The 69,699-nt window shown below is 43.9% G+C and overlaps 7 protein-coding genes across 11 annotated transcripts in view; 4 read left to right on the forward strand and 3 right to left on the reverse strand.

The window, feature by feature from the left end:
• On the forward strand, positions 1,990–4,497 carry LOC8078814 (G-type lectin S-receptor-like serine/threonine-protein kinase At2g19130). Its single transcript, XM_021451316.1, has one exon. The coding sequence runs from the start codon at positions 2,045–2,047 to the stop codon at positions 4,454–4,456; it is 2,412 nt and encodes an 803-aa protein (XP_021306991.1). The 5' UTR covers positions 1,990–2,044; the 3' UTR covers positions 4,457–4,497.
• On the reverse strand, positions 7,606–8,923 carry LOC8054297. Its single transcript, XM_002468097.2, has 2 exons — positions 8,077–8,923; positions 7,606–7,937 (listed from the first exon to the last, which is right to left on the reverse strand). Exons 1-2 carry the CDS (start codon positions 8,707–8,709, stop codon positions 7,851–7,853), a joined length of 720 nt encoding a protein of 239 aa, XP_002468142.1. The 5' UTR covers positions 8,710–8,923; the 3' UTR covers positions 7,606–7,850.
• On the forward strand, positions 12,875–16,554 carry LOC8078815 (eukaryotic translation initiation factor NCBP). Its single transcript, XM_002465468.2, has 6 exons — positions 12,875–13,124; positions 13,269–13,361; positions 13,457–13,561; positions 13,657–13,734; positions 16,046–16,165; positions 16,241–16,554. Exons 1-6 carry the CDS (start codon positions 12,963–12,965, stop codon positions 16,370–16,372), a joined length of 690 nt encoding a protein of 229 aa, XP_002465513.1. The 5' UTR covers positions 12,875–12,962; the 3' UTR covers positions 16,373–16,554.
• LOC8054300 lies at positions 24,038–37,120 on the forward strand. 3 transcript variants are annotated; one of them, XM_021450120.1, is made up of 18 exons: positions 24,038–24,600; positions 25,395–25,458; positions 25,614–25,718; positions 26,195–26,379; positions 26,882–27,052; positions 27,140–27,385; positions 27,511–27,605; positions 28,236–28,293; positions 28,489–28,677; positions 29,660–29,719; positions 29,808–29,890; positions 31,236–31,549; positions 31,667–31,758; positions 31,858–31,987; positions 33,152–34,320; positions 34,406–34,689; positions 35,516–35,686; positions 36,649–37,120. In XM_021450120.1, the coding sequence occupies exons 1-18, from the start codon at positions 24,289–24,291 to the stop codon at positions 36,782–36,784; spliced, it is 3,864 nt and encodes a 1,287-aa protein (XP_021305795.1). In that variant the 5' UTR covers positions 24,038–24,288; the 3' UTR covers positions 36,785–37,120. The 3 variants fall into 3 exon arrangements, with proteins under 3 accessions (XP_021305795.1, XP_021305799.1, XP_021305796.1); XM_021450121.1 differs by having other exon boundaries at positions 24,039–24,600; positions 35,519–35,686; XM_021450124.1 differs by lacking the exon at positions 35,516–35,686.
• On the forward strand, positions 47,280–52,547 carry LOC8054301 (mitogen-activated protein kinase kinase kinase 1). Its single transcript, XM_002465472.2, has 9 exons — positions 47,280–48,695; positions 49,311–49,395; positions 50,046–50,108; positions 50,242–50,399; positions 50,619–50,694; positions 50,789–50,848; positions 51,424–51,531; positions 51,666–51,929; positions 52,124–52,547. The coding sequence occupies exons 1-8, from the start codon at positions 47,659–47,661 to the stop codon at positions 51,891–51,893; spliced, it is 1,815 nt and encodes a 604-aa protein (XP_002465517.1). The 5' UTR covers positions 47,280–47,658; the 3' UTR covers positions 51,894–51,929; positions 52,124–52,547.
• On the reverse strand, positions 61,994–66,354 carry LOC110431782 (partner of Y14 and mago). 2 transcript variants are annotated; one of them, XM_021451362.1, is made up of 4 exons: positions 66,007–66,354; positions 65,806–65,922; positions 63,261–63,506; positions 61,994–62,449 (listed from the first exon to the last, which is right to left on the reverse strand). In XM_021451362.1, the coding sequence occupies exons 1-4, from the start codon at positions 66,184–66,186 to the stop codon at positions 62,315–62,317; spliced, it is 678 nt and encodes a 225-aa protein (XP_021307037.1). In that variant the 5' UTR covers positions 66,187–66,354; the 3' UTR covers positions 61,994–62,314. The 2 variants fall into 2 exon arrangements, with proteins under 2 accessions (XP_021307037.1, XP_021307036.1); XM_021451361.1 differs by having other exon boundaries at positions 63,261–63,509.
• The window catches only part of LOC8078816 (phosphatidylinositol 4-phosphate 5-kinase 2), a 4,138-nt gene continuing 3,557 nt past the window's right edge, over positions 69,119–69,699 (reverse strand). For both annotated transcript variants that reach the window (XM_021455549.1, XM_002468099.2), the window contains exon 8: positions 69,119–69,699. This exon is cut by the window's right edge and continues 268 nt beyond it. In XM_021455549.1, the coding sequence (XP_021311224.1) occupies positions 69,661–69,699 (39 nt within the window). In that variant the 3' untranslated portion in view covers positions 69,119–69,660.

Raw genomic sequence — 69,699 nt, forward strand, 5'->3', positions numbered from 1 at the left:
TCCAAGATCTTTGAATTCCAGTACACACGAACTTACTAACTTGGGTATGAATTAGGACTCGAGTTAGTACCATTTTTGGGTTGATCCTCTCTCTGAGTTTGTAATTCGTTGGACTGCTCGCGATTTGGCTAAGCAAGAGTTTATTAATATTAGACCATAGAGTCTAAGGATTAAAAAAAAGTCTTTGAGTGACTGCATGCATGCATGCAAGGGGGCATATGCTCCCATCCCCACAATTGTTATAGTCTGCGTGGAGATAGGTACGGTGCACTGCAGGAGATAGACAATATTTATATCTGATAGGATTTGCTTACGTTCGTTTATAGGGATGAGTGTACATGTGTTGTGAGTGTCTAAGATGTACTGTGTAATTGTCAAAAAAGATCACATATATACACGCTCAACAAATCCATATCTGATAGGATTTGCTTATGTATGTTCATAGAGATGAGTGTACATGTGTTGTTAGTGTCTAAGTTATACTGTGTAATTGCCCAAAAAAATATCACATATATACACACTCAACAAAGCGTTGATCACATCAATCTTTAGGCCAAATACAAAGTCCAAACTAAAACACATGTTAAACATACATAAACATGATATGTAAAATATGTTAAACTATAAACAAATACAGAAACATGTATAGTATTAATATCTGATTACTAAATTCCATAAAATCAAGTAAAATATTTAAAGTATCTATATGGCAACTGAACATTAAGTAAAGGTAAGCAATTTATTAGTCATGTGCACTAAATTTATACATGAATTATCACCTTATAATATATAGTGTTAAATTATATGTATTACATCGATGGATGATGGAATACAATTTGTAGACAGGCTCCCCCCCCCCCCACCCCTCCCCTTTGGTCGTTTGCCTATTGGATTGGAAGTTTGGAAGTGATCTAGATTAAATTGGTAATGTTGCAATGTTTTAGTCTGGATATGAGCTCATAAATGTTTTGTCACTTCTCATATATTTCAGGTGTATGAATTTTAATATGATTTCAAGCAACACTCTTGTATCACCATTACTTTTGTTATTTGCCTTTGTGTCATAACATATTAGATCTTTATCTTTGTCTGCTTATATAAATAATTATAAATTATTGTGCCAACACAAACAAGATTTTTTTCAGGTTTGTGGTTTGTCTAACGAGTTTTTTTATTTTCGATACCGAATATTGTAGATTGCACCTACAAACATTGCAATGGATGAAATCTGTAATTTTTAGTATAAAAACATATGCAATAACCATCCCCGTAAAGAAAAACTAAAATAGAAAGATTCATATTTGTTTGTTTCACGAGAGCGAGTTTGTTAGGACAAAAAATATAAATTTAAAGCACTACGATGGACTGTGGACAGGTGGATTCAACGATATCCGAGTCAGAACTCAGAACGGTAGCTCTTTTACTTCCGACTGTTTTGAAAATGCGAGGATCCGCTTCCTAAAGTTCTGCGCATACTGTGGTATCAGTATCACTATCACCCTGGCTTGGACCTTTTTTATTTTTTTGAACTTACCCTGGCTTGGACTTGGGCAAAGATAACGCGGGAGACGATATAGACAAACAGCACACCTCAGCTGAAGTCACGAATTCTTGGCTACCCATACCTGACCTTTCTTCTCTGCTTGCCGTAGACAAACATCCACCTCAGCGAAGCGGGTGCGTGCGTGTTCCAGAACTCCAGATACCTAGGCGGCTAGCTAGGCCTGCTGCGACTGGAGAGAACGACACACTGGCCAAGTTGTACACCACCCACCCACCACTAGTCTTCGGTCATTTCCAGCGTGCTCCACTGCCCATGCACCAGCAATCTCCGAGCGTATACCACATTTAACAAAAATCAACGATGACAGCACTGAATACTTGACCGTGTCCGTGCGCGCGTTCGGAGTTACCTGATCCGTGAGCCCCGCATAAGTACGAACGAAATGGCGAATAATTTAGGGTAAACAGAGCATTCCATTACCAAACATCAGCATACAGAGTTTTTTTGTTACGGTCGGCCCTGCCGCACGCGCGGACGTATATGTGTTCGTGGCGCCATCTCGCCCTGCTCTTCTTGCTCCCGTGCTTGTTCGGGAGGCCGTCGTCATCTGCCGCGGCGAGCGACTCGCTCTCCGCTGGAGATTCTCTCACCGGGAACCGGACGCTGGTGTCGGCGGGAGAAAAGTTCGAGCTGGGCTTCTTCTCCCCGGCCGGAAACTCCACCTACTACGTCGGCATATGGTACAAGCGGATCCCGGGACAGACCGTCGTCTGGGTGATGAACAGAGACTCCCCGATCGCCGACCCGTCGTCCGCGGAGCTCACCGTGGCTCAGGACGGCAGCTTACTCCTCCTAGTCGTAACGGGAAACCGGTCGAAGAAGACGACGGTTTGGTCATCCAACTCGACACGTCCGTGCGACGAAGGCACGGCCGTGGCGGTACTCCTCGACACCGGCAACTTGGTCCTGCGTGGCCGGTGCCGGCGGGGCGGCAACTCGTCGGCGATCATCTGGCAGAGCTTCGACCACCCGACCGACACGCTGGTGCCAGGCGGCTGGGTCGGGCTGAACAAGAGCACCGGCGCGTACCAGGCGCTCCGGTCGTGGCGGAGCGCCACCGACCCGTCCACGGGGCTGTACATGGACCGGGTCGACCCGCACGGATCGGCCCAGTACGTCTTCCTGTGGAACGGCACGACCGTCTACCACGACATCGGCGCCTGGAACGGGCGCTACTTCGTCCCCATCCCCGAGATGGGCACGTCGCCGGCCAAGTACACGTTCGTCTTCGTCAACAGCAGCGACGAGGTGAGCTACTCGTTCCGCGTCGTTGACCCGTCGACCGTCTCGAGGCTGGTGATGAGCCCTCACGGGCAGCTCACCATGTACGACTGGTCCGACGCGTCCGGGCAGTGGCTGCTGCACTGGGCGACCCCCACGTCGCAGTGCGACGTGTACTCCGTGTGCGGGCCGTTCGGCCTCTGCGACGTGTCCAGCTCGCAGTACTGCCGGTGCTTGCCGGGGTTCCACCCCGCGGCGCAGGGGGACTGGGTCAACCAGCTCTGGAGCGCCGGCTGCGCGAGGAAGACGACCTTGCAGTGCGGCGGCAACGCGTCGTCGACGGATGGGTTTCTCCCGCTGCAAAATGTCCAGTTGCCCGGGCCCGGCAGCTACTCCCTGGTGGCGGCTGCTGGCAGCTCCGGAGACTGTGCATCGGCGTGCCTGAGAAACTGCTCTTGCACGGCTTATGCCTATGCGGACAGCTGCTTGGTGTGGGACGGTGACCTTCGCAACGTTCAGCAGCTCTCCGTCGGCGATGCCGGGGCTTCTACGCTGTTCCTCAGAGTCGCCGCCGCCGACCTTGTTGCTGCAAACCAGAGAGATGGTCGTTTTCGCATTATTGGCGTGTCCTCAGCTATTGCTCTCGCGATACTCTGCCTGCTGCTCTTTGTTCTTGCCAGGGTTCGACGCCGTGACGAGACCGTGCACCATGACGGCTCTCTCATCGTGTTCAGCTATGGTTACCTCGCGCAGTGCACGAAGAACTACTCACAGAAGGTGGGGATGGGCAGCTTCGGCTCCGTGTACAGAGGGACGCTCCCTGACCACACCGTGGTAGCCGTGAAGCGGCTCGAGGGTTCCGCGCAGGGGGAGAAGCAGTTCCGCACGGAGGTCAGGACGCTGGGCACGATCCAGCACGTCAATCTCGTCCGCCTCCGAGGGTTCTGCGCCACGAGGCACGAGAGGCTCCTGGTCTACGACTACATGCCCAACGGTTCCCTGGCGTCCGTGCTGTCGGGCCACAGCTTCAGGCTGCTGGACTGGCGCGCCAGGTTCGGGATCATGGCCGGCGTCGCGCGCGGGCTGGCCTACCTCCACGAGCAGTGCCAGGAGCGGATCGTGCACTGCGACGTCAAGCCGGAGAACATCCTCCTCGACGCCGGGTTCTGCCCCAAGGTGGCGGACTTCGGCATGGCGAAGCTGATCGGGCGCGACTTCAGCCAGGCGCTGACGACCGCGCGCGGCACGGTGGGGTACCTGGCGCCGGAGTGGATCCTGGGCCTCCCCATCACGGCCAAGGCCGACGTGTACAGCTACGGGATGATGCTCCTGGAGCTCATCTCCGGGCGGAGGAACCGTGACGCCGCGGCGCCCGGCGGCGGCGGCTGCTACTTCCCGCTCTGGGCCGCGACCAAGGTCCGCGAGGGGCAGTTCCTGGCGCTGCTGGACGAGCGCCTGGCGGGGGACGCGGACGTGGAGGAGCTCGGCCGCGCGTGCAACGTCGCGTGCTGGTGCATACAGCAGAGCGAGGCGCTCAGGCCGACCATGTGGCAGGTGGTGCAGGTCCTGGAGGGATCGCTCCGCGTGGGCACCGCGCCCGTGCCGAGGTTCCTCGAGCATTTGTTGGTGGAGGATTCATGTACATCTTATAATTTGGAATTGAGGGTGTAAAAAGTAGTTTTTGGTGATCCAAATAGAAGATCTCAAAGTTAGTCAAGCTCTTAACTATATCTATTAACCAAACGTAGCTAGGCAGACAATGTTAGAGCATCTTAACAGACTTTTTTAAAATCTACTCTCTAAGGGCACTCACAATGCAGACTCTATCGTAGAGTCTAAATTTATTTATTACCTCAAACAATGTGGACTTAGAGTCTAAATAAGATTTGGAGTCTTATTTTTTTTACCTCTTTCTTCAATAAATATGTTGTCACATCAGCAAAATACCATAAATAATATGTAATTAATTGTCTTGGACTCTGTGATAGAGTCTTGCATTATGAGTGCCCTAAGGCTAGTCTCAATAGAGGTTTCATAGAAGTTCTATGCACGTTAAATATGCTGATGTGGAACTATATTGATGAGAGAAAGATGATAAGAGTTTCATGAGAGTAAACATAGTTTCACGGAGATGAACTCTTCTGCATTGTTTTAAAAATAAAGTGTTTGGAAACTGTGCCATAAAACTTCCATTGAGACTGACTTAAAGCACCATTTGAAAAGTCATCGAGTAAAATTTTTTTTATATATCTTTGTATTCTCCAACAACTTTATATATCTTGTCCACAATCTAGACTCATTCTCAATCTCCATTTTTACTAGCGAGAAATCTGAGGCCTTGTTTAGTTACCCAAAAATTTTGCAAAATTTTTCAGATTCCCCGTCACATCAAATCTTTAGATGTATGCATGAAGTATTAAATATAGATAAAAATAGAAACTAATTGCACCGTTTGGTCGGAATTGACGAGATAAATCTTTTGAGCCTATACTAGTTAGTCCATAATTGGACAATATTTGTCAAATACAAACGAAAGTGCTACTATTCATATTTTGCAAAAAAATTTGGAAGTAAACAAGGCCTGAAATAGAGGATATTTATATTTTGATATCCAATCAAATAGGTTTGTAGAGGGTATTTCTTTTACCAAATATCTATTCCTAGAAATTAGAAAAGATATAAACGGTTACTAAATTTTAGCGAGCCACTCCATCGGTTCGATATTTTAGATTCGTGCTAAGTCAAATCATTTCAAGTTTAACCAAAGTTAGAAAAGAACATTGATAATTATGACACCAAATAGGCAGATTATGAAAATACTTTGTCCGTTTCAAACTATAAGTTGCTTTGACTTTTTGGTATATCCATTTTGCTATGCATCTAGATATATAATAATATGTCTAAATACACAACGAAATGGATGAGCCAAAAAATCAAAACGACTTATAATTTGAAATGAAGAGAAATATATTTAATAATAAATCTAATAATACTCATTTGATATCATATTATTATTATTATTTTATATAATTTGATCAAATTTAAAATGATTTAATTTAGAACAAATCTAAAACATCACATATTCTGTGAGAAGTAACTTTTAACTTCGGGTAATAATTAGCCTTAGCCACGTCTCATGTGCAGAGAGATGGCATGACCGCATGAGTGCATGACAGAACAGTGTATTATTGGATTCTCTGCCCGCTAACAGAAGCTAATAAAATCTTTGCTGACTGCCAAACCCAAACAGGCCAAAAGTGCTCATCTGATGAAGCGCCTAGCCAATTTCCACCGATTGCAAGGATGCAGCAGTCTATTCCCCAGAAATGTCTCTGTGTGCGCCTGGTCCTCTGTACGTCTGCGCCACGTGATTCTCCAGGCTCAGTTGTTCGCTCTCTTCCAAGCTCGCTCCGACTATCAAGTGCGAAACGGACAGGTTGCAGCGAGTCCGAAATCAGAAAATCGACGAGGCCAAGACAAATGATAAAGACGCATGTCCAGGTCCAGCGATGGAGGAAACGGCGTTGTTACGGTAGCCGCTCGTGAGTCATTGTTAGGTCAAGTACGATGGTCGCTATAGACCAAAACCGAAGGCAAAACGTCAAACAAGGAAAACAAGCTGCTCCGTGGATACATTCATGAACACGACTGGCTGGTGGCTGCCGCATTTCACCGCGATCAACGGATTAGAAATGCAGCAACCTGAGTTGGTTTAGTCAAGCAGTGTGAGCTTAGGCGGGTGAGATGTCCACAGCAACCGGCAAGTTGTGAGAAGGAAAAGAAAACAAGTGATGGTATTTTGTTTCTACAAGATTGGAACACACTATACCTATGGTCCATAAGATTTTGAGAGCTCATAACCCCTTCAAGCAGAACTCTTTAACTAGATTTGCATTCCGCAAATTAATTTGCTTCGGTAACTGAATTCAAGCCTAGAAGCACTTCAACCAAAAAGTTATTCAAATCCAGCGTAAATTTGTACAAGCATATGCAACATAACATGGGAATCAACAAACCAAGACCCTGGTGGCATCTCTCTTGTAAATTCACCAGAAAACAGGCACAAAACTCACCGTGCCATGTGCGAACTGAGATTTGAAGTCAGTAGCTCACACATTTTTTTATACAACTATCTGACCTGACAGTATGAGATGTGTAGACGACACAGTTCACGCGACGACCTACATACAAAGTCCGCATTTACAAATTCCCCTGCTTACGTTCCCCTTCCCGTTTTGCCCCATCATGGAGTCGTAAATCGCAGTAAAATTTTGACGGTTTGACCCCACCACTATCATGAAAGTGAGGAATCAACCACCCACACTATCAGGCCTTGTTTAGTTCGCAAAAATTTTCAAGATTTCTCGTCATATCGAATCTTTAATCGCATGCATAGAGCATTAAATATAGACGAAAATAAAAACTAACTGTACAGTTTACCTGTAATTTGTGAGATGAATCTTTTGAGCCTAGTTACTCCGTGATTGGACAATGTTTGTCAAATAAAAACAAAATGCTACAGTACCTAAAAACAAAAAAAATTTGCGAACTAAACAAGGCCTCAGTACTATCCCGGCCTAACTTCTCCCTCCCAAGCTCCCATGCCCAGCTCACTACCACTACGGCCTACGGGCCGAAGTAAACCAGATTAGACAGACAAAGCCATGGCAGACAGCGCAGACCCACCAACTCCGAAACGAAACGAAACAATCACAGACGAACCCGGGGATGAGGAAGATAGCAGCAAAAGCGACGGGATTCCGGTGGCTTCTTCCGCTCCCTCACATCTCTGCCCACCACTTCCCTTAGCTCCTAAGCAATTGCTCATGGCGACCGATGAATGTAGGCATAACCATGGTCATACTGATAACTACTGATTGCAAGCAGCAATAATTCACAAAATCAGCAGCCTCCTCTAAAGTAAGAGCTCAAAATTTACCACCTAAGCACATGAACGAAACCAAACCCCACAGAGTAGGGAAATTAGAATCGACGTACAGATCCACCCACTTAATTTAACCGTCTCCACTGGATTACAGCTTCTGCGGCGGCGGCGGCTTGGTTCCTACACGCTTAGCCCGTCAACGCCGCACTGCTTGTATTTCAGCGACTGGCTCCTCGGGCTGATGGCGATCGCGCAATCCACCGACACCTGCAGGTTTGGGGTTCGTTCACACATCACATCAATTTCGCCCGTGGAAGTGTTTTTAAGTAGAGTAGCTAAAAACACTTGCGGAGGAAGCGACCGGAAGTTGTTGGTTTCCCGTTGCGGGTGGCGTGTCGATTCGTACCTGCACTTTTGGCGAGGAGAAGCCGAGCACGAGGATCTTCGCACCGACGTCGCCGGTGATGCGGAGCTCGACGCGGTCGTTGATCGCGGCGTCGCGGATGAGATCCTGCGCGTCGGTCTGGAGCACGTTGAAGCGGTCGACAATGACGCGGGTCTGGAGCAGGCGGGTGCTGTGCGCGGGCTGCTCGAACCCGGGCACCGCCGCCACCCCGAGCGGCACCCCGTGGTACATGACGTCGAACGCGGTGGCGCCGTACCGGATGCCCACCTTGTTGGGGTTCTCGGCGGTGAAGAGCAGCGTGATGTTGAGGGAGAGGTAGGCGGCGCCCGGGGCGGCGGGGGGCACGCCGGCCGGGGACGACGCCGCGGGGGACGTGGGCGAGGCCACGAGGAGGTACTGCACGGACACCTGGTTGAGGTCGAACTGCGGCTTGCGGGGCTTCACCACGAGCACGACGACGAGCGCGACGGCCAGGGCGAGGAGCGCCAGGAAGGTGAGCAGCAGGAAGAGGCAGCAGCAGCAGCCGCGGAAGGAGGCGGACCCGCCGCCGTACCCGTAGTGCGGGCGGCGCTGCGGGTACCAGGACCCCGCGCCGCCGTGGCCGTGGCCATCGCCGTTGGATCGGGTCGTCATGCCGCCGTGGGGGGTCGATGGGAGGGTTGGGGAGGGATGGCTTTGGATTTTTGGAGCCTACTGGGGCATCTGCGAGGTGGACGCGGTGGTGGAAGTGCGGGCGGAGGCCGAGGGGAAAGTTTGGCGAGGCGGAGTGGAAGTGCGGGGTTTGGGGGGCCAGAGCTTGCCACAGCCCGGAAGTGCGGGGAAATAGGCGGTGGGGGAGGTGGGTGTGGGCGTGCGTAGTGGGCGCGTGGGCGTGTGCGCCGGTTTTCTTTCTGCCCGTTGTTCCTTCGAACGCCGTTTATTCTGCTTGGGAACTGGGATTTCAGGAGTCGAGATCGGTGTTTGCCTGTCTGGAGTAGCCGGGTAGGGGAGAAGAATGACGTGCCGACGTTCTTCCTCTCGCCTTTTTTTGAGTTTTATTAATATATCATGGAAAATGAATCTGATTTGAAGAAGGGAATAAGATTGCGATCTGGTCCTGTTAAAACACTTAAAGCGTCCAGCTTTTTCTGGTAGACATTACTTCGCGTTGTCGAGTTTTTGTGAACAAGGAATGCGCCATGACTTCCAAATTCCAACACATGGGCCTTGTTTAGATCCGAAAAAAATTTGATTTTTATTACTGTAGCACTTTCGTTTGTTTATGGCAAATATTGTCTAATCATAAACTAACTAGAATCAAAAGTTTCGTCTCGCGATTTACAGGTAAATTGTGCAATTAGTTTTTTATTTCGTCTACATTTAATACTTCAATGCATATGTCGTAAGATTCGATGTGACGTAGAATCTTGAAAACTTTTTGGTTTTTGAGGTGAACTAATCAAGGCCATGCTTTGAAGCTTCCATGTCTGAACAAATTGGCTATAGGCGATTCCATTTATAAGTCAACTCATATATGGATTTTCTCGGTTTGGAAGCAAGTATGCCATAGTTGTGTGCTTGGTATACTCATCAAACAAATTGCTTGACATAGGAGTAGTATATATGGATTCCTACGTAAAATGATTCGGAAAGTTGACTGAAGATCATCATCTGTTTGATGATGATTTGTGATGAAGGAAAACGGTCCACCCAAAGGCATTCTCCTATGTGTCGGGTCGGGTGGCCAATTTGTAGCAGACTAGACCTTCAGACAGCGCATTGGCCCGCCAACGAAAACGGCCCAATATCTAAGATGCAACGATTTATCGTTTTCCTTCACAGCTGGAACAGATTTCAGTGTGGCACCAAGCGTCCCTCCGCGTCTTCTCCGATTTGGTTGTGGATTGATCGATCGGACCCATGGTCACCGCTACGAGCCGCGAGCCCAAGGCAGCCGCGATATCCCAAGCTCCGTCCTGATGGATACCTCGACCCTAGGCCTCGCCGCAACGCCACGCCACCACCGCCACGTCCAAGACGAGCACCGGTGTGCCCCTCGAGGTGACTTTCTGCATCGCCCGCCCGGCCGCCAGTCCTCTCGCACTTCTCCGTCGACCGCTCTGCAAGTACATTCACGCTGATGACATTCTGTTTTGATTGTTTGATTTGCATTGAACTAGCTAAGGCCTTGTTTAGTTCCCATCGAAATCCAAAAAGTTTTCAAGATTTCCCGTCACATCGAATCTTACGGCACATGCATGAAGTACTAAATATAGACTAGAAAAGAAAGCGCCCTTCCGGGCGCCCTACCATTCAAATTGTGAAGCAATAATATAAGGCCTTGTTTAGGCCATGTTTAGATGCACTCAAAAACTTAAAATTTTACAAGATTCTCCATCACATCGAATCTTATAGCATATGCATGAAACATTAAATGTATATAGATAAAAAGAATATCTAATTACATAGTTTATCCGTAAATCGTGATACGAATCTTTTAAACCTAGTTACTCTATGATTTGACAATGTTTATTAAATAAAAATAAAAGTGCTACAATGTCAAAATCTAAAAACCTTTTGAATCTAAACAAGACCTTAGTTGAGGAGGTGAAGAGATTTTGGGTACCGTAGTATTTTCGTTTCTATTTGGCAATTATTAACCAACCATGGACTAATTAGGCTCAAAAGATTCGTCTTGCAAATTAGAGGTAAACTTTGCAATTAGTTATTCTTTTATATATATTTAATGTTTCATGCATGTGCCGCAAGATTTGATATGACGAGAAATCTTGAAAAGTTTTTGGGTTTTGGGTGTAACTAAACAAGGGTTAGTTCTCAAATTTTTTTAAGATTATCCGTTACATCGAATCTTTGGACATATGCATGGAGCATTAAATATAGATAAAAATAAAAACTAATTATACGGTTTTCTTGTAATTTGTGAGACAAATCTTTTGAGCCTTTTTCTTTCATGATTGGATAATAATTGTGAAATACAAACGAAAGTGCTATATTAGCTAAAGCCAATTTTTTTGCGAACTAAACAAGGCCAAGGCCTAGAATACAATTTGGGGGCAACAAGAATGTTGAATTTTGTCTTCTTCACGTTGAAATAAATTTTTCATTAAGGGGTTATGCGTGAAATGTTTGCAAGCATACAGAGTGTTTTTGTAAAATGGCCAAAGCCACGTGTCGCATCACCGGGACTTCCTGGGCGCGTGAATCGCTCTCGTGCTGAGAATCGGCAGTGGTCTTTAAGGAACCTGATGACTAACAAAAACTAATTATACAGTTTTGTCTGTAAATCATGAAACGAATATTTTGATCCTAGTTAGTCTATGATTGGACAATATTTACCATAAACAAACGAAAGTACTACAGTAATGAAATTAAAAAAATTTCGCATCTAAACAAGGCCTAAGACCCTTCTGCAAGTCATGTCCACATGTACAATGGATAGAATACTTTGTTGCATAGTCACATGCTTCTTAGGCTGGCAACGCACTAGCACAAACGTAGTAATGAAAAACACTTTTTTTTAGGATTATATGATATAGCCCCTCAATAAATTAAAACACTTCAAGCATCGATAAGAGTTTCACTTTTATGATGTGTGCTGTCGAGTTTCCCTATAAAGGGAATAACACAGTGGCGAAGCCAGAAGATTTGAGGAGCCCGGGCAATTCTCATTAAACAAAAATATTTAACTATAAAATCACAGAATTCTATATAAATATAAACAAGATTTCTTTTATATTTTGGCGGAGAGTGGCTCCGCCAGTGGAATAACAAGCTGTAACACGTCAAGTTTCCAGGTTTGAACTCAATACGTACACACGATTCCTTCATCTAAAAAACCTACACGCGACTCCATTTTGGGAGTCACTTTGGGTTCACGTTTTAGAACCTCAAAGGCCATAGTTGTGACCTGCAGTGTGAGCAGGGTTATTTCCGAAGAAAATACAGATTGGAATTTTGTGAATATGATTTCCTATTTTTCTTTTCAGAATGTTGACTGGACATCATTCTATCGAGAACATTTTGATGGAACTTCGATCGTCTGGACTCTGGAGATGGCCCACCAAAAGAAAGAGGGGAGATATTCAGTGTAAATCCTTTGTTCGGGAAATCATAAAAAACCCTTTAAAAATATATACTTAAGATTATTTAAAACTTTTAAATACTATGTACATTCATAGTGCAACTATAGGTATACATCGTAGAAAGTTGAGAACTCAATCTATTTAGGCCTTGTTTAGTTGGCAAAAATTTTTGTTTTTGGCTACTGTAGCATTTCGTTTTTATTTGACAAACATTATCCAATCACGAAGTAACTAGGCTCAAAAGATTTATCTCACAAATTACAGGTAAACTGTGCAGTTAGTTTTTATTTTCGTTTATATTTAATGCTCCATGCATACGACCAAAGATTCGATGTGACGGGAAATCTTGAAAATTTTTGCGAACTAAACAAGGCCTAAGCCCTGTTTAGATTTGAATTTTTTTGGTCAAAGTGGTAAAATTTTTTTGTGGTCGGACGCACACGAAAAGTTTTAGGTGTTTAGTTTGGTAAATTTTTTCTGACACAACTTAGGCTGTATGCAGTTGCAGTTGTTATTGGTAGGCTTCCATGGGAGTGCGTGCATAGTTGCAGCCCAAAATTTTGGCCCCCAAATTTTTTTGGCCCCTTTTAATTCCTAGGCCCCAATTTCACAAAAAATTTTCTCTTTAGGTGAAAAAAATTCAAATCTAAACAATATATTGAAAATGGCAAATTTCAGATACAAAAGGCCCATTCCGAAGGCCCAAGACCTGTCCTTGCCTCCTGCCCGAGAGTTCTGACCAAACCAGCTTCCCACATCCAGCCGACCAAAAAAAAAAAAAAAAACGCTGTGGAAAGGCGAACTATGGAGGCGGCGGTGGAGAAGAAGGAGGCCGAGCAGGAGGAGCAGCAGCTACCGCACGCGCGGAAGGATGACGCGCCCGCCGCCGCCGAGGAAGACGAAGCGGATGCGGAGGAGACCGAGCGCCGCAACCGCGACCTCAAGGCTGGCCTCCACCCCCTTAGGGTAAGACCCCGCCGCAGCTAGATCTGTCGCACGCCTCAACTAACTGGAGACTTGGCACCCCCCATCACCGTTGCGCTTGGTAGATTAATTCGTGAGTTTGTACAAGTGGATTTGACTCAGTGAATCTGGGCTGCGTGTCTGCAGCGCAAACTCGTGCTCTGGTACACCCGCCGGACGCCTGGAGCGAGGTCGCAGGCGTACGAGGACAACATCAAGAAGATCATCGATTTCAGCACAGTATGTCTCTCGGATGGTTGTAGTTGTTGTGGGGATTCCTAATTTCAGTTCAGCTGACTGCTGTTTCCTTTTTTTTTTTGAATATATACTTGAAGGTCGAATCGTTCTGGGTTTGCTACTGCCACCTTGCGCGCCCTTCTTCACTGCCGAGCCCCACTGACCTTCATCTCTTTAAGGACGGCATCCGTCCCCTCTGGGAGGTATTATTCAGAACTTGTCGTTCTCTGCCGTCTCTCTGTTTGCGTGCTGTATGTCTGTCCCTGTTGCTAGTGGTTAATGGTTTTCAATTGGCCAGGATCCTGCAAATCAGAATGGTGGCAAGTGGATAATTAGATTCAAAAAGGCAGTTTCAGGTCGTTTCTGGGAGGATTTGGTAAGTGAACTTGTACTGTCAATGTATGTGCTTTTATGAGATTGTTTGCTGCAGTTGATCATATTTTGGTTAAACCCCAAACCCATCCATTAACTAAGCACCTACTCTATGATAATACATAGTTACGTTGGCTTGTTTGATACCATATGCAGAATGATCTCATCTTATTATGATCTCGTCCACCTTGGGAGCATCCTACCAATGAATCACTCTTTGATTGGCAAGCTATTATATGGAGTGCCATAGACCAACCCATTCTTTCACGTATTGGAAGCCAATCAAGATAACCTTGTCCTAGTCCTCTTTTGTTTACAGAATGGAATGGGTTAGTAGTTATTTGTCATGACCAAAATGAAGATAAGAAATGAGGGGCATGATCATGCCATTAAAATCATGTGATGGCAAGTTGAACACATGATGAAACAAAACAAGCTTGATGGTAGGATTATTTTTATGCAGTGAGACATGTTTTGGTGTGGAACAATTTGAAAGTTGAAACTAGTCCCAACGATATTCTCTGTTGTTATATGTTGTTATGGTTGCTGGTTGAGCTTTCTTGCAAGTCATATCTATAGTTTACATGGTTCTATTGAACTATATTTCTTCATTATGTTTGTTGTTGCTTAAATTAATTTAATTGAACTGCATATTCATTTTGCCTGAACTTTTGAGCTGTGAGCATTGATTTGGACTGTAGTTGTGACTTGGGCGATGGCATTGTGAATGCAATTCATTTCCTTACCTGCTAACATTTGTGAATATAATATCTAATGTCATTTTGTTTGCCTCCCGCATGTGAACTTAATGAAATTGCTTGCAAAATGGGTGCAAAATGTAGATCAATAGCCATCATATCTGTGGTTTGACATGTTTGGCTCGACATATGTTTTCCAATCTCTATTGTGCAGATGTTTCCTTAGTTTCCATCTTGCTATCTTTTTTTTTAAAAAAAATAAAATAAAATAAAGAGCAACATGTGGTTAATAGCTTGATGTCCAAGTTGATTGAATGGACAATTGAACACCATCAACAGATTACCTAATTTTGCACTCTAAAAACACCCATTCTTTGGTTCAATGGTTCAGTCATGCACAGTAATAAATTTATTGAAGCATGGCATTACATTTTGTTTCTTGCATCTTATGCTAGATGTACTATGCCTTGGTGATGTATGTGTTCACAGGGGACATACAAAGAGATACCCTATGGTGTTTGCTTCTTTTGCTGACGAGGTAGTGATAGTTCATGAAAAGATGGGTGTTGGGTGTGAGTAGATAGGAAACTAGACTTGTGGCTGCAAACTCTAGAGTTAGAAGGTTGTAGATGTAGCAGAACTGAAACTTATTATATGAGGTGTGGCTTTGGCACAATAGACATGAGGAGGGAGATGTTAGTTTGGAGGGTCAGGTGCTGCCCAAGAAGGATATCTTTCGATGTCTGGAATTTATGCTACTGAGAGATGGGGATATCAATGAGACAACGAGGATGAGAGATGGGTATATCAATGAAGATGTTAGCCATGGAATAAATAGAACGGTCATACGTATTAAAAAAGGCTTTGTTGTTGTTACTTGTTATATGCTAGATACTACTAAATGGATGTTTCTGAAATTGATATTTTTTAAGTCATCAAGTATATCTTCATCTGAGGTTATGACTACTGATAATATAGTTGTTACAAGATGGAGCATTTTAGCCCATCAGCCAAGAATTAACATAGAACAATGAACAGTCAACCGACCTTTTTGGTTATATTGCTTCGTAGAAACATCTAGTAGACTGATTAGATTATATATATTGTGTTCATGTGTGATCCACTGATTTTTTTTGTACATTTGTGTTTATTAATATGATATCTATCTGATGGGATTAACAGGGGCTGGATCTGAAACTGGGGGAATATGAATACCCCCTTCCTAGCTGATTTCTCATTCTTATATGCCTTGTTCTGCACTCATATGAAGAGAGAGACAGAGAGTAAAGTCGCTTATTTTTGCACTTTTCCAGCCTGCCAATCCATGCCTACAACATTTGTACCATTTAGCCATATAGCACTATCTCGTTGTTTCATGTCATGACTGTTAATCATCGAAGCCACATTCACACAATGCACTGTTACACAGGGAAGTTATTGTTCCATTCAGTCTTTGCAGCCAATTAATTAATTTTATAATGTTACTCCTATAAATTTATCTCATTGGCATCAGGCTTGATGCCTGAGTGTCCAAAATGTGTTCATGATGTAGATTGATTTCGACATGTATGATGATTTGATTTCAATTCTGTTTACCATTATATTTTTGATCTTCAGGTGCTGGTGCTAGTAGGCGACCAACTTGAATATAGTGATGATGTTTGTGGTGTTGTGCTTAGTGTCCGTTTCAATGAAGACATTCTGAGCGTCTGGAATCGGAACGCATCAGACCATCAGGTTAGTGACAGCACATGATACTGCTCAGATACTATGTTCATGCTGTGTTACCCATTTATGTCTTTTGCCGTTCAGGCTGTGATGGCATTGAGGGATTCTATCAAGAGGCACCTCAAGCTGCCACACAGCTATCTGATGGAGTACAAACCACATGATGCTTCGCGGCGTGACAACTCGTCCTACAGGAACACATGGCTGAGAGGATAAGCCCCATGATTCTCACCAGCTTCGGAACTATTTCACTGTGACAGCTCTGAAGCAAATAGACTCTTTTATGTACCAAGAACGCAGACAATTATGCAATGGACTAGTCAAAAGCCGCTACATTATAATGCTGAACAATCAATTTTATGAAGATCTAATGGTTTTTGCAAAAGAGTTGAAGTGAATGTGTATGGGGTCTGCGTCCGTCTTTGGTTCTGTTGGTCTCTATTGTGCACATGTTTGATGAAATGATAATGCCAATGTATAGGGTAACCTTACCATGTTCTAAGTCTAGAGTTATCCTACTCTTTTATGCAGGCAATCAAACACGTACGCACCTAAGCTCAGTTATGCAAGAACATGACAACCAAACACAATACTTGTCCCATTTGGACCTGGCTCGGCCGGCTGGCTAGGCCGCCCAGATACAGGAAATCAAACGCACCCCTAAGGGCATGTACAACGCCCCTCTTTTTAGGGGCTGTTTGGTTGTCCGCATGGTCGAACGAGCATCCCGGATGCAGGGTGCAGCCTGCTCGTGTTTTGTTGCTTGGAGCTGTTCCTGAGCTTGGTTGAGCATATGCAAAAGGTCTCTCCAGGCTTGGGCTGAGGAGGTTCTTCTTGGGCCTGGTTGGCTCGGACAACTGTTTAGTGATATTAATATGTTTTAAAGATATTTAAGGCATAATTAGATAAAATAAGAATGTTAAGAGTATATTTGCATAAAATAAAAATTTTAATAAAAATTTTATATTTTTTTTTGTTTTATGCAACGTCTCGTACACACAACCAAACAATATCTCGTCTCAGCCGAGCTAGCCAGATACAACCAACCAAACACGAGCCACGCTCTCATATACGAGTCACGCTCTACTACTACGTGACCCTGGCTCATGTATGAGAGCCTGGCTCACATGAGTGCATACATCTATCTACCTGATGCTATTTCTGATTTTTTTTATGAGAATGAATCTGACCAAGTCTATCAATATGTTTCTATCTGTAATGCTATTTGTTCTCATAAAAACTGAGATCACCATCTGCAACATGTGAACTCACTCCCCATCTTGAGAAAATTTGTTGAACGAGTGATTAAATGTTTTGGTAGAGAATATTTACGCCCTCCAAAAGCGATGAATGGAAGTTCCACTATCAGAGCTCAGACAACACATAGGAAAGTTAAAAATGATCTAATTGAACACATATGGCAAAGTTATGGAAACAAAGAAAATTAGACAACATACTTTACAATTGTATATAACATAATTATTATATTGATGGTTTGTAAAAAAACATTGCAATCATATTGCTCTTATTTATCCTTATATATTTTCTATAAATAGCCATACAATGGTATGTAAAAATTTATTTATAGTTGATCCTATCTAGATACAATGCATTAAATAGTTTAAAGACGGAGCCACAATCTATGCGTTGAATAACCTGTTTATACCTATATATATAATATATTTAGGACGTTTAGGGCACTCACAATGCAGACTCTATCATAGAGTCTAAAGTAATTTATTAACTCGAACAATGTGGACTTAGAGTCTAAATAAGACTTGGGGTCTTATTTTTTTTACCTCTTTCTTCAATAAATATGCTGCCACATCAGCAAAATACCATAAAATAATATGTAATCAAGTGTCTTGGACTCTGTGATAGTGTCTAAAGTTATTTACTACCTCGAACAATGTGGACTTAGAGTCTAAATAAGACTTAGGGCACTCACAATGCAGACTCTATCATAGAGTCTAAAGTTATTTATTACCTCGAACAATGTGGACTTGGAGTCTAAATAAGACTTGAAGTCTTATTTTTTCTAACTCTTTCTCCAATAAATATGCTGCCACATCAGCAAAATACCATAAATAATGTGTAATTAGTTGTCTTGGACTCTGTGATAGAGTCTTGCATTGTGAGTGACCTTAGAGTCTTATTTTTTCTACATCTTTCTTCAATAAATATACTACCACATCAGCAAAATATTATAAATAATATGTAATTAATTGTCTTGGACTTTGTGATAGAGTCTTACATTGGGAGTGCCCTTAGCTAGTACGGGGAGAAAAATTTTATACGAGAGACCTAGGTTTTTCTAGGGTTTGAGAGACCTCGGCGGCGACTTCTACCGGCGAGGGAACCACACCGTTTTTTGATTGGGGATCGAGAGATCGTGATCGGGGCATCGTGCTTGGGCTGATCACGGGGTCGGCTCTGCCCGACTACCCGGCCTCGGCGCGCTCTGCTTTGGTCTAGGGCCACTCGACAATCCCCATGGCTGCTGGGTCCCCTAGGATGGGGGTCCCGAAGGAGGAGTTGGAGATGAGCGAACTGCTGAGAAAGCTTCATCTTAGTGAAGCGGAATAGGATGGCGTGTTCCTTGCGCAGGAGGTCCGGGACAGTCTCCCGGAGGTGAAGTGGATGGCAGCGGCTAAGCTTTTGACAACGAAGAAATTCAGTGTGACGTCGCTGGAGTCGACAATGCGATCTGCATGGAATCCTGCGAAGGAGGTGACCTTTCGTTTCATCGAGGAGAACCTTTTTGTCATACAAGCTTCTTGCTTGGGCGACTGGAAGAGAATTATGGATGAGGGACCCTGGTTGTTTAGGGGTTACGCTCTGATGCTAGAAGAGTTTGATGGATCGACCACGGTGCCGAGTGTTATTCCCGATCGGGTCATGGCTTGGATTCAGATCCATAAATTACCTCATCTTTACCGCAATGAAGCTATTCTGAATCAGTTGGCGGCGAAGGTGGGGGAGGTGCAGGAGGTGGAGACAAGGGCGATCAATACTAAGAGCGGGGATTTCCACCGTGCCAGGGTGTTTTTGCCAGCAAAAAGAGCTCTGGTCCGGGTGGTGACCCTTGCGCCGGAAGGGAAGGAGAAAATTTACCTCCAGGTCAAGTACGAAAAGCTTCCCCGTTTCTGTGGACATTGTGGTTTCATGGGACATACCCTGCTGGAGTGTGGAACAGGCGAGCATGCCAGGGAAGAGGTGCAGTTCGGGGACTGGATGGTTGCAAGCTGGGAAACCTGGCGTCCGGGCACACCAAGACTCCGGACCTATGCTTATGAGGCTGGTCGCGGAGAACAAGGAAAGACTTCGGCAAGGGCTGGTCGTGGTGGTCGCACTGCTGCTAGAGGGAGAGGTAGAACTCCAATGTGGAGGGAGAAGGAGAAGGTGATCCCGTCAAGTAACTCGGGGTCCAGGAAGCGTGCGTTAGACGGAAGCACTGTGCACGGCAAGGAAGATGAAGATTTGGCGGACACTGCGTCCAGCCCGATCAAACCGGCAGCACAGAAGGGTGAGAGCGCTGAGCCATCCGTTGGTGGGGAAAAGGGGTCAGGCCCTGTGCCTCCCCCGCCTCCACCATATTACTCGCCAAGGGAAAGGAAGAAGGCAAAGAGGGGGCAACTTTTCGATGACAAGATGCAGACGGATAAAGCGGGCTCCATGGCGGAGACCTGCGAGGAGCAATGAGTTGCCTCTCTTGGAACTGTCGCGGCCTTGGCAACGCAGCGACAGTCAAGGAGCTTCGCGAGCTAGCGAAGAATGCCACCCCTACTATTTTATGTGTCCTGGAGACTCAAGTGCATAAGGCACGTGTAGAGGGGTTAAAAAGTACGCTAGGCTATGACAATGCTTTTGCCGTGAGCAGCGTCGGTCGTAGCGGTGGTTTGGGTATTTTTTGGAACAACAATATCAGTGTGTCTTTATTACCGTATTCACAGTACCATATCGATGCTATCATCAAAGAGGGTGACACTGACCCTTGGAGAATTACCTGTGTGTACGGGGAAGCCCAGGTTGGAGAACGACACAAGATGTGGGAGCTAATTAAATTCATCAAGTCTACGTCTGATCTACCTTGGGTATGTATTGGTGATTTTAATGAAGTCTTACACCCTTCAGAACATGATGGAGTGCAGGAACGAAGTGCAGCACAAATGGCAGCTTTCCGTGATGTTGTTGATGTGTGTGGTTTCCTGGATATGGGCTACTCTGGTCGTCCATGGACTTTTGAGAAGAGGGTAACAGGTGGATCATACTGTCGTGTGCGTCTTGATCGTGCACTCGTGACAGGGGATTGGTTTGCTCGCTTTCCGATGGCAATGGTTCAACATAAATCGGCTGCGGCGTCCGACCATGGTCCGATTGTTTTGTCCTGGAAGGACGAGGAAAGAATTCAGAAAAGATCGAAGTGTTTCAAGTTTGAAGTGATGTGGGAGGATCATGAGTCCTTCACGCCGACTTTGTCGGAGGCCTGGGAGAACGAGGGCTCTGCGGCGTCTATGCAGGATCTCCAGAGGAAACTAAAGGGCGTCTCAGCAAGCCTGAGTGGCTGGGAGAGACATACTTTTGGCAACGTGAGACGGGAGTTGAAAAAGCTAAAAGATGAACTGGCGAATATGCAGCTGTCACCAGATCGAGTAGGACCTTCCCATGCAGAAATTAAGGTGGTGGAAAAAATAAATGAGCTCCATCACAGGGAGGAGATTATGTGGCGGCAAAGGTCGAGAGTGCAATGGCTGGCTGCAGGGGATAAAAACTCAAAAATTTTCCACCTAAGAGCTAGCCAGAGGCGGAAGAAGAATATGATCAAGGCACTAAAGAGGCATGATGGAACTCTGACTTCTGACACGCAAGAGATGAACGACATTACGATAAATTTTTTCAAGGATCTCTATACGTCAGAGGGTACAAATGACATGGATGCGGTGCTTAGCAAGGTTCCAAGGAAGGTGACAGTAGAGATGAATGAGGCGCTGATCGCACCCTTCTCTGAGAAGGAAGTGAAAGAAGCCCTTTTTCAAATGTTCCCGACGAAGGCGCCGGGACCAGATGGCTATCCTGCGCATTTTTTCCAGCGCCACTGGGACCTATGTGGCAAGGAGGTAACTGAAGCAGTTCTTGCTGTCTTATGCGGGAAGGAGGATCTGACATCCATCAATGACACAATTATTGTTCTCATTCCCAAGGTAGCTAGCCCGGAGGAGCTAGGTCAGTTTCGTCCAATCAGTTTATGCAATGTCATTTACAAGATTGTTTCTAAGGTTGCCGCCAACAGATTGAAAGTGATCTTGCCAGACATAATATCTGAAGAGCAGTCGGCTTTTGTTCCTGGAAGGCTTATTACTGATAACATCATTACGGCTTATGAGTGTTTGCATTTTATGAAGCAGAAGAAACCGAGCGAACTCAGATGCTGTGCTCTGAAGCTGGATATGAAGAAGGCCTATGATCGTGTAGAATGGACGTATCTACAGGCTATAATGACAAAGTTGGGTTTCCATCAACTTTGGGTACAGTTGATAATGAGGCTAGTGTCTTCAATCTCTTTTTTAGTTCAATTGAATGGAAGTTGCTTAGAATCTTTTAAACCTACAAGGGGCATTCGTCGGGGAGATCCTATCTCTCCTTATCTGTTTTTGATTGCAGCAGAGGGCCTCTCGTGCCTGTTAAAATCTTATGTTCAGTCATCAGAACTCAAGGGAATTATGGTTGCGCCAACGGCTCCGATGGTTAGCCACCTACTCTTTGCAGATGACAGCCTGCTGTTTTTCAAAGCTAATAGAGAGAGTGCGGTTTTGATCAAGAATGCCTTGCAAGTGTATTGTGCGGCCTCGGGTCAGCAGATCAATGAACAAAAATCCTCTATTCACTTTGCAAAGAAATGCTTGATGAGTATCAGAGTTGAGATCAAGTCTGTCCTGAATGTCTATAATGAATGCTTGAGTGAGAAGTACCTTGGGATGCCCTCTGATGTTGGTTCTTCATCAAATGGAGCTTTTAAATATTTAAAGGATAGAATTTGGGCTAGAATCCAAGGGTGGATGGAGCAATGCCTTTCATCTGGAGGTAAAGAAGTTTTGATTAAGTCGGTTGTCCAAGCAATTCCGACTTATTCTATGGCATGCTTTAAGCTTCCCCGGGGCTTATGCAAACATTTGACAAGCTTAGTGCGAGGTTTCTGGTGGGGCAGCAAAGAAGGAAAAAGGAAGACAAGCTGGGTGGCTTGGGATGATATGGTGATGCCAAAGTCTATGGGAGGATTAGGTTTCAGGGATTTTGAATCATTCAACTTGGCCCTACTAGCCAAACAAGCTTGGCGCACTCTAAAGGAACCATCCTCGCTGAGCTCGAGGATTCTAAAAGCTGTTTACTTCCCAAACACAGATTTCTTGGGAGCCAATCTGGGCCAGTCGCCCTCTAAAATCTGGAGGTCGATTCTTGATGGTAGGGAAGTGTTGCAATTGGGCTTGATCAAGAGAATCGGTACAGGTGAGACCACCTCAATTTGGAGAGATGATTGGCTGCCGACTGATAGCCTCCGGCGGCCGATTCAGGGAGAGGCACCAAATCAGCCACAACGAGTCAGTGAATTGATCATCCAATCGATGGCGTCTTGGGACACTGACAAGCTACATCAGTTTTTTACGCCAGCAGATGTGGAAGTTATACTCAATATTCCGTTAAGTTATAAGACACAAGAAGATTTTTGGGCCTGGCATTATGAGAAGACAGGGGTGTTCTCTGTTCGATCAGCTTATAGGATGCTGAGCCTGAGGCGATTGCTCGTGGAAAATGCGATGAGATCAAACAGAAAGGAATCAGAACGGGAGTGGAAATTATTATGGCGAGTTCAGGTCCCTCCAAAAGTTAGTGTGTTCTTGTGGAGACTGGCTAGGACCTCACTGCCGTCAGCAGATGTTCTACATCAACAAAACATGGCAGACCACGGGCGCTGTCAAATTTGTGGAGCAGATGATTCGTGAAAGCACTCACTGATGGAGTGCCATATGGCCAAATGCGTTTGGGCTTTGGAGAAAGAAGAACTTGTTGAGCATGTCTGTAGGACGCAAGATGCTGATGCGAGGGGATGCTTGACAAGATGGTTTGATACGTTACCACATGATGATGCGGTACGAGTGGCTGTCACACTTTGGGCTATCTGGTATGCAAGAAGAAAGGTGATCCATGAAGGTATTTTCCAGAGCCCGCTCTCGACTCACAACTTTATCAATGAGTACTGTGATCAGTTGCAAGTTAGCAAGCCACAGAAGCAGCCAAAGCTGGGCGGGCAAGCTGGTCGGTGTTCGACCTGGATCCCGCCAGCCGCTGGCCAAGTAAAGATAAATGTTGATGCTGCCCTGTCTAAGAACTCGAGAAGGATAGCAGTAGCAGCCATTGCAAGAGACTGTGAGGGCAAGTATCTGGGTGCTTCGGGTCTTGTCTTTGAAGGAATTACAGAGCCTGAAATTGCTGAAATTTTAGCATGCAGAGAAGGTTTGGACCTTGCTTCGGATCTGTTGGTCACTTCTCTCCGTTTGGCTTCAGATTGCGACAATGCCATCAGGAGTCTGAAAGGAGATGGAATGGGTCCGTATGGGCAGATTGTTAAAGAAATAAATGATAGAGCTAGAGTTTTCTCAGCTGTGGAGTTTGTTCATGAGAATAGGCAAGTGAACATTGATGCTCATTGTATCGCTAGAAGCCTAGTTCTCGCTGAGACAGACAGGCATGTCTGGTTTGTCGAACCGCCCTGCGGCGTCTGTAACTATGTTAACCTTCCTGGTTAAGGAACGAATAAAGTGTGTTGATCTCAAAAAAAAAAAAAAACTAGTACGGGGAGACCTTTTAACCAGAGTCCCTTTCGTCCCGGACCATGCCCCGCCCAAGGGCCAAGTCCCTTCCCCGGTTGCGGCGCCCGCCTCCTCCGCGCAATATGACGCGCGCCCGCGCAAACCACCCGCCTTCGCACTCCCCCGCGCGGGAAACGTGAAGTGAAGCTAATCCAACTCCAACACCACCTCCCGCTGCACTGTACTCCTCCTTGACTCCTTCCCAGCTCCCGAAACCCAAACCCTAGCTCTGACCCACCGCGATTCCCCATTTGATCTCTCGTACCGATGGGCGGATCCGCTGATCCTGAGGCGCCGTCGCCGTCTCCGTCTCCGGTGAAGCCATCGCCGCCGTCGGCCGACGGGAAGCAACTGAGGAGGTGCGTGCAGTCGAAGCTCTCGTGGGGGCTTGTCAAACCGGCCGGCGGCGGCAGCGGAGGTGGAGGAAAAGGAGGCGGCGCCGGTGAAGCAGGAAGAGCAGATGCGGAGGCTGTTCCTCCCGTGCCTGCGGCTGAGGAGGCGGCGGCGACGGAAGTCAGAGAGGAGCCGGAGAAGGGGAAGAAGAAGAGAAAGCCGCGAAAATCAGAGAACGCGAAGAAGGTACATTGCCCATTGCAGCTGCTGATTTGTGTCTTCTCGTTGAATTGTGCAGGTGGAGAATACAATTTCTGTTGAGTCGAATGTTGATAGATAAGCGTCTTGCCTTCTTCTGCTGTTCGATCCACTTAGTTTGTCTAGGTGGATACCATGCCATTGTTTTGTGTTATGTACATTTTTCTGGTTATTGCTGATGCCCGATAATAATGCACTTCAACTTGGATAAGGAGGTGGAGTAATTCTGCAACCAAGCGAACCAACTAGGTAGCTAAAATCCTACCTTGGATAGCAGTCCACAGTCCACACGCCAAACTTAGTCTCTCCCGACTTAAATTGAACTACATCTGTTTCATTTTTTTTGAAAGGGCCTGCAGAACTTTGGTCTTTAAATTTTGTTTTGGGTACTTGTTCATACTTTGTACTACATCTGTTACTTCATCAATACTCCCTCCGTTCCAAATTGTAAGTTGTTCTGGCTTTTTCTGATACATACTACGTATCTAGACATAGTGTATATCTAGGTCCATAAGAAAAGCCACGTATCTAGAAAAGCCAAAAACGACTTACAATTTGGAGCCAAAAACGACTTACAATTTGGAATGGAGGGAGTAGAAATGATGGAACGCCACCCCTTTTTTGGTATGTTTGTCTTTATGCCTCATGTCTAGCTTTTAAGATAAGAAAATATGTATATGTATCCTTTCATTCCAACAAATAGGTACCTGTTTGCTATTCAGTTCACCTTTTTTCTTGTGCCTCCAGTTAAAATAGTTATTTTCTTTGCCAAACTTTTGTAGCCCTCTTCAAACAAAGAGAAACATTGGCAGGATCCTGCTAACAAGGATGAAGTCATTTTGGTTGGTATGTCGTCCTGATACCTTTTTTTTTGCAGAATTAGTCATTTCTGTAATCCTTCACCAGTCTGGTCATCAAATTTTGCTTGTTATTTTGTACAAGAAGCAATACAGTCGTGCTGACAGAATTCTGCGTTTCAATGTTGCCCCGTTGAAATTTAGATGAAAGCCCTCAGAAAAAGCAACGTAAAGGCAGAAAGCAAGATGCAATACCGAAGGTGCCTAATGCTAGCAGAAAGCGTTGCAAGATGTTGGAATCTCCTGATGGTTAGGTCTTTCTTTTTATTCTATTTTCTTTAGATGGTACTGATAGTTAGTTGGAACCCTCTTATCAATACTCACACTTGTTAAAATTTCCCAACCTGTTAGTTTGCAACTTTGCATTATAAAGAAGTAGTAATGATGTTATACAATCTGCAAGTTTGAAATGGTAGACTTTGCATTATATCGCTGTGTGAAAACATTGTTCGAATATCGAGAAATTTTATATTTACTTGTGTAGTATTTAAATCTGTTTTTGATTGTATACCTGCTGCATAGAATGATGTTTCAGTACACTGTATAACACATGCTGTTGTTTTTCTTATAATGGATATTGTGGTGGTGATAATAAATATTCCAAAAATTGCATGTATCTCCGTTTTCCCACTTATATCCTTCTTATTATACTATACAATTTATTGAATATTATTTGTGGGTTATGATTTCTCTATCAGAGTGTAAATAAATATTTTGCTCTGAAGGTCCTGGAAGCTGTCAGCAATTGCATATCAGCCAGATTGAAGCCGGCTCGCCTGTAGCAGCGCCAGTAATAATTGACATTGATTTGATGAGTACGCCTTCTAAAGCAGGACATGTTAATCCAGTCAATCAGGATATATCACCGCTGAAAGTTGACCTAAGGTCAGAGGCGAAGATGGCTGCAGAGGTATGATCCATCGGCATTGGTGAGATACATTGTGTGTTATTATGCTGATGTTTTTAAGGTTGTATTGTTTGCTTTCCCTTTGACTTGTTTCTCATTAGCTTGTTTCAAATCTTTTTAGGGGAATGTTTCAAATCTTGTCTATTATTTGATAAATTAATTGATGGCGTCTCTACCTCCTACTATTGTCACAATTAATGCTAGTCTATGTTTACATCTGTTTAAATGACACCCTATGAAACAATTATGGGCAGAGAGAATGCTTTGCGCCTATGCCATATCTTCCTTTTCATTTTCCTCTCCTTGATCTTTCAATGTTCAGTAGCAGCTTGTTATCTTAAATATATTTCTATCTCCATACAAGTGCTCTAGTTGCAACTCTAGTTGTTTAAGGAAAAAAGCTTTTCTCATTGCAGTTGCCCACTTTTTAGTTGACTTTGTGTTTACAATATTGTTGCATATGTTATTTTTTCAATATAAAAGTATATTATGATTTAATTGCCAGGAAATTCGAAGGTTATCATCTGGAAAGAAAATTCACCCTTTCTTTGCTTCTCGGAAAATGAACAAATGTGCTAACCAAGATCAAGATGTTATCAATATTGAAAATGTGAACGGTTGTGATTCTGAGAGGGATCCACCATTTTATCCTATTCATGTTGCGTACCAATCAGAGGTATGCCAAGCAAATGCATTTTTTGTATATTTTCTCAGAAGTTATATCATTACCCGTGGTCAAGTGAAGAGAAATGCTTTTTTGTAGGCCAGTATACCTATCCACTGGAGTAGTTGGATAATCACTGATCTGTCTTCCTTTGACACTGATACTGCCTCTCTTAAAAAATCCGTGTCATTCTTTGAGGGCTTGGTTAAACCACTGACAATAGAAACTAATTGCAAGAGGCATTCTAATCAACTGGCAGAGCCGATTCTTGCTGAGTGTACAACTTCAGGAATGCCTTTTCCTATTACTGACAAGCAAAGTGAACACAGCTGTCCTTCAGATGCGGTAGAATTTCCTGTTCATCCAACATTTTATACATAATAAGAGCTATCTTTGTTCTCTCATAGTTTATATTGTTCCAATCATGCACTGATTTGAAGTTATGCTTGACAACTGTTTGAACTGTCCAGATCAATGTGGACGACCAGAACTTGTTGATGCCTGGTGCTAGTTGCCAAGCTTCTCTTCTTGATCTGAATGTAGAGCCAGAAGTTCCACAGAATGGGTAATCAGCATTATGTATATTTTCCCTAAACGTTGCAGTTTCCTTCTAGCTTGGTTCGTTAGTATTTTCACAACAAAATTGGAATGTTATTAGTTCTTGGAATCTTATTAGCCAATGTTGATCAGAATGACGATGCCAATTGGCCAACAGCCCATGCTATCAATGCATCAGCTATTCCATGGTAATGTCTGGGCCTGCACAAAGAGTGAGGGTCACTCAGCATTAATATAGTTTGTTTCTCTTCTAAAGAATGAAGACTGAAGGTCCAAAGTACAGCCAATAAGGATTTTGCTTGTCCACTGAGATATGAAATTCCCTCAAACTATCAATGGATACTTTTTTTTTTCTATTTGCTTTTTGGTAGTCAAGTCAAATGAAGTTGCAGCCTTGTTTTATTTTGTAGCAGATTTTAACTTGTTTGTACCTCACTAATCAATTTACAGGGACTTGCTGTCCTCATGCTTGTTCTAAGCTCCTATCTCCTCGTCAGAATCCACCTAACTATTCATCAGAAACTTCAGGCTAACCAAAATTTAATCCAAATGGACGTATTGGCAAAATAACTGGTAGTTGTTTTTTTAATCTTCAACAAATCTTTAACTGCACATAACATAGTATTTTCTGTCGCAGTTGTCAGCCTACCCATCACCTATGGACTGACAAGTACCGACCTGAAACTGCGGCTCAGGTGAATATCACTATTTGTGTTTGTACCGTCCTTTGTGCATAATGTGAAGATAAGCAATTGTGCAGCCCATTTCTCAATTATCGCTTCTAGTTCATTAGCCTTTTCTGCTAAAATGCTTCATTTAGGAAAGTGCAGATCAATGTTTGTAGTATGCTTACATTTTATCTTAGGTTACTGCTATATTTGGTTAAGCAGGTATGTGGAAATAATGAGCATGTAAAGTTTCTCGCCGAATGGCTCAAAGGTTGGGATGAAAGAGGCCACAAGATTGGAGCTGCTAATGGGGACACTAATGGTAGCTCATATCAAGATGAATCTGATTCAGATTATTCAGAGAGTGCTTCTGATTGTGAAAACACACTTCTAATCACTGGACCAGTTGGGGTGAGTGCCACTAAAGAATAATTGGCATTTGAGCTGCATGCTTCATTTAAATGCCTTTGAGCTAGTTTGTCGTGTATATACCGATGCTAGTAGTGTTTTTTTTTATGAATGTGTGTCTGGCTGTCTATAGCGAATCCCATCCTAAAGGACACCATCCCAAAAGGGGAATGTTTCAAGGATCAACGAGCCTTTTTCTGGAAACTACTATGTGAGGCACAACATGCACACTGACCCGGGTGCTTTGGGTTTTGCTTTGGAGGAGCATTGGTTGTGGGCTTTGGCTGGGGCCGGGCTTTCATTCTTGGCAGGTCCCCTCCAAGCCAGCCAGCCCCCCCCCCCCCCCCCCCCCACCCACCCACCCAGTTTGTAGCCTAGAGGTAGTCTAGCTTTGGTCGCCTTTATATTTCCACAGGCGCGTATGTAAGGTTGTTAAAGTGGAGCGGTGTGCTGTGTTGTACAGGGTCTCTTTCCCCTTTTTCTTCTTAATATAGTGAAGTGGAGTTCTTCTGCGTTTTCAAGAAAAAAGCACAACATGCACACTGACCAAGGAAGTACTATTTTGAAGAAAAAAAAATCAAAGTGAAGTGACCATCTATACCCTCAATTAATAACATGATACAATTGCTTCTGTTATTTCAAAGCATTTAATTGCTAGGAGACAGTGAAAACATAACAATAACTTGACTTTTGATATATTCAATAGACAAACGTTGTGGAATGTATTTTCCTGAGGCCATTGACACATTCTAAAACGTAGGTAGTAGTATGTTTACTTGGACAAAATATTTACTATATGACTTGGCTGTTACATAAAATCTAAGCACGGAATTCTGCACCTCCTATAACTAATTCAAGAATTGTTCTGTATATTTGCAAGCACTTGGCTATGTCTCGGTGTAGTTATACCTATGTACATATATATAACCTGGATATACTCTCATTCGTGTCTATGCTACTATGATATCTTTGTTCTTAAATTCAGTGTGGAAAGTCGGCTGCAGTTTTTGCATGTGCCAAGGAACAAGGCTTCAATGTGATAGAGGTAGTTTCACCAGCATTTCTTTCTGAGAAGTGCAAGTCTTCTGCTTCATATGCTTGATTTTACTGATTAATGTTTGGCATTATTCTAGGTAAATACATCTGACATGAGAAATGGGGCTTATGTAAGGCAGAAGTTTGAGGAAGCAACTAAATCACATGGCCTTGAAAAATGGTTTGTACAGCTCCTATGTTTTCTCACATCCTGGCTTGTGATGCTTCTATCCATTCACGCTGCAGCCTCAGCCACATCTTTTAGTTAATAATATGTTAGTCTCTTGCTTTCATGAAGATGCTTAGCATTTTGCACTACCTTTGATTGTCATGGCTGCCAAGCTGTATTCTTGGGTGATAACACATCCTGTATAAGTTATCATAGTCAGTTATGGATTTACCAAGAATAATCCAAAAACATACCTTTGAGGAAGAAAGCGCTTTACTTTTACCGTGAGGGTTGATTGAATCAATGTGTTTGTGCTTGAATATAAAAAATACTGCTCATATGAAATAGCACTAGCATTTAAGTCCTTCATATCTGTAGGATTACTTTCAGAATATCAGGGCATAACTTGGCATTGAAGAATGCAACATGGTGAGGCATACTTAAGGAAAAATAAGAAGTAGACATAACATCGTGTATCTAAATTTCATGCAAAGTCCAGCAAGATGAACTAATTGAAGGTCATGTAGGATATAGTTGCATAAACATAAGTTCATAAATTGGGCAGTATGTAGTAATTCAGGAAATCAAATGGATGTCCTAGTAGTTCTGTCAGAAATTAGTAGTTCAACCAGCAGCCAGACATTACTTTTCTAACCTGTAAAATTCTAGCTTAGTAAGTATAGTTCTGGAATTCTATATGTTCGACAAATACACTTGTATGGATTGTGCAGATTTGAAACTAGCCTTGTTTGTTTGCTTTTTGTAAACTTGTTGGGGGAAGGCCTAGCCTGTGAGCCTGTGCCTACCCTGTGTTCTAAAAGGCACAGCCTGTGTAAGGTCCATGGACCTATTTGTAAATTTACAAGGTTAGGAGGTAAACAACCTCCATCCTTAGCTATAGAAGGACCTAAGGGTCAATTGGGTGGGGGACTCTCCCTAATTGCTTTCTTGACTCTTTCTGTCTCTCTAACCTCCCTCTCGCTCCTTGTTTATGTTTAGTTCCCGACACTTGTCACCTTATTATATAGAACTGTATTGTACAATTTTCAAATCAAGTGTTTCTAGAAATAATCAATGCACTATATTTGATCTTCCGAGGAATAGAAACAGTAGCATGCGGGAAAGAACGCCTGCAGGGAATGATGGTATAAGGAATTTGGGGCACATGAAAATAGCAATGACCATGCGAATAATGTAGTAGCTAGGTTAAAATGCTGTGAAGTTCTTTTCTACAGAAGTAGATATGCAATGAATTGTAGGTTAGGCTCTAATAATATGTGCATTTGTCTAACATTTCACATGGTTGCCTAGTTGAAGCAAACATACCTTTGAATCCTTTTTTTAATCTCTTGTACAGGTCACATGAGGAGGTTATGAATCCACTAAGGGATGATTCCTTGGATCCAGATTCACGAACTCCTGATAGGACTGAATACCAACATTTGATGTCCTGTACTACAAGAGTAATGATTGACTGTGATCAACCGAAATCACCTGTAGGATGCTACTCAGGTTTGAAGGCCTGTGATGAACCTCCTAAACAAGTTGCTAACAAGACACTCATACTATTTGAGGATGTGGATACTGTCTTTGATGAGGATCGTGGGTTTATTTCAACCATACTTAAGATGGCAGAGACTACAAAATGGCCAATCATACTGACTAGCAACAGTGAGTATTTTATCCTTTCCTTTTAGGCTCTTACAGATGGCCTTAATAGTTTCAGTCAATGTGGTACTACTACACTAAAACTCTTGTTATTTTGTCCATTATTCGTAATTTGTGAAGGGAAGGATCCGTCTTTGCCGAATCTTTTGGATCAACTTGTTTTGAATTTCAAATACCCATCGACCTCAGAGCTACTTCCGCATGTTGCCATGGTAAACAATCTCCCCTCCCTCTCTCTTATAGGCTGAGATCACAGAGTTCTTTTGCTTGCCAGATTTGTTGAAAGTTGACTGTATCCTATCTTAATGCAGATTTGTAAATCTGAGGGACTGAATGTCACTGTTCCTCAGTTAAAGCATGTAATTGATATTTGTCTAGGTGACATTAGGAGGACAGTGATGCTTCTGCAGTTTTGGTACCAAGGAAAGCATCAATTCACAGGTTTGATGCTTTACCAGGAAAATTTATCCATATTTTTTTGTAGTTATGTTGTACTGGCTCATTGTTCACTTCTTTTAGATCTTTCACGTTTCAGTATGTAAAACTTACTATGCTTCTTTCTCATCGTATTTGCTTCTGCAATTGGTTTATGAACCTTCACCCTTGTTAAACTATGTTTAAATGATCCTTCGATAAAGCAAAGATAGTGTCCAATAAACTATGGTACATCAATAAAAGCTAGCTATTTATGGGTATTTGGCTCAATAATAGTCACCTCAATCCAGAATGTAATGTGTTTTAGCTTTATCGTAATTCGTAAGTCAAATTTAGCTTCTTTAACTTTGGCCATGTTTACAGATAAATGCACCGACATCTGCTGCAACATCAAATTAGTTTCATAAAATCCACCATGAAATATGTCTTGATAGTGCATTTATTTGCTAATTGCTATTATATTATAGATGGTAACACAATTTTCTATGGTCAAAGTTAGAGAAGTTTAAGTTAGAATAAGGATGGGGATGGCCCTCCAAATGGATACCCGTGGTTCTTCTCTAGTGTAATTTAACGAACTAAATAGACAATTCCTTTCCTCATTTTTTTCATTTAGTTCATTTAGTTACACTAGAGAAGAACTGCGGGTACCCGTTTCCGCTTGGAGCACCGTCCCCATCCTTAAGTTAGAACAAAACTGGAACACCTTACATTTTGGAATGAAGGGAATAGATTGATGGGGTTTGTCGCAGAGCATTGCCCTGCAACAGCTTTAAGGATATATCATGATTCATGAGTTATTGTGTGAAAATATGTTAGTCACCTTATAAATCTAAGCTGGGCCTAGGTGGTTCTTAATTTACTAGGGCTTGTTCCTGGCCTAAAATGGACTTCATTTATAGAAAGTTTTATCTACATGTTGCAGATACTTTCCTTCATTCTTTCAGTAAGTGATGTGGGTGTTAGATCTGTCCGAATGAACTGTTGGCACCCCACACTAACAGCTGTGTGCCCTTGTGGTTCCAGAAGAGCTGTTCTTGTTATTTTTCCATGTAATGCCTTAGCTGGTAGTTGAGCTTGATTTTTTTTTTCTTTTCTGTTTTTGTTTCTTTTGCAATCTCATGCTGTGTTAACTCTTGAAGTACTGATCATGTCCTGTTCTACTTTCAGAGAGGCCAAAGGAATGTTCGTGCGGTCCTTTCTCGCTTGATTTAGACGCTGTACATTCTACAGTACCAAAAATGTTGCCATGGGAGTTCCCTTGTAAATTATCTGAAACATTATGCATGGAGGTAGACAAAAGTATCCTTTTGGCTGAAGAAAAGGAAAAACAGAAGGAAATATCAGATCTTGAAGGCCTGCAGTTACAAGTAACAGCATCTTTGGTCAAGGGAAGAAGCGCAGCTAAAACAAGAAAGGCTAAGAAATCCAAGTTGAAGGCCCACTCGACTGAGCATAATGATATTTCACCTTGCAAGAATGAACTTGATGATTTCCATGATCTTCCAGATATACCTCTTCCATCTGATAAACAAATAAAAAGAAATCGGCATTGTTCACTGCTATTATCTGAGTCCGATGATGATCCAGCTGATGTAGGTACTGAAAAACATGACATATTTACTGTTACTGAAGTTGGTTTCTTTCCACAACCTTCAGAGGTGCCTCCTATACATGGGCAAGGGATTTCTGATCAGTTCTGTTTTCCCGTTGAATCACGAGAGACCTTTGAAATTGCTGATTCTTTCCAAAACCCACCTGAAAGCAACATGTATGGGTCCATTTCACAAGTTTGTGATACATTTATGTCACAGGGCGTGTCATGCGTACCTGAGTCATCCTTAATTGTGGAAGGCACATCTGCATCCTTAAGTGGCGATGAATTTTTGTCAAGGGCAGTGTCTAATGATTTTTCTGCCTTTTATGATGGTACATACACTACGTCCAGAATGGTATTAGAAGACACTGACTCTGTGAAGAATCTAATGGTTGAGCGACAGAAAGATGTGGAAGATGTTGTTGGTGAGACAAGTGAGGCTTATATGGAATTGTTTGGGAGGAATGAACAGGCAAGCTGTTCAACTGCTGGGTTTCAATTGATGGATGAATGTAGTCGTGCTGAAAGCATCTGGCTGCTCTCTGGCCAAAAAACTAAGGACTCTTGCAAGGTTGAACAAGTACAGGACACTTGGAACAGGCTACGAAGTTGCTGTCTTGAATTTTCCAGTGAGGCTAATCACAACAGAGCAGCTTCTGGAGCTTTGAAGCTTGCCTCAGAAGTGTCTGATTTAATATCAGAATCAGATCTCATGCTTTCCCGATGCTACCCTCTTACTGAGGTCAGGCATATTCTCTTTTGCTTGCTTTAAAGATTCATATCTCTGAAATACAATATTTGACTCTAGCATTTCTAAATTTGTGCAGGATATGTTGGATCCATTTTCAACTCCTTGTGCTGAGCCAGATGATTCTTCTTGGTACAGCAAACAGTTTGAGATGGGATCTGTATATGCCCAGCATGCTCTTTGCATTTTCTCAAGGAATTCCCAAAAAATAGATGGTAGTTCTGTCGATTTATCACAAGAGTTGTTGTTTGCCAGTACAGCTGCCGTATCCCTTGGTAAAATTATCTGTTCAGGATTCAGGAATGCTTGTGGATCTACGGACATTTCTCATATGAAAAATCCAACTACCTGTATTTCTAAAAGGTAAGTAACGTGATTTCCTTCCAGTAGGTTAGTTGCTTGTATACACTGCTTTCATATAGCTGGTTATGTTGTATAGAACCGTATATGTTCCCTAATAATCTGATTTGTATTGTGGGTATAAATTAAAAAATGGGCAGCTTATTTTAGTGGTCAAAATAGTAAATAGCTACAGTAATGTGTGTCAATAGAAGATTATATAATGACAAAAATGCTGGCGGTTTTATCCATTTATAATTGTCTGTTAGTTATTATCTGTATTAGATATCTTAATTGGAAATATATGTGATCTGGTACCTGGCCTATCCTGGAAAGCTATTATCAGCTTTTTATCAATATGCCCCTTGAACCTTACATGGTTGCTTATATTGCCACATTTGATGTAATTAGCAAATCCAAGTCTATACTATAGTGATAGATTGTGGTTTCATCTACAATTCCATTGCACAAAAAATCTTTATATTTTTCAGTTTCACTACAGGCTCTTTCTGACAAGATGGTCACTTGTCAGACATATGAAACTGTCATGGTAAAAAATCCTGAACACCTGATTGTGTATAAATTGTACTCGACTTAAATAGATTTGACTTGTGAGTATATTTTGTGTTAAATTAGCCAGGACTAATTAAATAAATGTGCGTGCTCTTTTTGCATACCACTTGACGATTCATTTGAAGCACTAGCATGCAAGATGCTTAGCTTCTTCTGAGTCCCCATAAATTTGGTAGGATCCTCTGATATTGAACTGTTGATGATTTATGACTCTCTTTTTTTTTGGTTAATCTTCACATGGAGAATTTGCATGATTAGCTAGTGCCAATGCTTTGTGCAGGGAGCGGCATGTTCATCTTTGCGAAACCCTGTCTCCAGTAGTTCCTCCAAAGTTGTTGCATTCATTGAGAGGCCCTGCTTTTGTTGATTATTTGTCTTCAATCAGCCAGATCTCCCAATTAGAAAACTTGCGACTCTCTGAAAATAAAGTCGTAAACAAGCAAAGAAGGTGAGGTTTATATCTGATTATGTGTCACCCTATAGAATTTTCTTGTCAGAACTCTGCCATAAAATGGGAACAAATAGCCACAGCAGCACATCGGAATCTAAAATGTTATTCTGCACTTTGTAACTTTGTTACTTTGCTGAGTCTTATGATGTTAGTATGGTTTTTGTTCTATAGCGCCTGACAATCAGAGGAAAGTTAACATTGAATCGGTCCTTTTTCTTTTTGTTTAATAAAATCACCTGGCCTACTCTTCTGAAACACTTTAAATTATAGTCATCATATTGCATGCTAGAACTCTTGTCCACTGAAAGCAAAAAATAGAGCCAACCTCTTCAGGTTCTGGTGGGCAAACGAATACAACTTTTGTGAAAGTTTTTTTTTTGCACAGCTAAACATATATAGCAAGCGAATTCAATTTCTGTGAAAGTTTTTTTTTTGCACAGCTGTTAAACTCATATAAATATATAGGCCTTGTTTAGATGCGAAAAGATTTTGGATTTCGCTACTGTAGCATTTTCGTTTGTTTGTGGCAAATATTGTCTAATTATGGACTAACTAGGATCAAAAGATTCGTCTCGCGATTTACAGTTAAATTGTGCGTTAAATTGTGCAATTAGTTTTATTTTTATCTATATTTAATGCTTCATGCATGTGTCGAAAGATTCGATGTGATAGGGAATCTTGAAAACTTTTTGGTTTTTGGCGTGAACTAAACAAGGCCTAAAAAAACATGTACACCAACCAAAACTACCTGATAATGTAGGTGAACACCAGGATTTGCTATGTTTATGCAATTTTGTATTTGCCCCATTCTTCTCAATATTTTTTTATTTAAGTTGGAACACATGGAAACCCAACAATCTTCCCCTTACAAATAGTAATTGTGTGCAATTTGTGCTGTTCAACTGAATTTGCCACCAACTGGAGTTTACCATAAACATTACCTTTCCGGCTTGTTGCAGGTCCCGTCAGTCAAGACATTACTTGAGTTCTGGTGCACTTCCATTTTCACCTGAGGATGTTGTATTATTAGCAGAAAGCGGTTGTTTCGGTGGCAGACGCGAGAAGGTTGTAGAGCAAGCACCAGGCAGTACATAAGTTAATAAACTGGTGCTGATGTTGAGCGGCAGCATTTCTTTCCCCCTCAATTTGATTAGAAGGCAATAGGACGATGGGTTGGCCGAGCCATTTTTGTAGTTGCAGTCCGTGATCCCGGAGCCCGGTGCTGGAGTCGGAACCGGAACGGGTGCAGTTGATCGTTCCATGGTATCATCGCCTTGTATGGTGTAATGCATGTTGTCAGTGTTGTCATGCTAATTTACATTTATCCCATGGGAACATGGGGTATTTGAGCTGGTGATTCTAACCAATATATAAATTGCACACAGGCCCCACATGTCATGATAAGTCTAAGAGACATATGGCACATAAAAAGGGAATCCAAGTTCGGTACATATGATATGATTCCTCTTCGTCACATAACATTCCTCGGTATAGCAGTCACTGGTGTGTTGCGACGTACTGGACACCCAATTTTGGGCAAGAGGTAGGCATAGTCCAGCTGTACAAGTACAAGCATGTTGCAAAAAACGGCACAAGTAGATGAAATTGGACATATCGTTAGCTGTTAGCGAGGAATTGGACATCATCGATGGATCTGGCGGATAGCGGTATGTTGATTAGGGATAGACCTTTACGAGCATTTCGTATGTGATGATGTTCTCCTTGTTTCTAGAAATTGTAATTCAGTTGTCATGCTCTAGTCAGCTTAGGGATGAGTTGAGACCCGGGTGAATCACATGTCTGGACAAACCCTTTCCCCGAGTCTGTAAGGGGCTGTTTTGGTTCTCTGCATCCATCGGAACCAGGCTGGCCGGATGCAGGGTAGCCTTGTTTGATTGCTTGCTGACGCCATTGGGTCAGGCTCCGGCCATGTAGTAAGGTCTTGTTTACCTCCACTCCAAAACCCAAAATTTTTCAAGATTTCTCGTCACATCGAATCTTTAGACGCATGCATGAAGTATTAAATATAGATAAAAATAAAAACTAATTGCACAGTTTGGTCGAAATATACGAGATGAATCTTTTGAGTCTAGTTAGTCTATGATCGGACAATATTTGTCACATACCAACAAAACACCTACTGTAGCGATTTTGTAAAATATTTCGTAACTAAACACGGCTGTGGCTAGGCTCGGCAGGAATGTCAAAATCGGCCATTCATACCAGGCCAGGCATGCTGGACATAGGGATTAATCTAGTCATAATATATTAATGTATGATTAGTAAATATCAAGTAATATTAATATGTTTTAAAGATGTTTAAGACATAATTAGATAAAATAAGAATTTTTAGAACGTACTCCCTGCATCCCAAATTGTAAGTCATTCCAAAAATTTTGGAGAGTCAAAGCATTTTTACGTTTGACCAAAATTATAGAGAAAAATACTAATATTTGTAACGTAAAGTGAGTATACTATGAAAATATAATTAAGAAAGAATCTAATGATACCGAGTTAGTACCATAATAATTATTATTTTATAATATAAATTTGGTCAAATTTAGAAAAGTTTGACTCTCCAAGATTCTTGGAATGACTTACAATTTGGGATGGAGGGAGTATTTGTAAAAAAATAAAAATCATAATCATTTTATATTTTTTAATCTCATGTAACATATCTTTATGCAGGTAACCAAATAGTATCTCTTCTCAGTTAGACTGAACATATCTTTATGCAACCAACAGTATCTCTTCTTAGTCAGACTAAATAGATACAGTCAACCAAACATGACTATGTTACATCTCTTCAACCTATCCCATGTAAGCCGGCCAGGCTTCACCAAACATGACTATGTTACATCTAAAGTTGAGCATGCAGCCCGCGGGCCAAAGGCACGGCCCAAAGCACGGTCATTTGGCCCGGCCCGAGCACGGCACGACCCGATCTTAACTGGTCCCGGGCCGGTCCGAAGCACGTTGTGGGCCGTGCTTGGGCCGACCCTTCGGCCCGCTGCACGGCACGACACGGCACGCTTTTAACAGCAGGCACGGTGTCGGCACGGTACCAGGAAATTTGTGAAACTTGAAGTATCAGGTTCTATGACTTGTGAAACTTGTGACTTTTGGCAAGTAAATATGATCTGAGAGTATATTGTGTTATGTGAATTGTGAAGTATTAATGTATGTGACTTGAATGTAATGTATTTATGCTTTGTTAAATTCTATATTAAATTTGGTGTTTTTCATATATTGGGCCATGGGCCGGCCCGAAGTACTATTGGGCCTCGTGCCTTTCGGGCCGGCCCGGCACGAAAATCGGCCCACGGGCCGTGCCTGGGCCGTCAGGCAGGCACGATGGGCTGTGCAGGCACGGCCCGGTGGCACACGGGCCATACGGGCCCGTGCCCTTTCGGACCGTGCCTAGCACGGGCCCGTGCCGGGCCGTGCCGGGCCGTGCCGGGCCGGCCCGTTGCTCATCTCTAGTTACATCTCTTCAACCTATCCCATGTAAGGCGGCCAGGCTTCACTGCTACCGAACCAAACAACCCCTCTCATTCTTTTTTCTTTTCAGCCGTATTTTTTTTGCTAACCAGCAGTATTTTTCTCTCACAAAAAATCAGCTAACAGTAATTTCAAGCTTAACTTTTCAAACCAGCGAACAGGTCCAATTGATTTCAATAACAAGGCCGTAGAGCCAGCCCTGAGTTAAAAAAACAAGGAATCGCAAACATTTGAAATAAAAGACGAAGAATACCTGTTCTAGTGTTCTTGCCATGTGCAAACAACCATTTTCTGGAGAATCGAGGGCTAAGGCCTTGTTTAGATGCGAAAAGATTTTGGATTTCACTATTATAGTACTTTCGTTTATTTGTAGCAAATGTTATTCAATCATGGACTAACTAAGATTAAAAGATTCGTCTCGTGATTTACAGTTAAACTGTGCAATTAGTTTTTATTTTCATCCATATTTAATGCTTCATGCATGTACCGAAAGATTTGATGTGACAGAGAATCTCGAAAACTTTTTGTTTTTTTTTTGGTCGGAAGGATTGACCGAGGCCTGTGCCCCCGACGTGGACAGTAGACTGGAGTCCAAACTGGTGGGGTAAATTGACTGGCCGCTTTACCAATCACCAGGTCGGGTCGTCGTGCCGGTCCGTTACGTGGCGTCGGGCGCGGCGATACACGAAAAGGCTGCACTAGGACACAGCAAATCGCCAGAGCCGCGTACAACGCCACAAGTCCACGGCCGCAGCTCGCGTCCTACTCGAGCCCCCAATGAATGAGCTGGAACCCATCCCATTTTGTGCTACACCAGCGACGCTTCACATACATGGAACACTGTCGTGTCGTAAAAGTTGCCATCTGGACTCTGGAGCAGGAGCACTTCCGTTCAAATTTCGAAGGCCTTGTTTAGTTCCAAAATATTTTGCAAAATGGATACTGTAGCTTTTTCGTTTGTATTTGACAAATATTGTCCAATCATGGACTAACTAGGCTCAAAAGATTTGTCTCGTCAATTTCGACCAAACTGTGCAATTAGTTTTTATTTTTGTCTATATTTAGTACTTCATGCATGTGTCTAAAGATTCGATGTGACGGGGAATCTGAAAAATTTTGCAAAATTTTTTGGGAACTAAACAAGGCCCAACTTTCTTCTCGCGAAACGCCGCAGATCATGTTGGAAAGGGAGCTAGTACTCACCCCTGTTTAAAAATAAAAGTCATTCTCACTTTTTAAAAAAAATCTATTTTTTTAACTTTGATCAATTATGTAAAAAATATTAATATTTATAATATATAATTAATATCATTAAATAGACTGTTAAATATACTATCATAATAAATTTATTTTAAAAATATAAATATTATACATATTTTTTTATAAATTTAGTCAAAATTAAAAGTTTGACATGCACTCATACTGTAGAAAGCAGCTCTTTGTACAGCTGGCCGCACGGTACCCCGCACCCCCTTTTTTTGCTTGTAGCTACCGTGCAATCGTACCGTCATGAGTTGATTGGACAGCGCGTTGTACTTTCTCGGCGACCTCCTTCGACGCAGGCACCGGCGCACCGCACATGGCCCTCGTTTCCGGCGGCGTCCTCTGCTCGATCTCGCTTCCAATCCCAATCCGGCAGCGGCAATCCGTTCCAGGGTCTTTCGCTGGGCCTTCTCCTGCCCGTTTCACACACTGATACACAGGAGAAATTGCTCGCGGGGTCTCGGAGATCCTCTCGCCTTTATGTGCACTTTTGCCTTGCTTTTCCTGTTGGTTGTTTGTGTTTTTTTTTTCAGAAAAGCAGTTGCCGTGATTTGCCCTAGCCACATATATCTGCTTGAGTGCTTGTGCTACTATAGCAGCGTTTTCCAGGGTGCTTCCAAGTTCCGTTTCAACAGCAGCGTCCTTGGCTTCTTGCCATCGTGCGCACTTTAGAATGGACATGGACATGGTGCGGCTGCCGCCCGCCGCCCGCCGGAGCAGTCAAGCGCCAATCATCGCCATCTTTCCTTTGCTGTTCGTTGGCATGCATGCAGAGTCCCTGGGTCAAATTAATTAACGGGATACTGTATGTTCGCAAAATCGCAAGGTAAAAAAAAAACGCGCTGCGTATAGTAGTAAAATACAGTATGATTTCCTATGCGTGGTCAAAGACTTTGGTGCGAGAAACAAGCCATTGAACATGGAGCAAGACTGCGCGTGGCTGTCGTTGAAGGTGCAACCGCCGGCCTGGAGGTTGACCACAAACCTCAAAGCGCCGGTGCGGTAGTACTAATAATAGTAGTACTCCAGTAACAGACAAGCAGCAAAGTCTCCAAGGCCTTGTTTAGGGTCTGCTCCACAGATTCCACCATGGAGCAGCTCCATAAAAAACTGGAGTTTGTGAATGTAACACTCTGGTGTTAAGCCAACTAAAAGCAGAACATGTCATCATGAGCATTGCAAAGTATAATTGTTGAAGCACATCATTATGCATCAACCTAAAAATAAGTTTATTTTTGGTTGATTGTGCTTAGGAAGTAAAATATGTTTAGTTTGTGTTTGGAGGTTTGTGTTGGTGTTTAAAACCCTTGGGTGAAAGTTTTCCGAAAAGCTTAAGGGGAAAACCCTAATTCTTTAACCCAGTTTTTGCCCCTTTTTGTGCAATTCAAAAACCAAGCAAAATTTGAAGTTGAGTTCAAAAGCAAAGTTGTAGATCTTGTCAAGATGTACAACTTTGGTGTTTTGAGTTTTTGAAGTTTCAGTACAAAATCCAAAGTAATTTTGAAAATACAGATTTCCGGAAAGTGTCCCCTTTTCCAATTTGTATCTCCAATTCAAAATCTATTTGAAATTTTGAAAAATGGTCAACATGAAAGTTGTAGGGCATGAAAAGTTGAACAACTTTCATGTTGGGAGTTTTTCAAGTTGTTATGCAAAATCAAAAGTAATTTTGGAAATTCTGATTTGCCCCAATTCAAAAATTTGGAATTTCTTTGAATTGAGTTTGAATTTCAAAACTGTTTGGCCAAATTAGCTAGTTTCCACTCAGAATCAGCTGGGGACACCAAAATATGTTTTGTAGCTCATAAAATTTTGTACAACTTTTATTTTGGTGGAATTTTGACTTTAGTTCAAACTTTGGCCGATTTTCACAAAAGACAAAAAGGGGGAAGGATAGGGTCGACAACAGTGGCCGATGTGGACCTCGGTGCCCTGTCCATCGCGGCCGCCGCCCGCGCAGCGCCGCCTGCGAGCGTGAGGGCACGCAGCTGCTTGGCTGCCAGAGTCGCCAGGCGACGTGGGCGCCCTGGGCTCACTCCTCCCTCCACTTGAGCACCAACGTGGACGACGCCGCTCATTTTTCACCGTCCACGGGCGAAGGAACCCGACGCCTTTCTCCTTGAAATTCATCGTGCTCGTTTCCTTTCAAATCAAATTGAGCTGTCCACGATGTTCGCCACATCTTTGCGAACCCAGCGCACCCCCAAGCTCGCCGCATAACCCACTCAAGCGCCGGAGCTTCTCTTTCTTCTCCAAACCCGACCGAACGCCGCCGTGATCGAGCTCCACCGTGGCCAGCATCACTCCGACCTTCTCCACTGCCACTCCTTGCTCCTTTGAAGTCGTGGTGAGCCCCTCATGCTCGTGTGCCCTTTAGTTTGCTTTCTATCCGTTTGCAGTAGCCGGTGTCCACACCGTTAGCCGCGTTGTCCGCCATGGACGCAGGCACGGGGGGTAGGAGGGAGTAGCTTGTGCTTTGTATACCTTGGTAAGTGCGCAAGGAACCGGAGATGCTAACCCACCCCACCGCGGGAGCCGGGAGCTCACCGGCGCGGAGCCGGAGCTCATCAGAGCGATGGCGGGAGGTGGAAGACGCCTCTGACGGGCGGGACCCGCCCGTCAGTGGCCGCGTGTGGAGGAGCGCGCGCAGTTCGCGCGGGGGAGCACTCGCGGACCGTCTTGGGCCGGGTCCAAGCAGGCCGTCGGTGAAGCACAGTGCTGTTTTTCTTTTTCTTTTTATTTAAAAATGTTTGATGCTTGAATTTTATGCTATAAATTGTGTAGTGATTTAAAAATAGTAAAAATTTTTGTGTAGGTTCCAGAGAATATAAAGAGTGTAGGAAAAATATTAGATTTTATTTTCTGATAATTTGTATGTACATATAAATTGCCTCTGTTTATTACTAAATAAATCTTCCATGAATTTTAATAATTTATGGGTATATCCAAAAATCATGAAATTTAATATGTGAACTTGTCTTACTGTTATCTAGCTTCAGGAATAATTTCAACTCTTTTTGATAAAGTATGCTCTGTTTCTTAATAAAACTATTTAAAATAATTATAAAAGAAATAGAAATAATTATTCCTTTAGGCTTTGTGTGATGTCTTGGATTGATTGGCAACCAGTGGTTACTTAGCATGATATGCTCCCTGGTTATGGTTTATTTCATATAAATGCTCTTTGTAGTATGATGGTTTCCCAACATTGTTTAATAAAAATGATAAAATTGGTTTAATAATAATCCATGCTTTGATAGCTAGATTAGTTTGTTTCTTTACCATGAAGGTAAATTGTACTCGAGATAATCATATTTTGTTGTTATCATCCAAGAACATGTAACCTGTCTTTATCATGCCATGAGTATATCATAATCATGCATATGCACTTTTACGTATAGAATACGCTCCGGAAGAATCTGATCCTCAGTGGGTTGCTTCCGAGTTTGTGGATCCTTCGGGTTTTGTTGAGTTGCCGAACTTCCCTTCCGGTCAAGGCAAGCCCCGGACATTAAACCCTATCCTTGTATTTTCATAAAGTTATTTATATCACTTGAGTTAATATGATGCATTAGGTGAATAGGAGTTGAGTGAATCCTATTTGCTGCATTATCTACCTTGATGATTTCAATATTAACCTTGATACTTGCTTTATGAAAATGCTTAGTATGCTTAGCCCTGCTTATTAGATAGGTTTTCATATGAGAAAGTTTGAAAGGTTGTTGTGGAATATTTTTATGGTCAATAATGCTTCAACTTGAGACCGGTCGGTGGACTTGCTTTAAGAATGGAGTCTTAAAGTAGTGTCTCCAACTGTGTCGATTAAGGACCGTTCCGTTGTTGGCCTGTTGTGATTGAGACCTTTGAGTACAGCCCACATGCGCTGGTAAGCCTTACCTATAGCTATTCCGATACTTGAGAACGGCTAACCGCGTACTGGGAGTGGAGAGATGGCGAGAGTAGCGTGTACCCACCTTACGGATCTGAGATGACCGGGAAACATCTAGATTGGCTGTAGGATGGTGGTGTACTGTACTCTTGGGTGACGCTGGACCCGTTCTTGTATGGGAGGATCTATAGAAACAGGTTGACATATGCAAGATTAAGTTCTACATATGTCGTGTGGTACTGAATCCCCAGCTGGGTTTAATGGATTCGAATCGCCGTGTTTCCTCGGATATGGAGCCTCAATCCTCGTACCATCATCGTAGTAATAAGTGAATCTTTGGTATAAGAAAGATGTGGTATGCTCATGCAAGTTTGATAATAGTTTTGGTTAGTCATAAATGATGATCTTGAGTTAAAACCTGAAAGTAGGTTTTACTCTTAGTAAGCTTTTATGCAAAAGAAATGCTTTGATCTTGTTAAAGCTTTACCTTGAATCCCTATAGCCTGCATACCTGAGTCTTCACCTCTTTTATAGTCGGTTAAGTCTTGTTGAGTACTTTTGTACTCAGGGTTTATTAACCCCTGTTGCAGGTGAACCTTTTGATAATCCTTTTGATGGTCATTGTTACTTTACTCTTGTGGAGGAGAGTGATGATGAGGAATATGATGTGTGACCTTGGGCAAGTAAAACTTGTTGTGTGATCTATGGTTTATGTAATAATAAGTTCCGAACCTTTTATGTACTAAATACTTATGGTTTGTAACCGTTGGACTTAAGTTTCAATCTATGTTATGTAACCTTTCCGCTTTTACTCTGATTTCTCTTATCTATGAAATGTTGTAATACTGTGATGCTTGATGAGGGAATTCCTGGAAAGAATGTAACGTGGATGATTCGGGTTTCCCGAGGACACCCGACAGACTTCTTGAGTCATTTGGAACTCGTACACGCCGATCGGAAGTCTTTGAGACAACGATGGGTGTATGTGGGCCACTTAATTCAGGAGGTTCTGCCACAGCGAAGTACCTCTTTAGGTGCTCTCACAACTCCACCCTTTTTCCTCGAACTGAGTGTGTGGAGCTGAAAGCGTTTGACTAAAAACCGTGGAGCGGAGCTAAAAAACAAGTTTGCGGAGCACTCCCAAACACCCCCTTAGTTCCCAAAAAAATTTGCAAAATTTTTTAGATTCCCTGTCACATCGAATCTTTAGACGCGCATGAAGTATTAAATATAGACGAAAATAAAAACTAATTGCACAGTTTGGTCGAAATTGACGAGACGAATCTTTTGACCCTAGTTAGTCCATGATTGGATAATATTTGTTAAATACAAACGAAAATATCACTATTTATATTTTGCAAAAAAATTTGGATGTAAACAAGGCCCAAAGAAAACCTCGCAAAAAAGAGTCTCGGAAGGAAGCGGGAACAGTAACATCAAGGATTGCCGCAGGAACACGGCACGCACCTTTGCCATCGTTGGGTAAGTCGCTCGTGTGGCCGTAGCAGCGAACGCTTGCACCTTGCATCATGCATTCGCTCACACTCACACACCGACACAGTACAGTGACACAGGGTCCCGTTTGATCTGGGTCTGGCCGTGGCCGGGCGGTAATGGCACGGCCAGGTCGTCGGTCGTGTGGCGGTAAAATGCCTCCGCTTTGGCCGTGTTCCTGCGGCCTGCGGGTGCGAGGCGGTTGGATTACGCGCTAGCGGCCCTGGGAACGTACCGGCCACAGCAAAGGAGGCACGCACCATTCATCTAGGCATCACAGTAGCATCCAATGAACTTCATGAAAGCTACCGAGCTGCGGAGAATGACAAATAAACCACCAGAGACTGCACCTGTACGCGTGGTGCTCGCTCCTGCAGAATTCCGCCGTGCTTTGCAAGTTGTTACCGTTTAATTGCGTGTGCTTAGGTCAGAGTTTATAGGTATTTTTAATGATATGACAAGAAGAGGGTTGAGAAATGATAAAACTCTCTTGATACAATTACTAATATGATTCATGAAATTAAATGTTTGTGAAACTGTAAAATAAAACTTTCTAACATAGTAAAAAATATTTTTTATAAAGAAATTCATATGGGTGAAAATATGTTTCAAAAAGTATCAGAATTTTTGTGTGTGTAGAACAACTTAAATATAAACACATTTTAGCTTGTTGCATTTAAAAAAAGTTAACTAAAAAATATGATTGTCAGAATCACGTCAAACTGGGTTCTGGGCGTTGGGTCTTCTTTAGTTCCACAAAAATTTGCAAAATTTTTCAGATTTTTCATCACATCGAATCTTTAGACACATGCATGTAGTATTAAATATAAACAAAAATAAAAACAAATTACACAGTTTGATCGGAATTAACGAGACAAATCATTTGAGCCTAGTTAGTTTATGCTTAGATAATATTTATCAAATAGAAACGAAAGTGATATAGTATAGTTTTTCTAAAAAAATTTAGAACTAAACAAGGCCCTAGCAAAACTGCAGACACCGTTTGGCACAGAACCCAGTTAAACCACTGACAGGCTGACAATCTATGAAGAGTATCGATGATGAGCGCGTGATTTGATGAGCTCGTCAAGCATGCACGTACTCACATGCCACAATGTCTCCCCATCTGGCAGAAGCAAGCACACTATCGGCTGTTCAAGCTCATCAGCCCACTGACACATGATTACTTTTAGAATATTGGCTGCGCCTCTGGCCACGTGCCAAGCCATCAGCAGCTGAGCTCGCCACTGACGTTTGCCCTCACGTCAGCACCGCGATCTGCCGCCCTAGCGCAACGACCCCGCAGCCATCACTCGCCGGGACCGCATCCTGCCTGCCGTCCGGCGTCTCCGACGAAGCTTTTTTTACCCCGCGCCAGCCGCCAGGGGTGCCAGCGCGGGTGCGCCGCACCGGCCTCGGCCGCATCCCCGCCTGATCACCGCGGGCCAACCAAGAGGCGCGCGGCGCGGGGGGGCCAGCTGCTGTGCTGCCCGCGGTTGCCGTGTCGCGTCGCTGACCCGACCACCGGGGGCCGCAGCGGCGAAAAGATGCGAGTCAATGCGGACAACCGGACAACGCTATCCTCCTCCCTCCCTCCCTCCACATCTCGCTCGGCCCCCCTCCACGGCTCCACCTCATCACCCACCCAAAAACCCAAAAGCCCCAGCCGCGGCTACGAACCAAACCAGAAAAAAAAAATCCCACCCGCTTGCCGTCTCCCCGCGTCCCCAAGCCGAGCTCTCGCTTTCGGCGTTGCTCTCTCTCCTCGGTCCTCGCCCCCGCCCGCGTCTTCCAGGGCGCCCATGAGCTGAGGCCGCCGCCGATGGGGCCGCCCCACGCCGCGCAGGACCCCGTGCCGTCGCCGTCGCCGTCGGACGGCAGCGGCTCCGGCTCCTCCAGGCGCCGCCTCCGCCGGCTCGACCGCCGCAACGCGTCCAAGCACATCGGCTACACAGCCCCCAACTACTGCCAGTACCCGCCGTCCCCGCAGCCCGCCGCCTCCGCGCCGGGGTCCGGGCCGGCCTCGCTCGCCGCCTCCGTCGCCTGCTCCCTCGACCTCGTCAACAGCTTCCGCATCGGCGGCAGCGGCGACGGGGGCGGGGACCTCCGCTTCCTGTGCGAGAGCCTCGGCCTCTCCGGGCCCGACGACTTCGCCATCCCGCTGGCCGACTGGGAGGCGCACAAGGCCGTTCGCTCCTCCGCCTCCGCTTCGAGCTCCCCCTCCTCCGCACGCCCCAACCACGACTCCCCTCAGCGGGACTCACCGCTCTGTCAGGTGGGTGCCGAGGAGCCCGCCCAGGCTGCGGACGCCGACCCGGAGCTACCGGCCGCAACGGGGAGGGACGGCCCAATCGAAGCTCCGGAGCGGCCGGCACGCCTGGATCCGCCGCCCGAGTCCACCTGTCCGGATGCGAGGAGGGCAGCTGGGGAGGGAGGAATCAAGGGCGTGCGCCCGCCGCCGGTGCTCAAGCCGCCGCCTTCGATGGCGCTGCCAGCTGTCTGCGGGGTGGGATCCACGTGGGATATCTTGCGGTCGTTCGCGCCGGATGAGAAAGAGGACGCCCCCGCGAGCAGATCTGACCGTCGTTTTGGACACCGGGATGCAGTGGAGAAGGATGACGACGAGAATGCGGCGGTATTGTTAAATTTGGACGATCTTGGGCTGGAGGAGTCGTCTGAGGGCTTCACTGGCACTTCTTCACTATCAACGACCAACGATGACGAGACCTCAAGCACCACCACAGAATCCATGTTCTATATCTCGCCGAATGGGAGGTTTAGGAGGAGGATCCGGTCATGGAGCCGAGGGGTGCTCCTGGGTAGTGGCTCGTTTGGGACAGTCTACGAGGGCATCAGTGAGTAAGTGCTCTAAAGACTCTTCCGTGCTGTTTAGTTGCTTGGAACAATCAATCTAACATGCTACGCCCAGCATAAGGTACAGCTAGAAGCCTCCATTAATCTGGGCTAGTAAGTAACAATTGAATTAGTTACATGACATAGTATTCTACAACTAAACCAACATGATCCTAAATAATAGGCAAAGATCTCAACTAAAATCATTGTCACATGCAATTCGATGAACCATTTCCTCAGTCACGTGGGATCATGACATATTAGTGTGCCAAAATGTTGCACTCTTGACTTCTGGATCGCAGAGAATAATTTGATAACCACTTGACTTTTTCTGTTCTTTTTAGAACCTTGATTTTATTTCGATTTAGAACTGAGGTTAAGTATTTTTTACTTGATTATGTGTTATTTGGTCATGATAACTTGGATATTCACCTCTGCTAACAACGTACATGAATTTATTGTCCTGGATGAAGCAATTCAGCATTTGTTCTTTTTTTCCCTGCCAATGTGCAATAGGGATGGTTACCTTCACTATTTATAGCCTGCTCTATTTTTTCCCTGTTGCAAGCCTGAACCCTGAAGTCTCTTACATGCTTTTCTGCTTCTGTGACATATTATCAGTGAGGGTGTCTTCTTTGCTGTCAAAGAAGTAAACTTATTTGATCAAGGGAGCAATGCGAAGCAGTGTATCATTCAGCTTGAGCAGGTTCGTTTCACTATTTTTTTTCTTGATAGTATGAGAGATTTAATCTATTACTGGCAATTTCCCATCCTATCATGAATTGCACCTTCCATGTTCTTCAACTTGAATGGCACAGTTCATGATAGGTTGAAAGGTTATTTAGGACAAGTACATCTGTACATGTGAGCCATCTCATGCAGCAAATGCCCTATAGGATGTTTTTAATGTGAAGGACAGAGGGAGTTGAGATTGAGACTTAAGACTTAAGAGAAAGAGGTCGTTCTTTCGTAAAGCAACCACCTCATATATAAGCTAAAATTTAATACTATAAGACTACTCGCGCATCATTGTATAAGTTGTTTCTGCCAAACTCATATTTTTTGCTTTCTTGCATTTCATGCACAAATTAAGGGATTTTGGAATTACTATATAACGTAAAAGACAACCCATTGTAGGGGTTGTCTGTTAATTTGTCTCAGACTACATGGTAATGCATGAGTCTAAGATAGCACCAATGTTTTTTTTTTCTGCTTCCATTGTGATTTCCTGATATTTGATCTGTTGGTCTGTGCGCTGTTAACCTTAAGATGGCTCCACTTGCAAACTATGCCCAATTTCCTCAAAAGACAAGTGTTGCAAAATCTGACCTCTTTTATCTTTCTTAATCTTTCCAGGAAATTGCACTTCTGAGCCAGTTTGAGCATGAGAATATAGTGCAGTACTATGGAACAGACAAAGTAAGTAGCTTCAGTTTATCATGCTGTTGGTATAATATATGTATGCACAGAAATTTATTGTTTTCTTCATGCCCCGTGTATGCAAGCTTAGGCTATTAGATTGATGACCCTCCCAACTGTGTTACTATTGCAGGAAGATTCGAAGCTTTACATCTTTCTTGAATTAGTGACCCAAGGATCCCTTGCATCATTGTATCAGAAATATCGCCTGCGTGATACTCATGTCTCTGCATATACAAGACAGATCCTTAATGGGTTGATTTACCTCCATGAAAGGAACATTGTTCATAGGTAATGAAATTAGATTAAGTTCTTATACCTATAATGATGCCATTCAGTGTAACAAATCAGATTACTGTAAATAACAAATATGGACAATTATATTAAATGAAGCCCTGCAAGCAATGCCTTACCTGTGTTTTCCACATTGATCTGAAAAGTACTGCAGAATTATATCAACTTACTATTGTATATATACGTATGTTCTGAACTATGGTTTGAATATTCCAGAGACATTAAATGCGCAAATATTCTGGTGCATGCCAATGGATCTGTGAAACTTGCAGATTTTGGACTCGCTAAGGAGGTTGATTGCATGCTGCAAACTTTGTCCTTTTTTGGTTCAATTTATCCGCTAACACTTTCTCTGATACAAAATTATTTTATCATTTCCCTTCCAGATTACCAAATTCAATGCAGTTAAATCATGCAAAGGAACTGTTTATTGGATGGCACCTGAGGTAACCACCATAATCTCTGACTTGAGATTAGAACATTCTTGTATTTTGTTTGCCTTATATTTATCTTCAGTGATTTGTCTAGAATAATCATCTCTAAGTAATAATAGACCTAAATTATTGAAATATTACTTGGAAGTAGTGCCCTATCCCCCCCTACCTCAGTGATGTTATTAGGGCGTCCCCAATGGTGTCCAGTTCGCTAGCTCGGAGCAGTGTCTCCCCAATCAGGAGAGAGAACAAGGAAATTTACCAAGCTAGCGTGTGCATAAGAGCCTAGCTCACATGTTTCCCGAAATTTTTCATGTCGCTGACATACCTGCCACTGTCTAATCTTTTAGTTTTAAACGCTGTTGGGGACACCCTTACAGATCTATCAAAAGTTGGTTATTAATAGAGTAGTAGCTGAGTTGATACTTTAGTGTGATTAAGTGACGATTCATTGATTTGACATAGGCATCATTTCATGTGAACAAAATGTGCTGGCAAACAATCATGGTTGTGGATGACAGCGTGTACAATTTGGATCTACACTTTAAGATCATTCTAGATGGAAGCACTAAAATCTAAATTTTCAGGTTGTCAATCCAAAGAAGACGTATGGACCTGCAGCTGACATATGGAGTCTTGGTTGCACCGTCCTAGAGATGTTGACACGCCGAATACCCTATCCTGACCTCGAATGGGTGAGAACATTTAGTACTAACTTCTGCAAATTCGAGTTGCTGTTTTCAAATTATATGAGTGTGCCTATATGTACATGATTTTCTGAACTATTGGTATATGCTTAACCCCATTCTTCTTGCTACTTGTTATGCAGACACAAGCTCTATACAGGATTGGTAAGGGGGAATCACCAGCAATTCCAAATGCTCTTTCAAAGGATGCTCGTGATTTTATAAGCCAGTGCGTAAAATCCAATCCAGAAGACAGACCATCAGCATCCAAACTGTTGGAGCATCCATTTGTAAACAAGTCAATAAGATCAGTACGGTCTATGAGGACGATATCTTCACGATCAAATTCATCTACACGTGGCATCAATTAATGGGTCGTTGATTATCTATTGGACAGTGGCAGAATGGTAAGTTAACCTTGTATCTTTTTGTGTCAAACTCATGCTAAGATTTTACGTACGTGTCACGTTGAATGGTACAAAGCTTGTGTCTGGTCTTCCAGTCGTCAGCTTCTCTATGGCCCACTAGGGCGCCACTTGTTGCTTTTATAAGTGCGTGGTTAATCTGACAATTTGACTTTCTTTGCTTGTGCGACCTACAGATATTGGTCCGCGCAAATCATGCGGAGCTAGCCGAAAGGGAGTGTTGTTTTGCCTGGAGCTAGTATTGTCAACGCTCAACAGCATTGTCGTGTCGTCAACCTCTTAGTGTTTCATTAGTTGATTCTTTGGCATACGTTCGCGAGGAAGATGTCCTCGTTTGAGCCGCCGGCTAATATTCTTCTGCCTGGATAGAGAATAGTGAATGTGCATTTGAGCGCATGAGTTGTAGAGTGAGAACGGGGTGTGTAAATAGATTGTCTTGATGCCAATGATATGTTGTCATGAGAAAAAAAAAAGAAAGAAAGAAAGAAAAAGTTCAAAGCTTTGGAACTGTCAACAACAGTTGTTAGATTGGAATTGCTGTCAGCTTTTGTGCTAAGACTGGAAGCATACGGCTATGTTATCTGTTCCTTTTTCAATCAACGGAACTTCCCAGAAAACTCTTCGATTGGCTGCCGTTCTCCATTTGGCATGCGAGACCATATCGCTTTCGGCCAGCCGTAGGAGGATTCCTTTCTCACGCGTTGTTGCTTGACTTGGCGTGTGTAGCCCGTAGAGCGCTTACTATTCGACCAAGAAAAACTGTATATTCACCGTTGTACGCTGCTTAAGATTCTTGAGAAGCTCTGCCTCTTTTTTTTGAAAAGTCTGCACTTTATTATATCCAGAGAGAAACATTTACATCATGAGACACCAGTTCTTGTACAAACTCTGGGAGGGGATCAATCCAAACATGCGACCGATCCGGGTCCCAATTCAACCCAATTCGAGCAAGCTCATGTGCACACCTATTGCTAGAGCGTGGCACATGAACAACATCAGCTCGAATAAAATTCATAGACATCAGAAACTTTGCTTCTCTAAACAACACGCCACAAGCTGAAAAATCATAAGAGCGGGATTGTAGAGCATCAACAAGAGTTGTCGAATCAGTCTCCAAGATGATCTGGGACAAACCATGATCTATTGCTACATACAAGGCAGCAAGACAAGCCTGGGACTCAGCACTCAATGCATCATGTACCACATTGATTCTACCTGCTCCAGCCACCACTGAAGCACCTGTGTGATCCCTCACAATAAAACCCCAAGCACCTTTCTTCTGAGTCTTTAAAAAGGCTCCATCAAAATTAATCTTTAGAACATCAGTTGTAGGGGGAACCCAACAAGAAATCCCACTTTTCCACTTAATTGGTCTGTCCTGTGTATGAAGAGTATCAACATATTTCATAGAAAGCACCTTGTGAACCATCTCCTCAGTAGATATGATTTTATCCCCAGCATTCGCCTTATTACGAGCATCCCACCAAAACCAAAGAAAACCAATCACTAACAATGTTTTATCCTCCTCGAGAGAAAGAATTTTGGTGGCAACCTGTTTTGCAGAGTTAAGATCAGTCAAAGTTAGACGAAGCTCCTCTAAGTTTAAAGCTCTCCAACATTTCTTGACAAATTTGCATCTAAGAAAACAATGTCCACCATCCTCATTTAGCCTCCAACAGACAGGACAACGTGTATCAATATCCATTCCCCGACGAAGAATATTCATGCGAAGGGGCAAGCTATTATGTGTAAACCTCCAGAAAAAAAGTTTCACCTTCGGTGGACAATGAAGCTTCCAGATCTTGTGCCAATTGTTGTTACAGGAAGAAATCAAGCTAGCACTAGCTTCTCCAATTTGCCTTCTTTTTGATAGTTCTTTCATATCTGTAAGAACATGATATGCAGATTTGACTGAGAAGTCTCCCTTAGGATCATAATGCCAGGCCAAAGTATCCTCCATTCCATTTTTCAGCGGTATAGAAAGAATGTTTTTGACATCTGCTTCCTAGAAAATATCAGTTACCAGATTTCTGTCCCATTCACCAGAAATTGGATTAATTAGTTCAGAGACCTTATTTAAAATTGTTTGTCCCCTAGGCGTACAAGGTCTTCTAGTAACACCCTGTGGGATCCAAGGATCTGTCCAAATATTGATTTGAGTGCCATCACCAACCCTCCAAATAAGTCCATCTTTTAGTGCTTGTACCCCCCGAACAATGCTTCTCCATGCATAAGAAATTCCCGGCTTCTCCACTACTGACAAGAGATCACCATCTGAAAAATATTTAGATCTCAGAACCCGAGCACATAGAGAATCAGGATTTAGAAGAAGGCGCCACCCTTGTCTTGCGAGCATAGCTAAATTGAAAAGGTGCAGGTCCCTATAACCCAAACCACCTTTTTCCTTCCTGCAACATAGTAATTCCCAAGATAACCAATGCATTTTATTTTCCTTATCCTGCTGAGCCCACCAAAATCTACTTATCATGTTACTGATTTCATCACATAGAGACTTTGTCAGATCAAAACAGGACATTGCATAGCTTGGAATAGCCTGTGCGACAGCCTTAATAAGAACACCTTTGCCCGCCTTCGATAAAAGCTTCTCTTTCCACCCTTGTATTCTTTTCCAAACTCTTTCCTTCAAATATTCAAAAGTTCTTTTTTTCGACCGCCCCATATAAATTGGGAGTCCCAAATACTTCTCATTTCGTGCTTCTGATGTAATGCCAAGAACTGACATCAATTGATTTCTCTCTGCACTTCTGGAATTTGAACTAAACATAACTGAAGATTTCTCTTTGTTAATAGTTTGCCCCGAGCAATCCTCGTACAATGAAAGAATATTTTGCAGATGATATGCACTCCATTCATCAGTTTTCAGGAGTAGCAGAGAATCATCAGCAAACAAAAGATGATTTATACTCGGTGCATTTTGGCACACTTTAACCCCAGTCAACTCCCCTCTAACTTTGGCTTCATGTAGCAAACAAGAAAACGCCTCAGCACAAATCAGGAAAAGGTAGGGAGAAAGGGGATCACCTTGTCTGAGTCCACGTTGGGGGGAAATCTTCTCTGTTAGTTCACCGTTGACCTTGATGCGATAAGTAACACTTGAGACACAATTCATAATAACCTGGATCCATTCAGCATGAAAGCCCAACTTAAATAACATCTTCTCCAGGAAGGACCATTCAACACGGTCATACGCTTTACTCATATCTAATTTGACAGCTGCATAACCATCTGATCCCCTCTTTTTTGTCTTCATAAAATGTGTCATTTCATAAGCTAGAAGGATATTATTTGTAATAAGACGCCCCGGTACAAAAGCACTTTGATTCAAAGAAATAATCTCAGGTAAGATGACCTTCAGTCGATTTGATAGAACTTTCGATGCAATTTTATACACAACAGTACAGAGACTGATCGGTCTAAGGTCTTTTAACCTTTCTGGTTTTTGCACTTTTGGGATCAGCACTATAATAGTTTCATTCCAACCCTCAGGCACAGTGCCACCATTTAGCAGATTCTTCACTTCTCTTACAACATCCTCCCCAACAATATTCCAATATTGCTTGTAAAAAAGGGCTGACATAACCTTCGGATCTCCTAGGATTGAACACTTCGACCAGGCGACCGCCGACAACGCCAGGGAACTCGAAATCAACTGCATGGAGGAAAAGCGTTTGAATTCCTGTCTCCGAACAGCAAAGTATCTCGCGGCAGTCAGGCGATACTACAACAGGAACGTCAAGGACCGTTCCTTCGTGGTCGGCGACCTGGTACTTAGGTGGAGAACAAGTCAAGAGGGAATGCACAAGCTCTCCACTCCCTGGGAAGGACCCTTCGTGGTCGCTGAAGTCACACGACCCACGTCCTACAGATTGGCATACCCAGACGGGACACGCGTGCCTAACTCTTGGCACATAGACAAACTTCGACGATTTTACCCATAAGTTCTAATAACTTTCGCTTGTAAATATCTTATAATTGTCAATAATAAAGTTTTCTATTTTGCCTATACTTTGTTGCACGCAGAACTCTTGGCAAACCTTCTGCAATGGAAGCTCTTAACGACTACAAAGTCGAATACGGTGACACGTCACTCAGAAAATTGTACAGCGCTCAAAATAGCAGTCATGACAAAAGCAAACTTTATTACAAACTTTACATATACAAAGTTTACAATAAATACCCTGACGGGCAGACGCTAGTCTACTCCTACAGTCTACCCTATCGGCCTAACTGCTCGGGCTGATCACCCGTTCGGCCCTGCTGCCCGGACGAAGGGGTCGGGGCCACCGGCGCCTGGCTGGTCGAGACCGCAGGCGTCGACCGCCCATCTCCCGCAACAGACGCGCCCGACAGCTCCCTGGCCGACCTGTCTGAGCCTGGCTGGTCGGGGGGAGTGGCTGTTCCGCACAGATTGATGTCGCCGATCACCATCGACGACAAGTCCAGCAGACCACCCCGAAGCTCGTCCGCCTCCTACGGGCCGACCTCCTTGGGGTACCCCTTCTCCAGCCTGGTCAAGTCGACCAGGGGGTAGTGGGCGCGCACCATGCTAAGGACATGCGCGCCGGCAAACTCACCAGCGTCCTTTACAAATTGCTGGAGCCAGTCCCACGCCCGCTGCGCCTTCTCCACCGGAGTCAACTTCGGCGCGCGGGGCTGGCTCTCCGGGAGCTCGGGACTGATCAGATCCAGGACCGGGGATACTCCCTTCCAGATCTTACAGCAGTTGACCTTCCAGGAGTCCCGGTCCTTAGCCAGCTCCTCCAGATGCTTTTTGGCGTTCACCTTGAGCACTGCAAGTCAGGCAGGACGTTATCTTCGACATATCAAAAAAAACAATGGGGGCGACAAGCGGCAGATAACGAGGCGGTGCGTATTACCAGATAGCTCCCAGTCCTTACGACCCAACTCCTCTCCTGCTCGGCGCCCGGACTCCAGCGTTCCAGCAAGCTCTTGGCTGAGCTGCTCCTTCTCCTGTCGGAGGCGCGTCACCTCCTCCTCCAGGTCTAAGTGAGTCATAACCCGGTCAGCAAAGCGAACTACACAGCTACGCGGAGGTGCTTGGAGCGCGTGACTAACCTTCTCGCTGACGGTACTGGTCGGCTAAGCGACGGGTAAGCTCGAGACGACGCTCCTCTTGGGCATTCATCTCGGCTACTTTCTCCCCAACCTCCGATCGCAGCCGGTCTACCTTTGCGGCCAGGGCTTTGTTCTCGGCCACAACGCCTTCTATCTGGTCGAAGCAACGTTTTCGGTACTTCGCCGTTTTCATCGCGCCCTACAAAATGAACATATGACAACCAAGCAAGACAATGCACAGAGTGTACGACAGTGCAAAGAACCGCTTACCTTGACTTCGTCGACAAGGCGTTTGGCCGCACGCTCGACCCTGGTGGCCTCCTCGGTCTCGGCAAGCTCTTCATGCCCGATGAAGTGATCCCCGCGTTGGCGCCACACATACACGTGTTGGCGGCCATCGCGGGGACGACCTTCAATCTCCTCCACCTCGTCGTCGGAGGCCGCCTGGGTTTCCTCCTCACCCGTCGTATTGCCCCCGGCAGCAGTCGAAGGCATTACTGGCCCCCGGGCTAGACCAGGGGAGCCTGTAGTCGAAGCGGCCCTTACTCGGGGCGGCGTGGGGGTTTCGCTCTCCTCGGCGGGAGGGGTCGGGCCTCTCCTCTCCCCTTCTGTGGCGTTCGTTGGGGGAGGTGCCTCTGTAGCCCCCTCAGCCCTAGCCGGGCTGCTCGACGTGGTCGGTGCCGCAGCTGGGGGCTCCTCGGTGCTCACAGGCACGGTTGCAGCCGCAGGCTGCTCCGTGGTCTGTGGCGCCGCGTCTTCAGCAGCACATGCAGGCTCACCCGTCTCCTGGCCGGCGGCATGGCCAGGGTTGACATCCGACGCCGCGCTAAAAGAACAAAAGTATAATTAAAAAAAAACAAAATAATGCCAAAATACGTAAGTCAGACACTTACAGGTCCGATCGACGGTGGGTCGCGGTGAACCTCCTCCTCGTCCGCCCAATTGGCACCTGCCCTCCCATCTCGACAACGCGCGGTGCAGGAGGGTCGCTGGCCACCCGACCAGTAGTGGCTGGCGCACTATCTGGGCGGCTCCGAGGTCGTTGAACTAGCACGGTGCGGCCTCCTCCTCGTCGTCATCGTCAACAATCCGCACGAGCCGACGGCGCTTCGGCGCTTGGCTGCTCTCCGCCGGCAATGTTGGTACCGGCAAAGGATCCGCTGCCAGTGGCCTTTTTCCCGCCACCATCTCCTCGGTGGTCGGGGTGGGGCGGGCCTGGTCCTCACTGCTGGTGTAATAAGTACACCGAGCAGCGTCCTCCTCTGGCGGGTCCTCTCCCGCAGGATTCTCCATCCCCGGTGCCAGTGATACATACACTATGCACCGGTCGACTTCGCCGATCTGCAAAAGCAACAAAGATAAGTCGGTTGCAGACGATAAACGAATCCTAAAACAAAATAATTCGCTACATACCTTTGGTGCTGGTCGTCCTAACTTGAACGCTTGCATCCGATCACTGCCACGGATGAAGCTTCCGTCCGCGAAGTTGAACAGCTCGTTCAACAGCTGTTGTACCTCCGCCTTCTCCAAGATCTCCGGCCGCATCCTGGTCGGGTCCACGCTTCCGGCATACTCGTACGCCGAGTGCACCCTCTTCTGGCAGGGCATCACCCGGCGACAAATGAAGTTGCCGACCACGCCAAGCCCGTCCAGGCGCGACCAGTCGATCAGCTTCATGAGATCCGCCACTTGACCGTCGAACTCCGGGCGGTCGGTCCAGCTCAGCCTCTTCTCAGGAATGTATCCCACGTCGCAGAACGTGGAGCTGCCTGGTTCCTCCCTGATGTAGAACCACTTCCTATACCATTCGGTCAAGGAAGTGTTCCATGGACAGTGCAGGTAGCGATTCTTCATTCCATCACGAAGGTTGAGGTATACTCCACCTGCAACCTTGGAGCCTCCAACCGCTCCTTTCTTCCTCAAGCAGAAAAGATAACGAAAAAGATCGAAGTGCGGCTCTATGCCAACATAGGCCTCGCACAGGTGGATAAAAGTGGAAATGAGGAGAATTGAGTTCGGGTGCAGATTGCAAATCCCGATCTCATAATACAAAAGAAGACCTTGAAGAAAAGGATGAACAGGAACCCCAAAGCCCCTCTTAATGAAATCTTCAAACACGACGATCTCACCGGCGCGAGGGTCCGGGAAGCCCTCTCCTTCCGGCGCTCTCCAGCCGCCGAGCTCCGAGCTGTGCAGGAGTCCCATGTCGACGAGGTCACCGAGGGACTTGGTGGTGCTGCGGGATTTCTTCCACTCCTGGGCCATCAGTTCGGCTCTCTTCTTGGAGTCGCTCTTCGCCATTGGAGGTGAGGAAGTGGACTTGGTTTACGAGGACGAAGGTGATTGAAGGAGGCAAAAGAGAAAGGCTTGATGGCAATGGCAGGGTAAGCAGTACGGGCGGAACTGTCCAGCTCTTGTAACCCGCAACTCCATCCCTCCCACTTCCTGTATTCTCGGGAAGTGGGCGGGCCGTGCGGCGGATACGGTATTTCGGTTTTCAATGATTATAGGCAATTGATGCGGCAGAATTTTCGTACCAATTGATGGTTTCCTTTTCTCAAACCACGCAAAGGGCGGCTGTACAGTTGCCAGGCGCAACTTTTCATGCATCCACCTGACACACCATCAGAAGGCCTCGTCACGTCAACTTTAACTGGGAAGATTTTTTCAAAAACAAGAAGACAAATATGGCAGAGCTAACAATCCGGGGACTGCACCGACCACCGAGCAATTGATGCTCGGGGACTGGTCGACCAGTCTATCAATTCGGATGCAAAGGATTGTACCGACCACCGAGCACCTGACACTCGGGGATTGGTCGTTTAGTTTATCGACTCGGAACTTCAAGGACTGCACCGACCACTGAGCGCTCGATGCTCGGGGACTGGTCGCCCAGTTTATCAGCTCCAAACTTTAAAATATCGCACCGACCACTGAGCGCTCGATGCTCGGGGACTGGCCGTACAGTATAGCAACGCAGAATTCTAAGGAGTGCGCTTGGTGCTTGGGGCCTGGTTGTCATACTTTTGTACACCCGGAGACTGGTCGATTAGTCTATCCAACTGCAGACGGACTGGTACTTTCAATTTTTTAGACCTTGCTACAAGGCTTATACTTCGCCTTCCAGCAAGCTCGGGGACTACATCGGTACGATGCATCTGGCGATGCATCTCAGTTACAGAATTCCTTTGAGGACTTTTCTTTTGACCCTGGCACCACGTGCCTACGTCACCTACTACCAGGCTCGGGGACTAAGTGAGCACACTTCACCTTGCGGTGAATATGCTTGCTTTTTTGAGAATAATACCTTACAAAAAAGTAAAGTGAGCACACTTCACCAGGAAAGAAATCTTTTTAAATTTAGAGCACCATGCATTCTTCGAACAACTTGCTTCTTCGATGTCAATGTTGATCAACTGTCTTTTGAGTTGGTCAAAATACTGTTGCAACTGTTCGGGCAATTTTCCTGAAGACGTCAAGCCTCACTGGTCGAAGAAGCTCAAGACGGCGTGTTACATCACAATACATGGTGCTCGGGGACTAGCTGTGGGGGTATAAACCCCTATACCCTTACGGCTAGACTTGGGCCAGGAGGCTTGGCCCATTACGAGACGAGTTCAAGGCTTGATCCGACAGCTTGGAGTTTTGCGCAAGGAAACAAGATGTGGAGATCAAGCAGGATTCTAGTCGGTTAGAATAGGAATTGATATCAAATTATCTATGGCAATTGTAACCGACTAGGATCAGTTTCCAGATCTGTAACCCTGCCCTCCAGACTATATAAGGAGGGGCAAGGGACCCCCCTAGGACACATTATCTCTCAACACAATCCAATACAACCAGACGCAGGACGTAGGTATTACGCCAACTCGGCGGCCGAACCTGGATAAAAAGCTTGTCCGTGTCTTGCGTCACCATCGAGTTCGTAGTTTGCGCACCGTCTACCGATAAACTACTACCGTGGATATACCCCAAGGTAGACTGCCGACTAGCTTTCGTCGACACATACCATCCACCCCTGGAGCCTTTAGATCTCCCATACTATCAAGAGCTTGTTTTATCTCCTCATCCCTATATTCCCCCATTAAATAGTTGTTCATATCAGTTGTAACCTTCTGATGCACCTGATTGAGCAGTTCTTCAAAGCGAGCACCTGCATGTGACTCAAAAAGGGATTTATAAAAATCAGTAATCAACAGTTTGAGCCCACTTGTATCCTCCACCACGCCACCATCATCCTTCACCAACTTATTTATTTTATTTATCCTTTTCCTATCAGAAGCGTATTGATGGAAGAATTTTGTATTTCGGTCTCCTTCCCGAAGCCAGTGAACATGTGCCCTTTGGCGCCAATACAATTCCTTCTGGTCTTCTAACCTCTCTAATTTGTATCTGAGAATTGCCTCACGTGAAACATTTTGTCCATTAAGCATCCCTTTCCTGCAAGCTTCTAGATCTCGACGTGCTCTTTTAATTCGTTTTTCCAAGTCCCCCAGGTTGTTCTTGCTCCAGTCCCATAAATCTGTTGACACTTGCTTGAGAGCATCTCTCACATTACCGGTTCTAACCTGGGTTGAAAGGTTCCAGGCATTTTCTCTTGGTAACGAAACAAAGAGGCAAATAAGACGAGTCTTAGTCCATGTTTTATGGAAGTGTCATGCACATTAAATAGAGTGCCACATAAGTAAAATTGCTGACTTGGCTTTAGATGTGTTTATAGTCTTGGTAACTATGTCATGAAACTATATATTGAGACTGACCTAACTGTAACACGTGTGAAAGCCACGGAAGAGAGGCGGGGATAACTCTCTAACACATCTAAAGCCGCGGAGAGGCAGGGGCCAGGGAGCCAGGGACAGAAGCATTCCGGCACTCTTCAATCAGTTTCAACCTAGATAGCGAGATGAATTCTGGCCATGAGGGCGAAAGTAAATTCTGATCCAGTGTCAAGAGATTCCCAGAATTAGCATAGTATACTGAAGTTAAACCACACTGTCACAATAATCGGTTGAATTATCTCACTGTGTGGTCTTTCTGACAAATGGGTCTTGCGGTACAAATCTTGAAACTTGGTGAACATGAGATAACAAATGTGCGGTGAAAACACCTCCATCCTTCTGCGCAAACCCACATCTACCAGACTTCTTTTCCAGTAACCAACACAGGTAATGGAGAAGCCTATGGTAATTCAGTGCACCTTGGAATTTGGATCAGCACCCTGGTGTGGTCGCGATGGCTCTACTCTACATCAGAGCCGAAGTCGATTTTGTCTAGGCCTCAGGTGCTCTCTTGTCCTCCAAAAGCTTCAGCTCCATACGCCATCCATCAATCTTTTTCATCTTTTCCAGCGTGTCAGATTTCAATTTTTCAGGGTCACCTTGTAGTTGTGCTTCAGCTAACCGTATCTGTTAAAAATCAAGATAGATTCATCCATGTCAGCTCATCCTGCTTTGGTTCCTAAAATACACCTTAGACTCAAGTATTAAACTTTTTAAATCAAATAATCTACCAATGAATGTCCTCTACTTAAAATGGGTTTACTACAAGGCACAAAGGCTCTCAAACAAGTGAAATGTCACTAATGGAAAAAAGGCCCAAACATTGAGTGAAATCTAGACTAAGGCCAGTCTCAATGCATAGTTTCATGACACAGTTACCAATATTATAAACTAAGTAACCGAGCCACAGGAGTTTCATGGGGATGAAACTCCTCTCTCATCTGATGAAACTCCTTCATTTAATGACCCCGCCAAGTCAGCAATTTTGCTTATGTGGCACCATATTTAATATGCATGACACTCTCATGAAACATGCATTGAGACTAGTCTAAGCACCGAGAAGGCAGGTCCGTACATGTTTAAAGAACATGTGGAATACCTTAAATGCGCTAAAACTAGAAAGGAAATTACAGTTAATAGACACTATTACGTTGGATTCTCAGCACTCAGCATGAATAAATCAGAAGGTAGAAGAAAATTGATTTTAATTAAAAAAATGAGGCCAGGTCTCAATTCTTACAATAGGTTTGCAGGAAGACAACTTTTTACTATCATATTTGATTTAAAGATACTGAAAATGAAAGCACACAATTGAAGTTTGCTATAAGCAAGATCAAATCCAACTTAATATTTTTAAAAAACTACCATGCCCAGACCTGACACATTCATCTTTTTTTTCATAGAAAATATGCAGACACAAGAGAGAGCAAGAGTAAACCTTCTTCTTCAGTGCACGAATTTTCTTATCTATATCTGGAGCAGATGATTCCGGTTGTGAATTGTTTGTACTATTTGTGGACGGCGTTGCATGTGACTCAGAAATAGCAATGCTACTTATCTGCTTTGTTACACTTTCCACTGAATCCTTCTGCTTATCCGCTTTGGAAGAAAGAGCCTTGTCAGTTTCTCCAGCATCAGTTTCCTCTATATCCGTACTCTTTCCTTTATCATTTGCCGAACTGGCCTGCTAACCCAATAGGCGAAGAAAAAAATTATGGGAAATTAAACACAAAACCTTTAGTTTTTAGAAAATTTCATTGTTATATATCTTCACAGAACAAATTTTATTACCTCATTAAACAATCAACTAATCATGCAACCAATTCAAACTGACATGTTTAAGAATTCTACACAAACAACTAATTTACATCAGGGGAGCTTGGATGCCATTTTGATATCCTCAATCAGCAACAATTAACTTTGGTCATGTGTGGTTAAATGAGTTCATAACATCGATTGGCACACTAAAACTAATCTGACAACATAACCCATTATTAGTCCAAACAGTTAGTTTAGAAAGTGGCATGCCTTATATCTATTCTGAGTTCAGAAGATAACATCATAACACATCATGAAGATGCACATACTGTGCACTGAGTTGCCTTGACAAAGTCCTATGTTGAAATTATACTCAGAATATGAAGTTTCATGAGGAAAATGTTAAATATCTTGGGTGATTAGCTAATGATGCAAGTGTCAGGACTATAACAGAGGAAAGAGGAAAAGAACTCTGATTACAAAGAGATGGTGTTTTTATATAATCAAAAATAATATTGATGATGCATTTTTTAAGATGCATTTATACCATATTCCATCCATCCTAAATCATAGGCCGTTTTGGCTTTTCTAGATACAGAACTTTTGCTATGCACCTAGATATATGCTATGTCTATATACAACACACACAGTAAAATCTATGTATCTAGAAAAGCCAAAACAATCTTTAATTTGGAATGGAGAGAATATAATATTTCCCAACTTTGAGAAAGCAACAGAATTGAATCATACATTCATGGAGAAACATGCTGATCCTCAATCAGACCAACCACAACATTTTGTAAAGTCATAAATAAACTCCATGTCCTTTACAAAGTACTCCTTCCGTTCCAAGTATAAGATGTCTTGGCTTTTTTAGATACATAGCTTTTGCTATGCACTTAGATATACACTATGTCAAGATACATAATATAAATAATGGATCTAGAAAAGTCAAAATATCTTATAATTTGGAACAGAGAGAGTACATGTTATGGTGGCGGCTAGGGTTGAGAGGGCGAGGGGGGGCAGCCATGGGGGCTTGCCCACGGCCGAGCAAGAGAGAAGGCTTTTCCTTCTAATTCCTGCTTGATTAGACAGATTGATACATCTCCTCTCCTTATATAGAGAAGCTTACTTGACCCCTAAGCAAGAAATCCTTATCTCTAATCAACCCTAACTCTAATGTGCTATATTGCCAACCCAGGCCTGACAGGCCCATGACATACGCCTCTACCAGCACATCTTAGGGATTTAGGACCTAAAGGCAACCAATTCCATGTTGCTGCAAGGCTCCAACTCCATTTTGATACAAAATTTGTCAGTGCGTCACTCTTTCACAAATCATAGAAACCTTACTCAAACCCACATTTTTCTTAATAAGATCCCTATGCTTTTATCCCCAGGACAGTGCATGAAGACAACACATACAATCATGATGGTAGCAAGAAACATCATTAGGAGCGCAATGGAAAAAAATGTGGTGTGTGTGATTGCATTGTAGCAGTTACAGTCAATAATCGGACAGAAACAGATTAGCAGAGTTGCTCCAAGGGCTTCTAGTACCTGAAGCCCTCAAGTAACACTGCTTGAGCACCATAATAAAGTGAATGCAGATAAAATAATGCGAGCTATTTCCACATGATGAATCACTAATCAGAATTGATGTTACCTAATTGGTTGAGATGACAAGATTGACAAATTTTAGGTCTGATAAATGGAATACACAGTGAAAATTGTATAAAGGAACGTGAGATAGCCACTGCATTCTGCTAGTTTGCATAGCCTTATGAGCTATAGCAATTTCAATCAAAAGAATTCCACAACATATTGCGTCATTAACTTGAGACATGATATATAAAACTATATTGAAGAGTTCAGTGTAGCAATACTGACCTTAATCATGTATTGCTGAATGCTAATTATTGCTACACCCAAGCAATAAAACTACTGCAGTACAAAAGTCATCTGAGAAACTGCATCCGGTGGAAGCATTGTTTAAGGGCCGACTTTTGCCTCAACAAACTATTGAGTACGGCTAGCTAATGCACGAGGAAAAGGGTCAATTCCTCCCTCCATCACCAGCCCAACCCCATTATTGGTTCTCCAATGAACAGTTTGTAAAGGCAAGAACTCTACCTACGATGAGCAATCCGATTCAACCAAATCTGACGGTTTCCCTCGCATCCATGGCGATACGAGCACAGGCACCAGACAGGAAGCCGTACCTGCTGCCGTTTCTCCTTCCTTCGCTCGTTCCGCTTGGCCGCCTTCGTCTTGGGTTTGGCATCGGCCACTAGTGCCGGGTCGTACCCCGGCGGCACGTCGGGCCCTGACTTCCTCATCTGTGCCGAGCTACCCGATAAGAAAACAAAATCGAATAGAAACGCGGCACTTGGTGAAGCTTGGAGAAGGAGACGATGACTCACTAGGGCGCCCTTGGACTGGTAGATGGCGACCTCCTCCTGGGGCACGTAGCCGGCGCGGATGCGGATGGCCTTGCGGAGCGTGCCGTCGGGGCGGCGCGTGGGCGCGATGATGCGCTCGCCTTCCTTGGGGATGGAGAGGAGGCGCCGCTGGTCGCCCCCGCCGTCGCTGGAGGTGGCCATGGCTGGGGTGGCGTGCGTGATTCGGATGCGGGGATGGGGAGGAGGACGAAGGCTGCGGCGACGGCGGGCACAGGATGGGTTTAGGGGAGTCGGGGTGTCAGAGCGAAGGCTTGAGTTGAGTCGAACACCGGGATCGGGCCACCGGAGTTGTGCTTCTGCCCTTCCTTTTTCTTTTTTTTTCATGTAATTTTCATTTATTATAACTAGCAAATACTCCCTCCGTCCACGAAAGAATCAATTCCTAGGATCGGTACCAAGTTTGACTAACTTTATAGAAAAAAGTAACAACATCTATAATATAAAATGCACATTATATGAAAATATATTCTATGATGAATCTAATAATACTAATTTGATACTATAAATCTTAGCATTTTTTTCTAGAAATTTGGTCAAAGTTTAAAAAGTTTGACTTAAGACAACTCTAGAAATTGACTCTTTCGTAGATGGAGGGAGTATGTTGTACGAGATCCCATATACTGGTTAGAATCTAACTTCATAATAATCATTGTTGGACTCGAGTTATTCTGTCAAGAGCGATCTGGTAAGAAGAAAAGTATGTCGGAAAAAATGACAATTTGTGAGAAGTAAAAAGAAAAAAAAAAGGTTTAAAAAAATGTTTCGCTCCTTAAAATAGACAGAGATGATAGCTCTGTTATTCTTCATATATATTGCAAAAATACAGTTATGTTTTAGGACATAAAACATTTTAGCTGAACAGTATATTTGTTTTGACTATTTTCTTTATTTGGTTTTGGAATATAAACCATCGTAGGAGTATTGATCAGCAAGCATGGTCATGCATTGCAACAAGACATATATCTCGTTGTGCGGTCATCTGGACCAATTCATAATGATTATAATGAGATAGCATATATTTATTGAATTTAATTGGGTTTGATTCAACTTTCAAATAAATCGAATACATTTCATAGCCAATAATAAGTGTAGGTAAATAAAGGAGTAATATCGTATAGAAAATTAGTTAAAGATTAACTCGCCAGTTATTGTCTACATTTGTTGTGGCGTTGAGAAAGATGAAAAGCACACATGCTCAAGTGCGTAGAATCACGATATGCATGGTCTCAGATGTGACGTCTAAGATTTTGCGATAGAGAAAGGCACTTAAACACAACTAAAATGTAGTATGTATTAAAGCTCGAGTAGAGGATCTAAATGATAGCACATGAAACATAGATTTTATACATGTGTTGGCCCCTCGTGAAGAGGTAACACCTTACGTCCTGTGTTTGTGGATGTGTTATTTGTGTGCCACAAGTAGGGCTAATGGAAGGAAATAAATACCGATTAGGCGGATCCCATCCCATCTTATGGGGCATATATCAAGGCTAAGGGAAGGAGATAAATATTGATCAATATGCTCGAAAGGATATATGAACCAATGTGGGGATGAATAGTCAGTAACCACTAAAAACCAAAGACACTAGACAAATCTCATTAGCAACACAAATAGCCCTAATAAAGCTACTTCTAGCTATAGGTTTGTGGTCTATAGCGACAAGCAATCAAGTCAACTCGAATAAAACTACCATATGGCCAGTGAGCTAACCATTATTGCCTAGAGCAGAGAATGTTAGCAGTACGATTCAAGGTTGTTAGTATCCCGATCCGCATCTTAGAATCTTAATATACTAAATCGTACTTGAGTTGAAATAATACCGATCCTACCATGTATTCTAATTTCTATGGTATCTTGATTCTACATGAAGGTCTCACATAATCCTACATAAAAATTTATAGTATCTCGATACTACAATTACTATATCATTTGATATAATTGAATTTCTAATGGTTGTGAAAAATATTGTTAAATGTTAAGAAACTTTGAAACATACCAAAATAAATATTATATAATTATAATTAATAAGATCCCAATACATACATATAAAATCATAAAATCAGAATCACATACTAACAACAATGTTGGTACAATCTAGGCTATAACTTTATTGTTAGAGTAAATGAGAATAGTACCAAACTGTCTACCACGTGAGGTGTTAATTCTATGTACGCTATATAATCAGCCATGAGACTCAATGTGACATATAACTTAAACAATTATTCCACCAATTCTATTTTCCTTGTATTGATTTGTCAAGGTTTGAATTCTAACCCTAGCTTTCGCCTTCGCACCAATCCCCTTGTCGGGAGAGATTGATCTCCACCGACCACCGGGGGCAGCGTCATGCGTGAGAATAGAAGATAGTAGTGCCACTGCATCATCTGGGCTATAAGCGTCATGCTTGAGAGTTGCAGTGCATCATCTGCCGAGTTCCTAAAGAGCAGAATTAGCTCTGATCACCTATCCTGCAGTCTTGCCGATTCTCAAGGGTCGAAGGGAGGCTGGCCCGGTCACAGTAGATGTACTAGATCCAAGCAAAGTAGGGCACGAAGAACAGAGCATGAGCATGACGAAGAAGAAACGGCGTCGGGCCTTGGCATGGGACAAAGCAAAGTCGAGAGCGAGGAGGAAAAGGCCGGCCGGCCATGTAGCAACAGCGAGAGGACGCAAGAAAAACGCACCATCTAGTAGACACGGGCCACAGGAGCAGACCAGATCTGTCCCAGCATCTCCCTGCACCCGCTTTCTCTCCTTTTGATGCCTGTCTCCTCCCCCTTCCGCTTTTCCACTTTACCTTTCGCCAGTTCGCCGAGCCAGTGGTAGGACTGCGAGTGGTGCTCTGCCTCCCTCCACACTCCCAGTCTCCAGTCACCACCGTGGTCAGCCAGAGCAGGAGCGAGCGAAAAGATACCGACCTGCAACTGCAAATGCTTGCAAAGAAGGCAACAATGTCTACGGGGCAGCTTCTTTTCTGAACAAAGAACATGGCTGCTTCAGGAATTCATTCACCCAAACAGTCTGGCAACAAGAGACGTTTCATCCGCAACCGCAAGCGAAAAAAGCAAGATGCTAGCAGTAATACTTAACTGAATGCATGAAGGCATCCAAATTCCTTTTTAAACTCTGACAAGATGCTGCATCAGTTCCTAAATCCGCCTAGTGTATAACTACACGACATTATGTGCATGTACAATGTCTGATCCCAATTCGGCCAAGATCATACTGGTCGTATTCATCAAGCATCCCAAGAAGCTAAAATTACTTGAGATTCTTGGAAGATGCGAGTGCAGAAGAAGAATAAACAAACAGCAAGGTTTGGGGTATGTGCTCCGCAATCATGGAACCGGCACTTACATTTTACAAGTCCTTGAAAAGGCGAAGCTCTATAGTTTTAGAGCGCATCCTTTAAGCATTAGCATGCGTGTCGGCAGTGCTCCTCCCTCGACGCCAATTATTCAGAAAACTGTGCGTCGGGTAAACCGACCATCCTTTCCACTGTTCCAGGGCACGCTCGGGATCGGTGAAACGATCATACCCAGGACTTCACCAATGGATCCCATGATGTAAAATGTCAGTGGAGCAGTCACCCGTTAGCGCTGTGGAAAATTTTCTTACTGTTCTCTGATGAACACTCTGCGAATGAAGTCTTG

This window comes from Sorghum bicolor, chromosome 1 (assembly GCF_000003195.3).
Source record: "Sorghum bicolor cultivar BTx623 chromosome 1, Sorghum_bicolor_NCBIv3, whole genome shotgun sequence".
NCBI lineage: Eukaryota > Viridiplantae > Streptophyta > Magnoliopsida > Poales > Poaceae > Sorghum > Sorghum bicolor.

What these genes read in the sequence shown, in the direction of transcription:
- LOC8078814 (XM_021451316.1), top strand. Translation starts at nt 2,045, where the DNA reads ATGTGTTCGTGGCGCCATCTCGCCCTGCTCTTCTTGCTCCCGTGCTTG.
- LOC8054297 (XM_002468097.2), bottom strand. Translation starts at nt 8,709, where the DNA reads ATGACGACCCGATCCAACGGCGATGGCCACGGCCACGGCGGCGCGGGG. An exon ending in TCTCCTCGCCAAAAGTGCAG is followed by an intron (nt 7,938 to 8,076) that starts GTACGAATCGAC and finishes CCAAACCTGCAG; the next exon opens with GTGTCGGTGGATTGCGCGAT.
- LOC8078815 (XM_002465468.2), top strand. Translation starts at nt 12,963, where the DNA reads ATGGAGGCGGCGGTGGAGAAGAAGGAGGCCGAGCAGGAGGAGCAGCAG. An exon ending in AGATCATCGATTTCAGCACA is followed by an intron (nt 13,362 to 13,456) that starts GTATGTCTCTCG and finishes ATATACTTGAAG; the next exon opens with GTCGAATCGTTCTGGGTTTG. An exon ending in GCATCCGTCCCCTCTGGGAG is followed by an intron (nt 13,562 to 13,656) that starts GTATTATTCAGA and finishes TCAATTGGCCAG; the next exon opens with GATCCTGCAAATCAGAATGG.
- LOC8054300 (XM_021450120.1), top strand. Translation starts at nt 24,289, where the DNA reads ATGGGCGGATCCGCTGATCCTGAGGCGCCGTCGCCGTCTCCGTCTCCG. An exon ending in GGATGAAGTCATTTTGGTTG is followed by an intron (nt 25,459 to 25,613) that starts GTATGTCGTCCT and finishes GTTGAAATTTAG; the next exon opens with ATGAAAGCCCTCAGAAAAAG. An exon ending in AGGAAAGCATCAATTCACAG is followed by an intron (nt 31,988 to 33,151) that starts GTTTGATGCTTT and finishes TTCTACTTTCAG; the next exon opens with AGAGGCCAAAGGAATGTTCG.
- LOC8054301 (XM_002465472.2), top strand. Translation starts at nt 47,659, where the DNA reads ATGGGGCCGCCCCACGCCGCGCAGGACCCCGTGCCGTCGCCGTCGCCG. An exon ending in AGTACTATGGAACAGACAAA is followed by an intron (nt 50,109 to 50,241) that starts GTAAGTAGCTTC and finishes TTACTATTGCAG; the next exon opens with GAAGATTCGAAGCTTTACAT. An exon ending in CCTATCCTGACCTCGAATGG is followed by an intron (nt 51,532 to 51,665) that starts GTGAGAACATTT and finishes CTTGTTATGCAG; the next exon opens with ACACAAGCTCTATACAGGAT.
- LOC110431782 (XM_021451361.1), bottom strand. Translation starts at nt 66,186, where the DNA reads ATGGCCACCTCCAGCGACGGCGGGGGCGACCAGCGGCGCCTCCTCTCC. An exon ending in GGAAGGAGAAACGGCAGCAG is followed by an intron (nt 63,510 to 65,805) that starts GTACGGCTTCCT and finishes CTATTGGGTTAG; the next exon opens with CAGGCCAGTTCGGCAAATGA. An exon ending in TTCGTGCACTGAAGAAGAAG is followed by an intron (nt 62,450 to 63,260) that starts GTTTACTCTTGC and finishes GATTTTTAACAG; the next exon opens with ATACGGTTAGCTGAAGCACA.